This window comes from Balaenoptera musculus, chromosome 11 (assembly GCF_009873245.2).
Source record: "Balaenoptera musculus isolate JJ_BM4_2016_0621 chromosome 11, mBalMus1.pri.v3, whole genome shotgun sequence".
Classification (NCBI taxonomy): Eukaryota; Metazoa; Chordata; class Mammalia; order Artiodactyla; family Balaenopteridae; genus Balaenoptera; species Balaenoptera musculus.
In genome coordinates, this window is record NC_045795.1 from 12123940 (window position 1) to 12196028 (window position 72089).

Here is a 72089-nt window from a genome sequence, read left to right on the forward strand (position 1 = left end):
TTACTGTCCATTAATTTTGCTATAAAATATTTACAATAAATAGCACAAATAAAAATTAATTTTGTCTGCATAATGTCTTTCCTCTCATGATTTCAAATGATTTTTTAAAATGAATCACATACATGCACAGGCTTGTTTTGCTCACTTTCTTTTTATTTCCAGTCTTTAAAAACTGTTTTGATAAAATAAAAACATGTTTCCAACACTAAATATCTTTAAAACTTTAAAGGCCGAAACAAAATATGATAACAATAAAAAAAGGCAATGTTTAGTCCAAATAGACACATACTACTGTTAAAAATTAAAGTGGTTTTTGTTGTGATCTGCATCAGTGGTTTAACTGCATTTTCCAATATTTTTGCAGTCTGAATGTATCTGCTGACTAAAGTTAATTCTGTTAAATGTTATTTTCCCAAAGTTTTCCTTTTGTAGTTTCTAATTTGGAGAAAGAACATTCTCCGTAGACAGAATGACAATGAAACATCATATTATAGTAAAACTTGTATATATGCCACTTTATTTCTTAATAAATGTTTCAGCCAATTCCCAGATACTTGTAATCTTTTTACTATCACTTGTTAATGAGTTTATGCAAAGCAGTAATACTTTAGTAAATGATTCATTATTCACTTGAAAATTTTTCTGCCTTCTGAGTGTTTATCATAATGAATCATTTAAATAATTATTTTACTGAAAACAAATTCAACTGAAGAATAGTTTTGCTTATTTTGAGTTGCATGTTGCAAAATTGCTATGATACTGACTTGATGAAAATTTGTTTTCTAATTATTTTTTAAATTAGGAAAGTAATATTTGCTCATGTTTCTTAGGAGGTTTAAACAGCTCCCCAATCACTCTCTCTTGTTAAAGTTTAAAACAAATTTTTTAAAGTATAATCCATATAGAAAAATTTACAAATCATAAGTGTACAACTCAGTGATTTATAACAAAGCAAACACTTCAACAAACAACCATGAAGATCAAGGTAAAAAACATTACAAGTACCTCAGAAGTGCCCCTTTCCCTCCTCAAACACAACCATATCTTGATTTCTAACACTAGAGATGATTTTTTCTGTGTTGTACTTTATATAAATGGAATCACACTATATGAATTCCTTTCTGATATCTTCATTCAACATAATGTTTATGAAATCCATTTTTATTATTGTATGCAGCTAATGACATCCACTATCACTGCTTTCATTTCCTTGTGTGACCATACACGAGTAAGCTCTCCTACTACCAATACACAGTTTGGTTGCTTCTAGTTTGGGGCTTGGGATGGTTAATTTTATATGTCATTTGACTGGGCCATGGGATGCCCAGATATTTGGTTAAACATTTTGGATATTTCTGCAAGGGTGTTTTTGGAGGAGATTAACATTTAAATCTGTAGACTGAGTAAAGTAGATCGCCCTCCTAATGTGTATGGGCCCTATCCAAACAGCTGAAGGCCTAAATAGAACAAAAAGGCTGACCCTCCCCTGAGTAAGGGAGAATTCCTCCTGCCTGATTGCCTTCAAACTGGGACATCAGCTTTTTCCTGCCTTCAGACTCAAACTGAAATGTCAGCTCTTCCTGGGTCTCAAGCTTGTTGGCCTTTGGACTAGAATTATACCATCGACTCTCCTGGGTCTCCAGCCTGCTAACTCACCCTGCAGACCTTGGGACTTGCCAACTTCCTAATTGCATGAGCCAATTCTTCATAGTAAAATCTCTTTTTATCTATCTATGGCTTATTGATATCTCTCTCTCTCTCTCTCTATATATATATATGGCCTATTGATCCTCTGATGAACCCTGACTAACACAGGGTTCTTATTAATAATATCACTGAACATTTTTGAACGTGTCTTTTGGTATAGAGGTGCATGTGTTTCTCTTAGCTACATATCTGGGAGGGGAACTGCTAAGTTGAAAGGTAAGCATATGTTCACCTTCAGCAGACACTGGCCAACAGTTTTCCAGAGTAATTATGCTTGCTTTCTTCCATCTCCACCCTGTTCACCAGCAGGGCATGAGTGTTCCCCTTGTTCCACACCCAAGACAACTTTGGTGTTGGTCTTGGGATTGTCAGTCTTCCAAGTTTTAGCAAGTCTGTTGGATGTGTACAGGTATTGCATTTTGATTTTAATTTGCTTTTCTTTGATGACTAATGCAGTTGAGCACCTTTTCATGTATTTATTGAACATTTAACTATTCCCTTTTGTGAAGTGTCTGTTCAAATCTCTCGTCTATTTTTCTAGTTGGTTGTCTTTTCCTTGATATGTATGATAAAGTTTTTACACTGACTTAAGTGTAAAAAGATGATGTCCCCAAGAAGACTGCTATAGTATTTCAAGTCCCACAGATTCTTCTAGAGCTTTGCCACTCTCCCATCAAGAGGTGGAATCTATCTCCACTTCTCTGGAACCTCAGGGGGCTTCTGTTGACTGCCTTGCCTAATAGAGTCCAGGGGAAGCAATGCTCTGTAGCAGCTGATACATTTTTAAAGAATGCAATAGCCTCTCAAATTTTAGTCTAAGTCATAAAGGCAACGTAGCTTCTGCCTGGTTCTTTCTTGGAACACATGTTTTTGGAACCCTGAAAAATTATGAAAGGAGTCTGGCTACCCTGAAGCTGCCATGCTGGAGAAACCACCTGGGCAGGCTACATGGACATAGAGATGCCAAAGAATTCCCAGTCCTCATCTGTCCAGCCCTCTAGTCTTTACAGCTCGGGGACCAGACATGTGAGTGAGGGAGCCTTCAGGATGACCCCAGGCCCAGCCATCATCTGACTGCAACCTCACAAAATGCCTTGAGCCAAACCACCTAGCTGAACCACTCCCAAATTCCTCACCCCCAGAAATGATGAGAGATAATGACTGTTGTTGTTTTAAGCCATAAATTCTGGGATGATTTGCTATGCAGCAATAAGAACCAGAATAATAACTTACTGTAAAACCAGTGAGGGTGATTAGACCCATAGAAAAAATGAAGAGAGTTGACTTGTCTCACTCAAAGAAAAATATTCCAAACATTAAAATCAAATCAATGTTCTCTTCTTATTCTGTACAGCTACTTGAAATGATGTATATTTTAGTTTGCCTCATATCTGAGAAAAGGATTTCTGTACAGATTTTAAAATTTTTTTCAGTTTTTATCTGGCATTCTTTTTTCTTGTTAATAGAAAAGATGATTGCTTTATATTTCGTATTGAAATCTACTTTCTTCTTGAAGACATTCTTCACAGAGTCCTCTGACTTTTTTGGACTCACTGCTTCCTAGATTTGCTGCACAATCGTCAAACTGGGATTTCATTTTGGTATTCTCTGGATTAGTGCCTTATGCTTTTGAGTCTCATGCCATCCTTTCTCTTGGGTTCCTCGTATGTTCTGTTAGAACACATGCTTAAGTAATTTGTTAAGGATGCATGAAACATACAGTTTCTGTGTCATTGTGTATCTATAATCTTCTCAGTTTTGCCTTTACACTTGATTGTCTAGACTCCAAATCTCTCTCAGTGTTTTAGACGTTACGGCATTGTCTTCTAGCTTTCAGGGTTGCTGGAGGTTTGCTGTCCATCTTATACTTGTTCTTTGGTGGTAATCTACTTTTCTTCCTGGAAAGCTTCTGGATTGTCTCTTTAGCCCTAGTGTTCTACAGTTTCTTCAGATGTGCCTACGTATAACTAAGGGTCATTTTATTCAAAATCTTGGTGTTTGTTGGATTTTTTTCAGTTTTTCAGACCTGAGTCTTTTTTCAGATCAAAGTACTTTTCTATATTATGTATTTGATTACATCCTTCCTTCCATTGTTTTTAGAACTGCTTTTAAATAAACACTGAGCCTTTTTAAAAATCTATTTTTACTGACAATTCTTCTCTTATATTATCCATGTCTTTTTCTTTTTTATCCAGCTTTCTGGGAGATGTCTTCACTTTAAAAATCATGTCCCTAATTGGGTCTTCAACTATTTCCATTCCACTATTTAGATCTTTCACTGAATTCTTAATTCTGATAATCATTTCAAATTTCCAATAATTCTTTCTTGTTCTCTGATTCACTCTGCCCCCATAGCAGCCAGTACTTTTTTAAAGGATGCAGTAACCTCTTGAATCTCTGTGAAGATAATTAGATATTTTATAAGATATCTCCCATTATTTTTTCTGTTTCCTCAGAAGCCAGTCTGTGTTCACCTCAGTCTTTATCTTGCCTCTCGTTGATTTTCCTCAAATGTTTGGTGATCCTTTGTTGACTATTCATATGTACTAAGAACTATATTGATAAATATAGGTTGATTGAGTGGATTTCACCAATAGGTGTGTTTACTCAGAAGGCCATTTTCTGAATGGGAAAGCTGATTATAGCCCTGTGTAAGTGGATGGCTTTGCCAGTCAAGCCTCCATTTAGGCAGCAAGTTCAGGACCATCACAACTGCCCAAGGCAGAAGAGCTTTACCTGGGGGTAGAATTCCACTTCAGAGTGGAGATGGATTTATGTCCATTGTGGAGGCTCTAAAGCCGAGGCTAGACAATACTTCTTTCTGCCTCCACCCAAGCTCCCATTCCCTTCAGGAAGATCTTACTTTCTTCACAATGCAGTCATTGGTGCTCCAGCTAAGGATAAAGAGCTGCTCTGTATGTGGAGTGGGAAGGGAGGGCCTGAGTGGCCCAGCTGTTCTGTGGTTTTTCTGTTCTGTGGTCAACTCCCCTGATCACTGCCCCAGGCCCTTGTTTGTTCTCTTTGCCCACGGGCCCCAAGCTTGGAGCCTCTCTAGGTGAGGATCCTGGCTGAAGACTTCACACTCGCATGTTTTGGCTTGTGCATTACTCTGCTTTGCTACATCAATATGGTCCCATCTGCTCTCTGACTCCCAGAAATTTATCCAAGTCATTGAAATTTCTGCTGTTGACATTCTATTTGTTTTCAGGATTCTAATAGACTTAGTCTTTATATATCTTTATTGATATTTCAATAGGATCTTGGGAGAAAGGGTAGGCAGACGTACATGCTCTGTCTTTTTGAACTGGACCTAAAACATTTTATTCGGTCATTAAAGCATTTCTACATTTCCCTAAAACAGAAAGAGAGGGTATAATTGTATTAAATTTTCTAATGGGAAAACAGCAGGTCTAAAACGTCAGAAGAATTATCTTGTCCATTATCACCTTCCTAACAATTAGAGTAGCATAGCTGTTAAAAGCCTGGTCTTTGAGTCAGACAACTTAGGGCAGACTCTAGGTTACTCCATTTACTAGCTAGGTGACAATGTGCAATTACTTAAAGTCTCTGGGCCTCAGTTTTCCTGTCTGTACAAAATGGGGATAATGATGCTTTTTTTGTGGGTTTTGTGATGATTCAAGTATTCAGCATAATGCCTGGAGTGTGGTAATCTATTAGTGGTAGCCAGTAGCAGAAGCTGCAGTAATATCACCATCATCCCAGTCATGAGACACCTTCCCTGTTATTCTGTCTTCTCCTAGACATTATTGTTCTAATTAACCAGAGTTATGAGACCTTTATGGGTTTGAGTTTTGGTTGGCTGACCTTCAATCCCTGCCTCTGGTTTAATCTCCAGATTGCAGGGAGCATGGCAAAGATAAGAGAGTACAAATTAAATACTGACGATGGAACAGCACAAACATAATCATAGCACCCTATGTTTTTATAGCAAAGATTTTCCAGCATTTATCTCATTTATTCTTTCAAAACATTTTGATGTATGTAGTTTAGGTATTTATTGGATTTATCCAATTTTTTTTTTCTTTTTTTTTGGAGCAAGTTAATTTTCTGGGTGTCTGTTGTGGAAAACAGTAATAGTTTTCCCAAGTAACAGAGGATTTTCAAAAGACCTATTGATATCAAATGTATTCCTCCTGATACCAGGGCCTTTGTTCTAAATGATAGAAATACTTAGTTTTAAGAATTAAGACAGGAATGCCTTCGTAAACCTAGAATGAAAAGCACTGTCCTACTCTAAGAGTTTAAACTTTCTGAACTCTTTTTTTTTACATGAATCAATCCTACACAGAGCTCCAATACATAAAATAGAGGAAAGTGGAGCTTCCCTTGTTGAGGAGGGTCTGTGGACCAGAACTCTGCCCACTGGGCAGCCCCCCTGCCTTCAGCTACTGCCAACATGGTGGCTACAGTGTGGTGAACTGGTGGCTTCTTGGGCTCTAAGAAACGGAGTTTGAAAACCATTGATCTGACTTATTCCAAGGACAAGTTTTCCTGTTTCTATGAAGAAGCTACCATTTTTGAGTGCCTTTTTGTTGTGCCCAGCCAATGTCCACAATAGTTTTAATCCTCCCAATTAACCACTCCTGGAAGGCATTTACTATCCCATTATTATAGTAAAGAAATCAAAGTCCAAAGAGGTGAGTAACTTACACAACATCCCACAGTTAACAAACAGGATTTGGCTTTTTACTCATGATTGGTTCCAAATTCTGTGTTTCTCCTGCCTCAAAATGAATAAGGAAATCTCTAAATTCCTTTCTAGCAATAAAATTTCATATTTTCAAGATACCTTTAATGAGCAGAGTACAAAACATTGATCAAAACAATAAACCCTGAGCCAAACTCAGACAGAGAAGGAATATTAAGTACAAACGAAACAGAACATTTGAGTGGAAATAGAGAAATCAGTTTTAACTATTTGGCCAGCTTTCTCTTGTCATTGGCTTTTCCTAAATTTATTGTAGTGAGAAATGTCATTTTTGATGTTTCCTTCCCAAGTATCTTTGCTTGGTTTCCTCTTTTTCAATAGAAACCCTTGTTACTTACTTTCCAGCTCATGGCCATTGGGGTTCTATTTGTGTATGGTTGATGATCTACTTTCAGACCTATTCATTTCTTTACTGAATTTTCTGGGCTCTCATAATGTGCAAGGCAGTGCATTAAGTGTCCAGAGTCATAATCCCTGGCCTTGAGGCACTTATCAACAGGTTGGAATGAGGGAGCCATACCTGTGTGAGATAGCGAGGAACACACACTACATGTGCACAGAGATTACGATAGGAATGCAGAGGTGGGAGACGTCATTGTGCCTGGTCCAGTCAAGACAGGCTTTCTGTAGGAAAAGGAGCTTGAACTGAGCCTCCGGGATAGATGGGGCTTTGAGTGAGAGGAGAGGGGAGGTGAGGATAATGCCAGGTGGGAAACAGGCAACCAGTAGGACCACCTGGTTGGAGAAGAGGGCGTGTGTCTGTCAGAACCACTGCCTATTGGCAAGAGTGAAGGTGCTTTCTGCTGACCCCATTTTACTATGGGAATGTAGGCCCAGAAACAGCACCTCATTCCTATGAGCTGATCTTGAGTCTTTGGAGAAATAAAAATTAGTGTTTCACAAAAAAAGAGAAAAGGGCACTTGCACTTACTATGTTTTTCCTTGTGTCTATCCTTCAGGGAAGGAATTGTGTGGGTAAAATTCCTCCTAAAACAAAACTTTGGGATTGTATTCATTTCCTAAGGCTGCCATTAAAAACGTACCATAAACTGGATGGCTTAAAACAACAGAAATTTTCCCTCTCACTGTTCTGGAGGCCAGAAGTCTGAAAATGGGGTATTGGCAGAGCCATGTTCCCTCTGAATCCTGTAGGGGAGAATCCTTCCTCCCTCTTCCAAGCGTCTGGTGGTTTATAGGCAATCTTTGGCATTCCTTGGATTTTCAGCTACAGCACTGTAATCTCTGCCTCTGTTTCAAATGGCTGTCTTCTCCCTGTGTGCTTCCGTTCCCTTCTTTTAAGGACACCAGTCATAGTGGACTAAACCCCTCCACCCCCGACTCCAGTATGACCTCATTTTAACTAACTACATCTGCAGCAATCCTGTTTCCAAATAAGGTCACATTCTAAGGCACATGGAGTTAGGGCTTCAACATATCTTCTTGGGGGTTGCGAGTCAACACACAACAGGGATGAGCAGGACAATTGCGGACCTTTAAGATGAGGGTTTTGGCTGAAGAGGAAGAATGAGATTTTTGAGGATCCGTTAGCATCTGCCTCAGAGACTGGTCCTCTGGAGGGCCCCCCACAGACAACTTTTTGGCTCCTTGAAGAAAATAGTTTCAGGTGAAACTAAAAGAGTGCTTTCCCCAGAAATCTCTGTGAAACTCTGGGGTTGTGATGCAGAGAATGAAGCACAAATGCTGGGAGAAAGAGACAAGGGAGGAGAAGAGAGGAGAAGGGAAAGGATTCCCAAGTGGCTAAGAGTACTTGTTTGGCGGTACTCAAGAGTGTCATTAGTATGACTTTGTGACCACAGAGCACGATGGGGACAACATGGAGACTCCAATCCAACGTCACTTCAATCCTCATGAGATATAGCCCAGCCAAACAGGAAGAATCTGGAAAGGGTATACAACTCGATTTGTAGAAGAGAGAATAATTGAGAAAACTTAGCTGTCACTTGGAGTAAGAGTAACATACCATATCTGCTACCACAGCTGATGACATAATTGGATATTAGTTCAACTTGAACCCAGAGGTCAAGTTGCAAAACCAGTCCTGATGGAAAGATGCCTTATTGTCAGGGAGTCCATAGAAAGTACTTAGTAGGAGAATTATCCTGAATAACTGTGGGCACATGGGTTCTGGATAAAAACCTCTGATGGATAAAGAACCCCAGCTCCCTTAAGACACATCATAAGAGCTTTTGGAATAATCACAGGGGCTTTGGGGGAAGGTCCCACAATCACTATGCAGAGACAAGCCTGAGACGGATGTGTGAGTGTCTCCCCTCTTAGACAAGGAGTCTTTGCTCCCACCCCCATCCCCCCACCATCGGTATTTGGAGTGTGGTAGGTCCTCATTGCTTGCCAAATACACAAAACCTGACTTCAATAAAAATAAAGCAGGGTGTGAACAGAAAGGCAACAACAAAGAAAAAAATCAGCAAAGGGTGGCATTTCACCTACAAATGTAGATAACTATTGCCCTCTCATTAAGAATGTATAAGAATGAATAGGAAGACAAATAGAACAAAATTAACAGTCCAGAAAGAGACAGAAGAACACATTTAAGGTATGAAAAAGGTGCTATCTCAAATAAATGGGGAAAGTTGGATTTTTTATAAAAGATGTTGGGACAACTGAAAAGCCATTTGGAAAAATATGAAATTGGATCCACACATCATACAGAATACCAGGAAAAACTCCAAATGGGTTAGAGATCTCAGTGTAAAAAGTGAACCCATTTATTTTTCTAAGAAAACTTGGGTAAATTTCCAACCTAGTAGTTGGAAAGCCTTACTGTGACTCACTGTTCAGAAGAAATAAAGGAACAGGTCGATAAACTTGTCCAAGCATTAATACTATCTTTTGTGTGGCAAAAGTCAAAAGACAAATGACAAACTGGGAGAAATATTTGCAACTTATATCAACAAGGGACTAAGCTCCCAAATAGTTAAAACTATTTAAATAAAATATCATCAACAATAAAAGAAAAATTAACAGAAAAATGGGCAAAATGCACAAACAATCCATGAGAAAAGAAAGGAGATGGCCTTTAAAAATATGAAAAAAAATGTTCAACCAAACTTATAATAAGAGAAATTTATATTAAAATTATATTGAGATATTTCTCACCTATCAGATTGGTGAAAACTCCAAGAGTTGAACAATACTTTCTGTTAGCTGGGCTTGGAGCATCTGGCACTTCACATACTGCAGGTGGGAGTGCAAAATGGTACAGCCTCTATGGAGAGGAGCTCAGCAACAGCTCACCAAGTTACATATTCATTTACCTTTTGACCCAGCTCCTTGGAAATCCCCTAAAATACATCTACCTCCACCAATATAAAACATATTCGTATAAAGCCATTAATTGCAGAATTATTTTGTAATAGCAAAGGATCAGAAATACAATGTCCAAGAATGAAAACCAATGAGGTTAATAAACTAGTACTAAGGGCCTAGTACACATGGAGTGCTTGGCAGCCATATAAAAAGAATGAGAGAGTTCTGTAGACACAGATTGCTCTACAGGATACACTGCTAAGTGAAAAAGTGTGCAAAACAGTAATGTGCTATGCTATATTTGTGTATGAAATCAGAGGAAATAAGAATATAAATATACATATACAAATATATCATGCATTCATGCATGTATGTGTGTCTATGTGTTCTGGTTCTTTTCTAGAAAGAAATAGTGGAAGAATAAACCGGAAACTATGGTCACCTATAACAGACGTGAGTAGGGGGCCAGGGAAGGGGAAATAGGAATGAAAATGAGACATCTGTGAGAAAGACTTTTTATATCATTTTGATTTTGAACCATGAAAATGTGTTACACAGTGAAAAATAAAATCAGGCAAAAAGGAAAAAATAAATGAGCATATTAACTAGATCATTAAACAACCATCAGAAATCAGAGAGATTCCTGAGTTGAAATTTTCTCCATAAGTTTCTCTGGCACTCAGCAACCTCTGGAAATATTAATAAATACGGAGGATGAGCACTCAGCCCAGGTGCCCCACAACAGGCACAACAGGAATTGCCTGGAAAGAACGATGGTAAAGACTGCTGGCTCTGGAGACATGGAAAACTTGGGTTGAATCTGCCACTTGCCACTTCCTGGAAGGTGAGTTTAAGGAAATAACTTAAAAGTGTCCATCAACAGATGAATGGATGCAGAAGTTGTGGGATATATATACAATAGAACATTATTCAGCCTTGAGAAAGAAGGAAATCCTGCCATTTGCAATAACACGGATGAACTCTGAGGGCATTATGCTAAGTTAGACAAGTCAGACAGAGAAAGACAAAAAAGCCAAACTTATAAGAACAGAGAGTACAGTGGGCTGGGTGGGGTGGGTGGGGGGGCAGTTGGGGAGATGTTGTTGAAGGTACAAACTCGTAACCAGTAGACAGATTAGTCCTGAAGATCTAAGGCATGGCATAGGGATTATAGTCAAAAACACTGTGTTATAAATGTCAAAGTTGCTAAGGTCTTAATTGTTTCCCACAAAGAAAGAAATGATAATTATGTGACATGATAGAAGTTTAAGGTGATGCTACTGAAGTAATCATATGGTAATATATAAATTTATCAAAATCAGCACAGTGTACACCTTGAAACTTAATCTCTGATCCTGTCTCATCACCTGTAACACGGGTACCATACGGATTAAGGGAAATATTGCACAACATTGTCCCTAGTTCACACAAAATTAGCCCCATCCCCCCTCTTTGTGGAAGGTCTACAAATCCCAGGGACAAGAGGTGACCGTGTAAGCGAGCAGGACCCTATGAGGCCTCCCCAGAATAGACCCCACCCATGTTCTCTGCCGGCCTTTTGTCTGTAGGAAAACTTTACTCAAATAATAAATTTAATCAGACAAGTGAGAAAATGCAGAAAGAAAGGAAAACAGTCAAACAAGACAAAATAATAATACTTTAGCCATTAAACAAAGTCAAGGACCTTTAGTTCTTCCTCAAGGACCATAGGTACTATTCTGAGCCACGTCCTTTGAGCTGTTTTGCAGCTACTGAAACCCCACCAGGTGGGAGAAGTGACCTGTCTGCTGCCCAGAAGCACGCAGATCCCAGACCAGCTGGAACCAGCAGGTTGATGATGCTGACTCCCACTTAGCTCACCACCAACCAATCAGAAGAATGTCCACGAGCTGATCACGCCCTGCTCCTTGAACACTGTAAGACTCCTCACTAACCCTTCTTGGGCGGGACACACAGTCTTAAGGGCATTAGCCGGCTGTGTCCCCCCTTTGCCTGGCAAAGCAATAAAGCTATTTCTTTCTACTTCACCCAAAACTCTGTCTCCGAGATTTAATCTGGCACTGGTGTACAGAGGCCGAATCTCAGCAACAGCCGTGATATCAGGAGACCCATAGCCTAGGGAGGAGAGGGACTCAGGAAGGAAGTGCACTTTGCTTTATGGTACAAATGGCAGTTTAGGTGCTGGTCTCCCAGACCTGGCAAACACTGGAAGCAGAAAGTTCCCCTGGAGAGCCTGCAGAGTGCAGGGCGCCGAGAATACTTGTCCAGGGACCCAGAATTTAAACCCAGTCACTTCTGGCCTCCACTGCCTGCTTCGTTTTTCCCCTGCAGCAGAGTTTCCCTTCCTCTCTGGAATTTCTCCAGAAATGGCTGTGAAAGAGTTTAGGTTCCTTTGTTCTCTTTTGACCTTTGACTAAGAAAAGTGATTCAAAGCCTGCTACAGGGCAAGAAATGAGCTTTGAAAAGTACCTGCAGGAGATTTGAAAATCTTTGAGCTCAGTTTGGATGTTACCAAGGACTGGACCTGGAATTAGTTTTTCATTCATATAATTTTGTCTCAGGAAAAGGCAGAAACACAGATGCACCTCCTGCACAAACTGTCAAGGTTTGTGCAACTGAGGGACAAACATTGGCCGGGGATGCCGACAGAAAGCAAGGGGCCCCTGGTCTTGGCTCCAAAGTCAAGTCGCTTTCAGTAGATACTGATTCCAGGTATGGAAGCAATTTCTGAGTCTGGCTGATTAAGGAAGAAGAAAAAAGAAACCGAAAACTGATCAATCGGTAAATCAGTGTGTCTTCAAGACTGATTTACCGATTGATCATTTATTCATTCATTCATTTTACTCATCAAATAAACATGTATTGAGTACCTGTTACACCAGCCTGCATGCTAGTTGGGGAAGATAGAAACAGAGAAACCTGATTAAGGTACTTGCCATGAGAGGAGAATTAAAATCAGGAGGGATTTCAGGTTTTTAGGTTTGGAAGGAATCTTAGAGGTCATCTCACATTACTCCTCAAGATCAGATCTAGCAACTGAAGCCCAGAGCAGTCCTACCCAAAGCGATACAGCTGATTAAGGGCAGAGCCAAGAACAGGCTTGGGTCTCCTAACTCCAAGTCCAGTGCTATTTCCATTGCAACTTGCTGGTTCAGAGAAAAATTCTCAAGTGCATCGGAGAGAGAAAAAAAAAGAGAGCTGGAAAATACATATTTATTTGATACGGTGAAGAAAGGTGAGTTGATGGCTTAATTTTCCTCAAAATTCTGGAGGAAGAGAATTCCTTGAAGACAGGTGCCGGGTGGGTAGGGAAAATGTATTTAATTAATCGTTTCAGGATTCACTCACAAATATGGGCTTCTTGGGATAATATCCATTAAGATCCTGAAGGAAGGCCTCAGTGTGCTTCGCTGCACTAGTGAAAGATGAGTCACCTTACTATCTTACATATTGGCTTCCTCTTCAAAATACGTCCCTTTGAATAAAAAGGCCTAGCTATCGTGGTTGAACTCGGAGTCACTTGGTCTCCATGGCAACAACAGCAAATCCCCACAAGTCACCGGAAAGGGGCACTTGACATCTTGAAGCACAATAGACAGACCCTTTACATCATAGCCGTTCCTCTCACTGCTAGAAGGGAAGGAGACACCATCAAACACACATTCCACAGCTGCAGAATAAAAACCTCTCTGCACCCAGCCTGATTCTTGAAGCTGTTGCTGAGTTCAAGAGTCATTCATGAATGTCACTACTTGTAAGTTGACAATTTCAGATGGCTCTCTGACACTCTCCTCCACCACCCTTACCCCAAGCCCAAACAGAACTGGACCTAGTTATAATTTAGATCTATCAGAAGTTGGTTCGGGTGCATAATATAGACCATCCAAATGAGCAGTGACTTTAACAGTGAAGGTTTTACTCTTTCACTTGAAAAGTCTGGAGATAAGCAACCTGATGCATTTACAGCTACTCAGCAAAGCCTTTAGTAAACAAGGCTCCCTCCAATAAACTGCCCCACCATCCATCCCTAGGGTATGACTCTCTTCCTCGTGGTGCAAAAGCTATCAAACCTCATTCTGCGGGCAGATGAAGGAAGGGATGATGTAACGTATGTGTGCCAGCTATCTTTCTAGGAGGTTCTACTGCAATTGCCGAAAAACGTTTGTACAAATATCTCATTGACCAGCACTTAATTATGTGGTTACACCTGGTTGCAACAGAGGTAGGGCAATATAGTCTTGATTCCTGATAGCTTTGTGCCCTTTTAAAAGGCAAAGGTTCTATTATAAGGATGGAAGGGAGCCAGCAGTCCCTGGCATAACATGTAATCTAGGTCCTTTGAAGAGCTACCTGAACCGTTTAATGCCTCTCCGTACAAACTGCAACTCAATTTTGGCCCCTAACTCCAGTCCACAAGCCCAGTGGTTAAAATGGTCTTCATATAATCATGGGCTAGTGATCCTCAGGTGACGATGTCGGCTGGAGGGGTTACCTCTTAGCGTAGAAGCAGTGATATAATGAAGTTACCAGTCAGGGGGTCTGGGGGCCTCCATGCGTGACTAGAATTCATGGGCAGGTGTGTCTCCAGGTGGTTGTGTGCTCCTGTTCTCTCAGCAGCGTGCTCGGGCTGGGGCACACCGGGACACAATGAGGCAGAGGGACGCCACCCCACTCCTGTGGACCCACTCACTGACTGCTGAAGCCAGAATATGAGTTTGGGGGTCAGCTGCTGAGGGGAGGCTGGGAAACCTGGGGACTCCAGGGCCTGGAGGTGCATGGAGACTGGATTCAGGTACAGCATCTTCTGCTAGGTTATTTATGGGATAATCCTGCTTGCCTCTCCCTGGAATTAGAGAGGGTCATATTTTCAGGGTTTATAGCTTCAAGGAGGAAAGGTCACAACAGAACAACTTAAAATAAGACCTCTCAGCCTTTGAGATTCAAAATAGACTTTCGAACTCCCAGCAGATATAACAGGTTGTCAGAAAGGGCCTTTGTGTCCCAGTGCCTGCCTCCTGGGTATTAAAAGCAAATGTTTCTGCCATAAGCAACAGATTTGGAGAAAATGCTTGATCCTATGACATAAGAGCCAATGTGCTCAGCTCTTAAGTTTTGATTCCGTCTGGGGACAAGGAGACAAGGAGAGTCAGGGAGGAGAATAATAGAGAAGAAATGATGGGGGTCTGTACCCTGCTGCCTTTGGCCTAGTCTGAAAGGCAGGGTGCCATGGATCCTCTACATCAGTTTGGGCATTTTGTGCCTTGAATTTTCCCTGGGGTTTTGAGTGATGGTAGGTACCCATGGTGTCTGCTCTTTCACTGTGACACAGGGGAGGAGAGATGACAGCAGGGGACACCTGGGGAGATGGGCCTGAGGTCCTTTCATATAAGCCCCCTGCAGACCTATGGAGCACAGGGGTTGTGATGTTTTCTCAAGGGTCCTAGAGGAAAGGATGCGGTCCAGTGACAGAGGACTTGGGGGCAGTGCACTAAGGACAAGGGGGTGATGCCGCGTGTACCCAGGCCAGCCGATCGGGTCAGCTGACCCCCTCGATGCTTCACCTTTCCATAACCTTCTCAGAATTTAGATGGCATCCCAGGGAGAGGGAGCAGCAAGTTCTGAAATGACTCAGAGAACTCTGACTTGCCATGTCAAGTCATTTCTGCCATCAGGAAACATCCGGCTCAAGACAAAAAATAAGTACAGTTATGATAAAACAAGAACTCTTCATATTTGGCACTTCTGAGTTTGTGGCCTGAGAAATTAGAACTTGCTACAAAATTGTATATCATCCAGCTTATTTCAAAAACTGGACTTTATTTCATATTTCCTGAATGAAACAGTAAGAGAAGGATGTTATTTCTGGGAGGGCCTCATGTGAGTAACTAAGAGTTACTGGGGGGTTTCTTACAATTCTTTATGAATAATTTTTTTTGCTTGTAAACACATTTAATCAAATACTGTTTAATCAGGCATTATTCATATTTGTGGATAAGCAATTGGATAGAAATCTAATCAAATAAGGATCTTCCGTAATCAGCTTATCAAGGGTCCCCAGCGGAGACCCGGCCCTGGATCTTCACAATCTTCCAATTATCCCAGAAATCTTACTGGTTAATCTGCAAGATGGGCCCCGCTGCTCTGCTTAGTGGCTCCTGCAGCTTCACACAACCGTATCCTGCCTCCTCTTCACAGCATCCTCGGGAAAAGTTACATAGCAGGGCTCTAGGATAATTATGGGCATGGTACCCAATGGGGAGTCGTAGTGTTTCTCTTACATGTGTTATGGCACCTCATGCCCTCAGTGCATTTCATTCTCTTATCTTGGAAAAAAAAAGCTATCTGTAAATGCCTTAGTGGAGGGTCTTCCCTGGGCCTGTGGGCTCCTGTTCTGGTCACTAAATTAGGGACGATTCTCTTCACCCATTGGCTGTGACACTCGGACTTGTTATGTCACCTCTCTTAACCTCTATTTTCTTGGGATACGCACACCTTCTGCGTGGAAATGTTGTAGGAATTAACATAACCCTCAACAGGCGGCACATAGTAGGTGCTCATCACGTTTCCTCCCTTTCCTGAAATCTCTTCTGGAGTGGAGAAGAATGGCTGAGAGTTTCCTCCACCCCCAAATCCTATTGGAATTTCTGGATAGAATTTGCTGAAGTTCTGCTATAACCAGTGACATATTTTGAGGCCATCTACAAACTTGTATATTCATACTTCATTTTTTATTTTTAAGAGATCTGAATATTTGACTGCTCTTTAGTAGGAATACTGGGAAGCCTTGATATTTCTCAAAGGGAAAAATGATTTGTCAGTCAGATAAATGTGTCCAAGCTACTTGACATACAGGAGCCCATTGTTTCAATGCTAAGTATTGAATTATGTTAGACAAAGATCAGAACGCTGCTTCTAACTTCCCAATGGATGCTAAAAATAGCTGGGACACTGCAGTTTCATTATCTGGAACAGGGGTGAGGAGACTTAAAAAAAAATTTCTATCTGAGGGCCACTCAGTCAATCAAGGTCTATTTCAATAAATAGCAACTAAATGTAGTGGGCTTAAACAAAGAAAGAGAAAAAATAGAAATCATTTCCTATATTGGCTATTAAAATAAAGGACACTGAACATAAAACTCTATCCAACAAACAGCAAAATATAAAACCATATACTGTAAGATTTTGATTATCTGGAGCCCTTTGGAAAGCAGCTGATAGCTGACTTTTTCTATATAGCTCAGGATTTATATTTTCAAGCAATGAATTTTTAAGACTTTAAATGGAAATCTCTCTAAAATAGATCACACTCTTTTATACATTCTTTAGCAGAGTATAAAGAACATAATTTAACTTCTTCCTGACTTGGGATTTCAATTAATTCATTTTAATATCAATTATTATACGGTCCTGTGTTAAGACAATGACGCCCTCAAAATCAGTTTTAAGTCCATGGGACTGTGTGCCTCTTTATTAGTCCCAGATTTCTGTGTTTATCAATATTTTCTCTCGCTACCTGCTGTCACTTCTCACTGCTGTCATATGGCCATCTTAAGTGGACATATGACACTTCCTCCCTCCTTATTGCTTTTAGTGATTGGTAAATCCAATCCAAGTTTGTTAAAGCTATTTGTAAACTAGGAATAAATTGATTCTGAATGAACATTTGAGGGTTTGTGAGGAAGGGGTATGAGTCTTAGTGACTGAACTTTAAGATACATTTTATTCAGAGGTTTATTTATTTATTTATTTATTTATATTCTGCTGGTTCTCAACTATACCTGGTTATCAGCTGATGTGTAATACACTAAAACTTTTCATAAACTGTAAAGTGCTGTACAAATACAAGGCACTGTAGATATCTGTAGAGACTTTTGTATAACCTGCATCATTCCCGACCCATAGGCATGCCCAGCTGTTTTAGGCCCTGAACTGATCATGCTTGTCTACATACTGGTGGACAAGTTATTATTATGTGACTGAGCAAATACAGAAAGATGGTGCTGGGAGCGGATTTTATATCTAGGGCCCTGGATCATGGATTTTATATTTAGGGCCCCTCGTTGGCTAACAACTACTTGGGGCAACAAGCACAGCAGGGCATCTTGGCCACCAGGCTGTCGCAGGTTGGGTACCGGTCCTGCCAGGTGGTTGAGATGTGCTTCTGGGCACATCTCTGTGATCTCTGGAGGTGGTGGGACCTGGGGAACCTGGAGCCTCAGGCCGGCCTCTTTTTGCCTCGAGCAGACTTAGTGGTTTATCTCAGTTTGCTGTACAAATATTCTCACTTTCTCTGTGTGTCCTGGTGTGAAAATGTGCTGAGAAGGGCTGGTGTTAGGTAGCTGTGCTGGATTGCTAGGGGCCAGGTTCAGGGGTATGGATGGCTTATGCTTTCCCAGACCTGCTATCTCCTGGCAATGCTTTGTTCTTGTCACAGTAACAGGGACATCTATGTGACTGGGTGGTCCAAGAGGTCACTGTCACCAAGCTGCTGACCCAGTCCTCTGTGAGACAACCAAGCTGGTCCTAATATGTGGGAATTGTTTAAAATTAAGCTCCTTTGGGACTTTCCTGGTGGCGCAGTGGTTAAGACTCCACGCTCCCAATGCAGGGGGTCTGGGTTCGATCCCTCGTCAGGGAACTAGATCCTACATGCATGCCACAACTAAGAGTTCGCATGCCAAAACTAAGGAGCTGGCAAGCCACAACTAAGGAGCCCGCAAACTGCAACTAAGACCCGGCGCAATCAAATAAATAAATAAAAATAAATATTGAAAAAAAAATTAAGCTCATTCATTCAACGTGTGTTTATTGAGCACAGGCACTGTGATAAACTCCGGAGATGCAAAGGTGGGGGACACAGGACCCCTACCCAATGAACTTGAGAGGGAGACAGGTGTGTGATGATGTGATGGAGGAAAGCCCCACACAGTTGTGGCCTTCATAAGGGGACGCCTGTCCTTCCTTTAACCCCCAACCCAAACAAGAGATGAACATAGTGTGGCAACAACACCCCATGGCATGTTTGAACTCCTGGGTGGTATAACTGCTTATTACGTGATTGAAGAATCATGGGTTTGTGAAGCTGGTAATCCTGCCATTCTACCTGCAGGCCTCCAGTCCCAGTCTCTGGAGGCCCCCCAGGGCATCCGACACGTTTAACTACAGAGCAGGAGAGCAGGTTTAATGTCGCTTCCTGCCACACTGCAGATGCAGACATGAAGTCAGGGAGGAAGCAGACACAGTACAGCAGTTTTCCCCTGAGCCAAACAGCCTTGCAAACAGTTTGTTAAGCCTGAAAACAGCACTCTGAATTAAGTTGAGAGTTTTGTTGAGAACAGTTTGGAATTTGTCAGATTGACCCAACGGGACTTAAAAAAAATCTTAGTCAACCATTAGGATAATAAGTTTTGACCTACAAGAATAGGAGGAAACCAAACAAGTAAACAAAGCCCATCCAAGGATAGCATCCTAAGTGCCTTGTTTTACAAATCCAGGGAGATTTTCAGCTTCAAAAGGAAATATGTTGGGCTTCCCTGGTGGCACAGTGGTTAAGAATCTGCCTGCCAAAGCAGGGGACGTGGGTTCGAGCTCTGGTCCAGGAAGACCCCACATGCCGTGGAGCAACTAAGCCCATGCGCCACAACTACTGAGCCCACGCACCACAACTACTGAAGCCCGTGCGCCTAGAGCCCGTGCTCCACAACAAGGGAAGCCACTGCAATGAGAAGCCCACGCACCGCAATGAAGACCCCATGCAACCAAAAATAAAATAAGATTAAAAAAAAAAAAGGAAATATGTTTACTTACGATTCGAAGGTTGTGGTTTCCTTCTTAAACAAAGTGATCTGAGACTTTGTTCAGATAAAACTTGAGGGCTTTGTTCCTCTGAATACCTAAACTCTTTAGATTGAAGCTGGGGTTTATTCCTTCTATCCAGTAATAAGGACAACTAACGTTAGTTGAGCATTTGTTGGGAGCTGTGACAATTGTCTACATGAATTATCTCTTGTTAATCTGAACTACAGGGCATTTTTGGTGAGTCATATTTTATATTGCTTTAGTGTTTCTCCCAAACATCTTATCGCACGAGAAAAGATTCAAGGGATACAAGAGGAAGAAAAACGGGCTACCTCTTAATACGTATGCGGCATCGCTGTTGTCTTGGCGATTAGCTGAAGCGCAAGATTACTTTTGCGAACGTGATCATTCCTCCTCCAAGACTAGCTATATTTTGAAGAGTTCACATGATCCAAGGACAGAAGCTGTGTTTGTTATACATTTGGATTCCTTCTTTGTACTTTATGGAACCCAATAATGTACCAGCAATGAACTCAGGTCTCCCATATTGAGAAAAATGTTACTTTGGCTGTGAGGAGGTTTCATGAGGCAAAGATTTTTAGACACCCTGAGCAGAATTCTGTGATTTTTCCAGGAAAGGTTCCTGTTTGCCAGGAAAGGTTCAGATGTCTGGAACATCTGAAGTACATGCGCTCCTGGATTAATGAATATTCCAAATTCAAGCAACTCAAGGGTTGTGCTAAAAACAGGAAGTCTCCTCAGAGGCCTGGAGACCAGAAAGCAATTGCAGGGCTCTGCCTTTCCTTCTCCCAGGGCAGCCAGCTCACTGGGCTTCAGTCACACCGGCCACCTTCAAGCCACACACAACCCTTCTCATGCCTCAGGGCCTTTGCACCAGCTGTACCTTCTGCCTGGAAGACTCTCCCACCCCAGCTCTTTTTAAGCCTGATTATCATCATTCCCCAGGTCTTAGCTCAAAAATCAAGATGCTTTCCCTGACTCCCTTATCTAAGTTAGATCTCCCCAAGTGAAGGCATTTATTCTAATCTATAATTATCTTGTGTGTTCACTTGTTTACCATCTGACTCCTTTCATTTCCACATAAGATCCATGACTACAGGGCCTGGGTCATGTTCACCACTGTATCTGCACTGCCCAGCACACTGCTAAGCACCGAGTCATGGCTCCATATGTATTGAGTGAGTGAATGAATGAATGAGTAAATTAATTAGTGAATAAATGAATAACATTGAATTTAGCTATTTTAACAAGATGGGGTATTATGAGATATCACATAAGCCTTCCTACATTTATAGTGTTGTTTCTCTGAAAGACGCCCCCACTGAGCATGCAACTTGTGAGTAATCGATAGACTACATGTAAGGGTGAAAATGGGCTAGGACATAAAAAAGTGGGAGTAACAATATGGAGGTATTAAATTTGCCTCTGAAGAAGTGTAAGGAAAGTCTGTTTGCCCTTGAATAATCTTTGTCTGAAAATATTCCATCTCTCAAAATCTTGTCACTCATCACTGTTTCCCACTCCTGATATGACTTCTCCTGAGAAAATAGAAATGTCCACCTACATTCCTGATTGCCTCATGCTTCCCATAAAAATTGGGGTGAACAAGCAGGGGAGAAAGTATATTGGAGAGGTGTTAAAAAGTCTCCTTTTAGACCCCCTAATTCCATGGTCTGTTTTAAGGGAGAAACTCCTGTCTTAAGCCTTAGACTTCTGAATCTGTGAAAGTCTGAAACTAGCACAGTAAGATGTTGTCTACTAGGAAATGAAGCAAACAAATATAATGCTAATTTGATGGGTGGAGGAAGGAGGATATTTATTATGAGAAGCCCAGAGTTGCCTGCAGGCTGTGGGAGAATATGGGCTTCTGGAGGAGGGGGAGAAGATTGGAGGAGTTTGAAAGAGGAAAACAAAGTCCTCTTATCCTGAGACCCTTCCCCAGAGACTAAGAGGCTCGGGTGGAGGTCGGGGGTTAGAGGCAAAGGACAGGAGCTCCACTTTGGGAAAGTTCTTGGATCTGTGCTTCTAACCCCGTTTGCAGCAAAGCTATTGGAATTCTCCAAGGCTTAAGAATAGGAGAAGCACTGTGGCCTCAACTGTGTAGAAAGAAAGATGTTGGCAATGCTTAAAGGTTCTTGTGTCAACCTAAGAGTAAGTGGGAAGCTGGCTCCCTGCTGCTGACACCTGTCCCCAGGCCCCAGGTCTTGGGGAACACATTCTTGGATTAAAATCTCACCAACATAAGCTCCAAAGAGTCACCAACTCTTTTAATAAGTCCTAAGTACCACTTGAGGGGTACCAGGTACCACAGAGATCTAGAGAAGGAAAAATGCACTTCCAGCTGTGGGTCAGAAAGGCTTCAGGAAAGAGCTGACTATGAGGGACACGTAGACCTTTGCTGGATAGAGAAAGAGAAGCACTGGGGTAGGGAGACCAAAACAGCAACAGCAAAGACATGGAAGAAGCAAAGGAAGAAGTAACACAGGGGCAGCTGCTAGAGGCTGATGTGGAGACCTGCTGTATTTGGCTGGGAGGAGAGGAGGAAGTCCACTGGCCACTGGGCACCATGGAGGAGGGAGCGATGTCAGCAAGGAGAAGAGTGAAAAAACAGATGCTGATGACAAAGGGGACACACCTGAAAAATACCACCTTTTCCAAAGATTGATGGGTTTTAACTCTCCCGACTGAGGTATTTATTCATTTATTTACCAACAGATATTTACTGAATTCCTACTATGTTGCCAGGTACTATTCTAGCTTTGGGGAGAAAGCAGGGGTCATTATAGACAAAAGTCCCTTCTTCCATGGAGTTTGCATTCTAGTGGGGAGCAGAACAGAGCCAGGCCAGGGAATGAGGTGTCAGGTAGAGTCAGTGGCACAGGGACCATTTTGTCTCATGCCTGCAAAAGCAGACAACTCTCCTTCCCAAGGACTCACTTACTCATTCATTCATTCATTCATTATTTATTCATTCACTTTGTGCTTTTTTTTTTTTTTTTTTTTGCCAGATACTGTGCTAGGCACTGGAGCAGAGCTATAAACAAGACAAGTAAAATCCATCCCTTTGGGAGCTCATGGTATAGTAAACATGCAGCAGATAAACAAATAATATAATTGGAAATATCGATCATTGTGATGGAGAAAAATAGCAGGGAGAGAGGGGGAATTCCCTCGTGGCGCAGTGGTTAAGAATCCGCTTGCCAATGCAGGGGACGTGGGTTTGATCCCTGGTCTGGGAAGATTCCACATGCCGCGGAGCAACTAATCCCCTGTGCCACAACTACTGAGCCTGCACTCTAGAGCCCGTGAGCCACAACTACTGAGCCCATGTGCCACAACTACTGAAGCCCACAGGCCATAGAGCTCGCCCACCACAACTACTGAGCCCACGCTCTGCAACTAATGAGCTCGCGTGCTGCAACTACTGAAGCCCGCGCACCTAGAACCTGAGCTCCGCCACAAGAGAAGCCACTGCAGTGAGAAGCCCGCGCACTGCAACGAAGAGTAGTCCCCACTCGCTGCAACTAGAGAAAGCCCGCACGCAGCAAAGAAGACCCAACACACCCAAATAAAGAGAGAAGTGAGCGGGTACTGAGGGGATGATTGAACAGAGAAGGGATGAACCATGTGCCAACGCGTGAAGAGTATTCCAGAGGAGAGGAAAGCAAGGGCAAATGCCCGGGACAGACTGAGCTCCAAGTGTCATGGAACATAAGTTCATGGGTTATTATATCTCTCCTCTCCTCTTTCCTTTCTTTCCTTCACTTCTTTTAAACACACTCTACTTCTCAGTAAGGACCTGCGTAAATCAAGGCCCCCTCTTACTACAAGGGGAGAAACAGTGTGACATCATGGAAAGAGACCACTGGTGTCTAGTTAGAAGACTTGCCTTTCTTTTCTCATCTGCAAAACTGGGGTCGGAGTCCATATGTTCCAGTCTCTTGTTCACATGCATCGAGCCTCTGCTTCGTGATGGAAGAGGCACCAACAAATGCTCTTAAGAGGGAAGGAAGGTGAGCTTCTGCCCCCTGCCTGGCTGGATTCCTCCACACATTCTGGATCCTCTCTAGTTCCATGGCTGCATGTAGTGACCAGGGCAGGAAAGAATTCCGCTGGACTGCCTCAAGGTCTGTGCCATAGAGTTGAAAGCTTTGCTGATGTGTGTGGTAGTGATCAGCGAAGGCACTTTGGACCCTTGCCTGGTACCCAGTAGGAGGCACAGAAGTTCTGAGAGCTGGAAGCTGGAAAGAGCCGGTCTGGGGTCCCAAGAGGTGACTCCTTCTCAGTGCATACAGCAGGGGCATATTGGTGTGATAGGCAGGGGAATCCCTGTATGGCTACAGGCACCATTAGTTGGTTCACTTTCATTCGGTTTCCCCTGAACCCCTGACTCTATGCACTGCAGTGTGGACCAGGGGTTCTAACCTGGGAGTCTGGTCTGCAGCATCAGTGGGCGGTGCCACATCACAGCCTCATTGGGGCAGAGAGTGGAGCTTTTACTGATGAAGAAAGTGAGGCTCAGGCCGAGGGAGGGACTTGCCCAGGGCTACGCAGTGGTAGGACAAAAACTTGAGCCCAGCTTCCCTGATATAGGATGGAATCTTAAAGGAAGGCAGTTATGCTGAAAGAGGAGGTAGAAGCATCCTAAACTTCCAAAGACAGCCTTGTCCGTGGTAGTGACTCTGCACTCTGACTGCACAGAACAATCACCAGGGGAGCTTTTAAAATTCCCGGTGCCCAAGTCTTACCCCAGGCCAAATAAAACAGTATTTCTGGGGCTGAGTCCAGACATCAGTATTTTTGAAAGCTTCCCAGACGGTGCCAATGTGCCACCAAGGTTGAGAAGCACTGTCTAATGGCAAGCTTGGGGACAGCTGTTGAAAATAAAAATACAGTAATTTAGAAACTCTCTCTAAAATAAAAAATAATACTGATAATTTGCTCCTTCTTCTATTCCTGGTCAATTCAAAGCAGTCATTTTTCAAGATAAAAACCTGGGTTAAGGGGGTGTAAAAGCAGTAATAAAATGTATAATAAATTACTAAGTGAGAAATAAAAGTCATGAATAATGTAAAAATGAGAAGAGCTGGAAGAACTAGGGCAGGAAGCAAAGCCAAGAAAATATAATAGAGGGAGGTCACTTGGGGAAGGTCTGTCGGTCTGAATACCAATGGAAGAAGGAGAGCTAGTGAGTGAGTCCTGCCCTTTTCTTTTGTTTTAAATTTTTATTCATTTATTTATTTATTTCTTGGCTGCATTGGGTCTTCGTTGCTGTTCGCAGGTTTTCTCTAGTTGCGGCGAGCAGGTGCTACTCTTTGTTGTGGTGCGTGGGCTTCTCATTGCAGTGGCTTCTCTTGTTGCGGAGCACGCGCCCTAGGCACGCAGGCTTTAGTAGTTGTGGCTCGCGGGCTCTAGAGTGCAGGCTCAGTAGCTGTGGCGCACGGGCTTAGTTGCTCCACAGCATGTGGGATCTTCCTGGACCAGGGATGGAACCCGTGTCCCCTGCATTGGCAGGTGGATTCTTAACCACTGCGCCCCCAGGGAAGTCTGGTCCTGCCTTTTTGAAACTTCAGAGCAATAAGCACCTTGGATACCTGAGGGAGCTCAGCCTTTACAAATGACTGACAAGCTCCACCACAGGCAGCCAGAGCCTCCCAGGAAGGATGGTCATGGCCCAGCATGTACAGGACCGAGCAGTGGAAATGCAGTAACACTAGCCTCAGGCCTTCGCTCAGCTCGGAGGTGGGGTGTGGGGCAAAGTGTATCAGAATCCACGGCGGACAAAGAGGGGAGAGTGGCTTCGTTCAGCTTGACGGGCTCGGGTGATTTGGTCACACTCCTCCCCTCTCCTCCTCTCTCCTCCATCCCTCCGCGGAGAATCACTGTCCCCAAAAGCCTCCCCCGAAAGCCCCAAACGTTCAGGAACTTTGTGATTAGCATATTGTTTGCACTTTCCAGGTGGCTCCCTGAATGACCAAACCTGGTAAGGGTGGCAGGTAATGATTTCAAATCATTGTCACTTGATGACCAACTTCAGTCTCAGTAGTGGTTCAGTCAAAACCTCCCAAGGGGAGGAACATCAGTCACTGTCCTTTGATCAACACACAATAAATTCTCTGAGCAGATTTGCTTCTGACACATTCCCAGCAAGCTCAGGCTGTGAATGAAGATTTGTAAACTCCAGGTATTTTATTAAATGGTAATCGTTTATTTGCTTTATGGTTTCAGACTAATCCTTTCTCTCTTAGATACAGTGCACTGAAGAGAGGATTTCCCAGTGTAAGATTCACTTGTCTGAACTGGTGATTCTTTATCATCAATTAATTATGGTTGAAAGTTGAGAAGGTACATGGGATTGCCAGGTGTTTGGGGACAAATGGAAATCACTGAGTTTCATAAATGACCTCGATTAAACTGTAGTTGAGCTGGGGCAAGATAGTTAACTGTGTATGTGAATCAACTTTGTTCTCAGGTATTGCAAGAGTTATGTGTGTGCAGTTCCCTACTTCAACCTCTTTGACCTGCAAAAAAACCTTCTTGAGAAGATAGAGGAGTTTAGATTAAGAAGTACTCATCATGCTATCGGAAGACCTTGTCTCTAAGTCTAGAATATGTAAACAGTTACTACATGAATCTGGCTGAAAGGAAAAATCTGCATGAAGATTTTTCTACTTTCTTGGTATACTTTCATTTAGTGCCAAGTGGCATCTTTCCCTGCTTTATAATGTGGTATTGTTATGGACATGAATGTTCATTTCCCCCACAAATTCATATGTTGAAACCCTACCCCCTAATGGGATGGTATTAGCAGGTGGGGCCTTTGGGAGGCAATTATGATTAGAGGCAGTCATGAGGCTGGAACTGTCATGAATGGGATTGGCATCCTTATAAGTGTCATGAGAGAGCTTGCTTCCTCTCTCTGCTCTCCGCCATGTGAGGATACAATAAGTCACCACTCCAGAAAAGGAACCTCACCAGAGTCCAACCAGGCTGGCACCCTGATTGCAGACTTCCAGGCTCCAGATCTGTGAGAAATAAATTCCTCTTGTTTATAAGCCAGCCAGCCTATTGACTTTTTAATAGCAGCCTGAACTAAGACAGGTATATTTGAGAATGTTCTCAAAGCATTAACTGGAAAGGCAGATATTATTATCAAAGTGTGGTTAAACAAATATCAACACCCTCAGTGATTCACAGTGTTACTATGGTTTCCTGAAGAAAGAAAAAAAAAAGTTCCAAATTGGCAGATCGGCATAAGTGGTGCATAATGAGATATCCTTTTGAATGCCTAGCTCAGGAAATGGGTGCCTTTGATGTGACCGTGTGTAAACGTGCTTTTGACACCTGTGTGTAAATGCATAAAGCAAATATTGAGATGCCAGGCCCAGCAGAAATTGCCTGGCATACACATAAAAATTCCCAAACAAACATTTAGCATAACAACTCTACCAAACTAATCATAATGTTCCCATTGTATCATCTAAAATAAGAGGAGATCTCTTTTGCCTGCACAGAATTAGTCAAGCTCCTCTTCTGCATGATTACATCTCTGGCAGAAGCTTCCTTTGGGCCTAACCCACTTATTTAAGCATGGCTAGTGCTGTATACTGGTTAATGGGAAAGGGATATCTTGTATCTCTTAAAAAACACAACAAGGTTGGGAAAAGAAGAAATAGTCACAAGTCATTCGATTGGCAGCTGGGAGAAAAGTAAGCCACAGGCTCAGCAGTTGAGTATGTCACTGACCCCTGGGCTCATCCAGAAGAGCATAGCAAGAAACAGGCTTACTGACAGAACATTCAGAATCCCCAAAGCTACCCCAGCCCAAAGTCAAGCCATGTTCCGGGAGTCCACTGAGAGCTGCTAAATAGATTCCAACTGGGAAAGATCATGCCTTAAGGAGAAATACTATGAGTTGGCAACCTTTTTGGTAAAGGCCCAGATAGTAAACATTTTAGATTTTGCCAACCATGCGGTCTCTATCACAACTCCTCAGTTTTGCCATTGTAGCACAAAAGCAGCTACAGACGATACGTAAACAAATGGTCATGGTTATGTTCCAATAAAACTTGATTTACAAAAGCAGGCCCTGCACCAGGTTTGGCCGAGGGCCGAAGTTTGACAAACCTCTCCTCCTGTTTATATCATTCAGAACAGTATGGATGAGTGGAAGGTGCACATGTTCACCAACTACACAATACGATTTTTAGAGGCAGCCTAGGGTAGCCTGAATTCAGATCCCAGCTCCACCACTTCCTAGCTGGACAAACTTGAGCAAATTACTAAAGCACTCCATGCCTCAGTTTATCCATCTATACAATGAGGGCAATAATAGAACTTAGTGCTTGGGTAGTCCCAAAGCAGACGCTGAGGAAAGAACTTAGGTGTAGGTGATTACTTGAGAGGTGATCCCAGGAAGCACAAGTGAAGGAGGGAGGGCAAGTGAAACAGAGAGAATGTCATGCAGAGCCATCAAAGAGTGGGTCACTCCTGAGGGGAATGGGGCGTAACCATGCCGAGGACCCTCGGAGGTTCTGTGCAGGGTGGAGCAACCAGGATGCTTATCACCGACAAGCAGTCCTCACTATTAGTCCACACGGAACAGTCCACCGGGACTGCAGGGGTAATCGGGGTGGACCGGGGACACGTGAGCAGGGCAAGAGTGTCTGGCATAGTATGTCATGGGGCTATTATAAAGATGGTGTGAAATAATATTTGTGAATCACTTAGAAAAAAACGCCTGGCATTTAGTAAGTACTATTTAAGTGACTGTCAAATAAAGAGCGGACATCCTTTGAAGCAGTAGAAAGAATATTAGGCATGACAAAAACTAAATTGTTGAAATTATGTATCTCTGAAGGCAATACTGGTTGAAAATTTAAATAACTTCCACAGTGGATCATGAAGGAACACGAGAGATGCTGGGAAGCACGTAGGTAAATTATAGGCAGTGGCCGCTCCAACATTATAAAGCTGTGAGTTAGTACTCAATACTACATTAGCTGATGACAGTGATGCAGAGTAACTCTAGCAAGGCTGCGGACAGGCTATCAAATAAAGCTCACACCATATTTAGTGTATGCAGAGCTGTTATGGTGGCATGGCAATTAGGCACAAATAATATGCCATTTGCATAAATTACTATAATTTGTATTACTTTAATACAAGCAAATAAAAGTTTTGCTGTTCTCACACTGTCTTCCAGTATCTAAAACTAGGAAGATATTGACCATTTATCCTAATACGGTTGAATCATCCCAACCACCTGTGTTCAAGGATGAGGGCCCTGAATTGTATCCCGTGTAGTTTGGGCTTCCCTTACTTACAACCTTCCTGACTCTGAATTCCACTCATTCTCACTCTGCAGGTCTCTCCCAAATGCTCCCATCCATGGAGCTCACTTTTCCATGGAGTTTTAAAGCACACTCACATATTCCCCCCTTTTCTTTTCCTGAGTGTTCTGGCTGCAGATGGGCTCTGTCTGGGGAAGGGGCCACAGCCTTGTTACCATATTTTGGGAGGTTGGGGAGAAGGATGGGCGACCAAGGAGATCCTCCTCGGGAGGGGATAGGGAGCACAGAGGGAAAGAGCACTGTAGCTTTAGCATCTAGGAGTCCAGGTGGATGGAAGGTGAAGGGTTGGTCTTAACGAGAAATAGGTGATGAAAAGACAGTGCTCGCACCAGTTGGTTCTTGTTTCCAGGATTCATCCGCAAAAACCTGGGCAACAGTCTTTGGTACTGGTCAGGAGCTGTACAAATAAGCCTTTGATTACTTCCACAGGCTGGAGAAATGACCTAGAGTGGGAAGAGGAGGAAACAGCCGTACCTCCTACTTAACCTCGCCAGGCACCCATGTTACTAATGTAGAATAATCTTCATAGACATTTCTAGACAATAGTGTGTGTCTCAGTCAAAATGCTTTTGCTCACAAGAAAGAGAAACAAAACCAACTGAAAGTGGCTTAAACTAACAGGAAATTTAGTGTTCTACAAAAGAAAACATCCATGGTCATTAAATTCATTGGTTCGAAAAAAGGTCACAAGGATCCGGATTCTATTCTGCCAGCCTGGGTGTATCGTCCTCATCCTTAGGCTCACTGTCCCCGTGGCTGAAGATGGCTGCTGCCCTTTTGTGCATCATACAAAGACACAGCCACATTGAGAGGAAGAAGAGACCATGTATTCGTAAATGTCTCTTTTCAGAATGAGGAAACCTTTCCCAGAAGCCCCCCAGAAGATCTTCTCTCTCAACTCATGGGTCACAATGCACCACAGCTCAGTCCTAAACAATCCATGGGCAAGAGGAGTAGGACCACTGAGGCTGGCTTAGATGGGTTAGGATTTGCCCCTGTAGCTGGGCTGGGGTTGGGATCAACCTCCCCTGATTCATGTGAGGGAGAAATAGATTCCAAACCAAATTTGGAGCTCTGCCAACAAGGCAGCAGGTGGATGGAATGTTGCCTGACAACCGACAGTAGGATTTTAGAGAGCTCATGAAGGTCCACCTGATACTCTTTTACTTCCTGCAAGCTTTCCTACTTATCTGCAGGTGGCTAAAACCCTTTTAAAGGTCCAGAGGCCTTTTAATACACAATTTCAAAAGAAAAGCACAAAAATATGAATATGGCTGGAAAATAGTGGGAGTTGGATGAGTTTCCCTTTATTGGGATGTATATCTCCCCCACCATTCTCTGCGCCCATTATGGGCAGGAGACTACTATTCATTGTGTCCCCAGTATGCAGCCCAGGCTGACACTCATTTCCTGTCTTGCCAAGTTTCCCATGTGCCTATCTTGCTGGGAAGCATGATGAGACACAGTCCAGTCATGCAACCCAGACATAAGTCTGGCTTATCCTGGTCTAAATGGTTCCACCCCAGGCTGATTTGGTACCTTTTCTTGGTCCCAGTTCTTGACAACATATTTTTCAGAGAATTTATCCAAATTTAATGACTGTACATACACCTGCCCCTTAAGCCTGGGCTATTGTTTTTCTCCTGCATATTTAGTCATAGCGTCTCCATTCTCCACCAGCATCAAGTTCCAGAAGACACTTCTCTGCTTTATCTTTAACCAAATAACAGTCTACAGATTAGTTTGACATCTATTATTGTTATACCTCTATGGTTTTGCTTTTGGTTGAATTTATCATTTCCTCTAATACCTTGTTTTCTTAGGTTCACATTTCCTGCTTTCCCCATCAATCGTCTCCTCTCCTGAGACCCATAATCCCCACTGTTCTGTTTTTGCCAGTCATCATCTATCTATTACAAAGGAGCCTCTGTCAAACTCGCATTTCTATCAACATGCAAAAGATAATCTGTGTCCACAAACACAAAATGGCATGGACATATATACACTACCAAATGTAAAATAGATAGCTAGTGGGAAGCAGCCGCATAGCACAGGGAGATCAGCTCGGTGCTTTGTGACCACCTAGAGGGGTGGGATAGGGAGGGTGGAGGGAGGCACAAGAGGGAGGGGATATGGGGATATATGTATATGTACAGCTGATTCACTTCGTTATAAGCAGAAACTATCACACCATTGTAAAACAATTATACTCCAATAAAGATGTTAAAAAAAAAAGAAAGTTAAGAGAAAGTACCAGAAAACAGTGCCTCACAGGGTGGCTGAACATACTGAATTTGATTTCCTTCAGCAGGTACCCCTTGCTGTTTACACAAGTACAGTTATTAAGACACCAGACATGATTTTCCTTGTAATAAAGTTTCTATATTCCTCTGCTCTTTGGAGAAAGTAATAAACTGCTGGGTGAACAGCAAGTCCAATAAATACCCCCATACACTTAAAAAAAAAAAAGAGGCAGTCTCAGACTTACAAACGTCTCATACAAATGGCCAATTTGTATGTACACCATCCCCCCACTCCCCATCACCTCCTTCAATGCCTATAAACTAGGAATTGCAACATGCATAAATTCAGTGCTTGCAGAAGCCTACCAAGTGGAAACCTAATGTTCTTTTCCCTTCTACAGCTGATCCTATTTTGTACCCCATGCAAATGGATGCTGATATTTATATAACTTTAAAGGGCTTATAAAGTCCACAAAGGAATCTGACACCCATATTAAAGTTGTATCCTTAGTTCACCTCACCGTAGAAAAGTCCTGCAAAATATTTGAAGTTAATTCCCATCTGGCCACCTCCACAACAGCTAACCACAGCAGGAGAACTTAGAGAAATGAATTCCAGGCATGCCTGATGATTTGTTTGCTGCATGAGTTTAAGCGAAAGCCTTAACTTTCAATATACATTTGATTTTCAAAATAGGCTTCAGAAGAATACAGTGAATGTAACTGTTCCATTGAGGTGTGACAGACTGTCTCAGGGTTCTTGGAGTCTGCTGTGGTTTTTGTTGATTCATGAGGTTGGGTTATATTTTGCAAACTGTCTGTAATAGTGTTTATGTATATTATACATACATTGTAGGATCTTCTTTACTCCACTGTGGAGATTACTGTATAGGCTGTGAATGTCTATTCCCAGTGGAACATGCTTTCTGTTCTGGAAAAAAAGAAAAAATGAGTTGATCAGAGATGGGGTGTTAGAGCATATTTAAAGGCACAGAGACCAGTGGTAAGAATGAGTTTATGGAAATACTTAGTACCAGTCCCTAAGGGAGTAATCACAGATAGGCTTTGAAGCTGCTTAAGAACTGGCAGCATCATAGATTTTTATAATCACCCTAGTAGCTGCACTAGATTAGCCTAATGTAGTTCTGGCACATAGAAGATGTACAATAAGCACTTGTTGAACTGAGCTGAAGCTTAAGAAGAAGGACTGAGGCTTAGTACATGTAAGAGGGGAGGAGCAGCTAACACTTTTTCAGAAATGAATTCAATCTCAATACTCTTTTATCCTCTTCAGAGACTGAAGTCTATTTTCCTATGGTCAGTGCTTAAAGGGGAAGGAATGGGTAGCAGAAGAAGATAAAGGAAGAGGTTATAAAGATAACAGCTCACATTTACTGGGAGCTTACTATAGACCGAATATTATGATGATGCCTTACCAGGACATCAGGGGAATGAAATGAAACTCTGGACCCGTTAGCTTTTAACTAACTTTGTTCTTTAATTATGAAATTAATTTCTAATATTTCTTCATAGTATTCCAATCTACCTGGGCATTTTAAAATAAAGCAAAGGCATTTTAGTTTGCCCTCATACTTGAAAACTCATGATGAAACAGTAATGAAGGATTTCATTATGTCAGTGAAATGACAGCTGTGGATATAGCCAGACTGGTGTTGATTTATAAAGAAAAAAATTGACTGGCCAAATTTTAACATGTCTTTGGACATTAATCACAGTAGTCTTGAAAATAATTTATTCTAACCAGCCTGCCATTCTCCTCTGAGGCATGAAGAAGCAGTGTGCTCGGGGCTAAACAGGAGAGAAGGGCTTACTCATTCATTTATTTATTCAACAAATTTTTATTGGCTCTTATTAAGTGTCATGCACTGTGCTAAGCACAGCGGATACAACAATGACTAAAACTAACTCCTTCCTCCCAAGGAGCTCACGTCTAGAAGGGAACACAGATACGTAAACAATTAATGTCAACAGAGTATGAAAAAAATGTAAATGGTGGAACTATCAAGTATAAGGAGCCTATAAGAGGAGCATCTAATCCAGTCTTAGGGAAGAAAGGGAGAGAAGAGGAGGGCATCTAAAGAAAAGTCCTGAAGGATGACTTATCAGGAAGCCAAGAGCAGGGACAGGAACATTCCAGAGACAGGGAAGGAACCACCATCAAACAAAGGCCCCAAGATCATGGCTGTACACAGGAAGAAACAAAAACAGTGGTGGAGTCACATGGTGAAATGGGATGTTGATGTGGGCATTCGGGCCATATTCCTAAGGGCAACAGGACAATAACCATTAATCCAAGTGGTATAAATAATTGAAAAGACCGCCAAAGGAACTAGGACAGCAGGCATATGAAACATGTCTCGTGAGGTCTGCAGCATGAGTCCCACCACTGTAGGCTCGTGACTTGCACTTGCACAGAGTTGATTGCGTGAATCGAAATGTACACTAAAAGCTAACATTTAATGATATGAGCACATGTATATAAGTGTAGGCCTATTTACTAGTGAGCTGCACGGAAATTGAGCCTAAATAACTATAATCAATAGTGCTTTTACAGAGTTAAGCCAATATTCTTTTCTCACCCTGTTAGCTCCTAAATATCTATTATCAATGAAATGTCATCAACTGTTCCTCAGCTCACAGCTCACTTGCAGATTATATACAAGTTAAAAGACAAAAATCCAATATATTATTTCCCAGGATCTGGGGTTCTTCCCATCACTTCACACGCTGCATGTTGAAATAACGTCACGTATGAGTGAATCAAACAAGTGAAGTATTGTACGGTTAAACAGCAGTGAGGCAGCAAGTAGATTTTGGAACTATAATTACTTTGGGGAGGAGCATTTTTATGGTGAAACATAAAAAGAACCACAGAGTAAAAGGCTTCTAAGGAAAGGCCAGAGACCATCTGGATGCATAAAAACAAGCGGGCTCATAAGGTCATTAAAAGGTCTTTGGTTACTGTCATTTTACATCAGGGTTTCTCTCTTCTTTTTGTGAGTGTTTTTACACTAAGGGGAGTTGTACCTTTAGCAATGGAATAAACTGTGCAGTTCATAACAATTATGAACAAAAGTAATAAATCAATGGAAACAGAGTTGGCGAAGGCTTTACATCAAAGATTGCCACCTCAGTCATTGCAAACACAGAAAGGGAAATCTTTGTAATTTGCATATTGACTAGTATGAGCTTCATTAGGCTGATGGGAGCTACAATGAGACAAGCTTCAGATCATCAGATGAACTAGGCCTAGAGGAACCGCGGAAGCCCAGGGCCCAGGCCAAATCCAGGACAGCCTTTCTCCTACCACTCCTAGTTATGGTTCCATCACTATCCTACTGGCGGGGAAGGAGGGAGGGACGGATTGTTAGCAGTAGAACAACACAAGAGCTGTATCCGAACATTATTTCAAGTTTGCTGTGTATCTCCCTGCATATGGAAGGATAGTGTTCTCAGTCTTCTTCATCGCTTTTGTTTCTTTCCATCCCCGGTGATCTGAAGTTATGCTATGAATGGTAATCAATGTCCGCAAGAAAAAATTTTTTTGGTCCTTTTGATCATTTTTGCAAACCAGCAATGCTGGTATCACTTGGGTACTTGTTAGAAATGGCAGAATCTTGGGCCCTACCCCAGACCTACTGAATCAGAATCTGTATTTTAACAAGAAACCAGGTGGTCCCAATGATGTGGGTGAGCTACACTAAAGAATCTGAAGCACCTTGTGGGACTCTAAGAAGCCACCATCATCTGCCAGCATGGAGCCAGGAATGAAATCTTCACAACCTTCACGACAAGGGTCACCTGTTGGATGGACCCAGGACACCAGGAGAAGTGAAGCAGAAAGGGAAAAATGAAGGGAGAGGAATGTGCAGGGCCTCCCAGGAGCACACTGGGGCTGACTCTGAATGAACTGGGAGGTGACGCAGCAGGGTAAGTAACGTTTTGTTCTATTCTTTGGGCTCTTCTTTATTTGTAATCAGCCTTTTGTAGAAACGCATTGCCTATATGTGTGCTATTTTATGTTATGAGACATGATGACTTACCTTTCGAGTTTTCTGAGGGTAACTTAGTCTTGTTTAAAAATGTTAGTTAGAGCACATACTTTGCTGGCTTTCACTGATCCCTGTTGCTGCAGGACCCAAGTTCTCCACAGTGTTTGCTCCACAACTATTTGGGAGACCTTCCCAAAGGAATTGCACATGTGCTCCCAAGCTGTTACCATGTGGCATCTGTAGGATCTCCTGGCCTTTCTGGATAGACCCGCCTTTACTAGGGAGAGTTGCCAATGTTGAGCATGCGTATCACTTCTGTTGGGTTCCACTGGGCCTGGAGGGCCGTGGCCCATGCTGACTGGACCCTTGCACCACCGTTGCTAGAGAGCTGGAGCCCCTATGGGCCGGCAGCCAGGTGAAGAGGGCATACACTTGGAGAGTTTCCAAAGCCTCTCACCCTGATACATGACAGAATTTTCAGTTTTTACCCCCAATCCCTCTGAAACTTCCACTGGACCTGTCCTGTGAAGATCCCTCTTACACTGAGATTTTTTTCTTGTGAGGTAAAGGTGATTTATAATATTTTGTTAGTTTCAGGTGTACAGCCTAGTGATTCAGGGTTTTGCAGATTATATTCCATTACAGGTTATTACAAGATACTGGGTATAATTCCCTGTGCTGTTCAGTAGCTCTTTGTTGCTTATCTATTTTGCGTAGAGTAGTTTGCATCTGTTAACCCCCTGCCCCTTTTCTGGCCCTCCCCCAACAAGGTTACTGAGTTAGTTTGAGCTCATGAATTCTTTCCTTGGCCCCAAATAAAAATGAACTTCTGATGGGTCCTCCCCACCAATCTATCCTAAATGCTCAGATATTTCTTAATCCAAGAGATTCTACAAAGCTGAAGCTGAAGCTGGGACCCCCACTACCTACAAACTATATTAGAGAAGAATTCATACCTCAGCACAGATTCAGCTCTCTTAATGGAAGTATTTTTAAGATGCACTAAAATTTTTTAAAGGCATCAAGGAATTTCAAAGAGCTTTCCATTGCTACTGTATCAGGGCTACTTCTCACACTCAAGTCCTCTCTTTATGTCCCCTCTCTCTTCCTTGCAGTGGGTTCAGGGACTCAGCCTGCTTTCCTCTCCTCCTGGTGGTGGCAAGAAGCCTCTCTATCCCAAGACCGACTGCCAAAAGGGGAGTAGTTTCCACAAAGATTCCAAGTTGTTGCTGTACCTTAAGACTAATACACAAACTGTGTACGTTTTGAGTTTCATTGTTAATCCCTTTAGGAAACAGACCTGGGAAAATAAAAACTAAAAACATTGCTTTTAGTTCTAAATTATATAACCTTACAATGTTCTTTACATTTTACTCTCTGGATAATAATAGTTAACAACAATAATAACTGAGATTCATTGGGCATTTACTAATTTTTCATGAGCATCATCTAAATTAAACATCCCAGTTGATGTAGGGTCTACGAGTATCCCCATTTCGCAAAGGAGAAAACTGAGGTTCATGGAGATTAAAACCCTTAGCTAACATCACACAGCTGGTCAGTGGCAGATCCACAGTCATGTTATTAAACTTCATACTGTAATGCTTTTCTACTTTCTGTCTTTTAATTCATTTCTGAAACTGCATCTGGAAGCACCAATAAACTTCCCTGTTTCTATTCAACAGAGTTGTGTTCAACAAAGTTCTTCACCAACTGCTCCCACCCCCATCAACTTCTAGCAGGAGATCTCTATCAGGAACCAATAGTGGTGTCCCATGAGATGTTGACACCTCTTTTATTAAAAAAAAAAAAAAAAAAAGAGTTCTGTGTTAAATACATTTGGAAAGCACTGGATTAGACAGAGATTACTTTTCTGATGGCAACATATGTATATATGTATATGTATATATTCACTAAAATCATTTCTTTTCCCTTCCTGAATCCTAACTAACACTGCAGAGCAACAGTGACAAATAGACCCTTGCTTCTCAAACTTTAAGATGCAGACGTGAGACCTGTGAGTTTGTTAAAATGAAGATTCTGGTTCAGTGAGTCTGGGATAGGGCTGAGATACTGTATTTTAACAAGCTCTCAGGTGATGTATATACTGCTGGTCTGAGGACCACACTTTAAATAGTGAGGCCCTATAATACAGTTTAGTCAATGCTACTCATGGAAGACATGCCAGCAAAAGACTTATATTATAGAACCTCACCAGGAGGTACAACTGAGTCAGAATTACAGACGTTCTCTTTGTCCCAAAGGAACATTTGGCATCTTCAAGGTCCTCTACTGCTCCTCATTCCTCCCTTTGGATAATTCTCCACTACACCTCAGTGACTGTTTAGAAGAGACACCTGAATAAATGTACCTATGAGGCCAGAGGGAGCCAAAGCCAACATTTTCAGTGTGGGCCTCAAATAGGGCCATTGGGTCAGTGGCCTCCCTTATAAACTGGCTCCTGAGCAGACCATAGTCCAGCTTGGATGGGCTGCCCCAGAAAGGAGCCCTCAGCATATGCAGCCCTGTTTCACCCTCCTGAGGGCAGGCAGAGCCCTCTTTAGAACCAGCAAATATCTGCATCCTTTTTGACCCTGGTCCATCCAGTCACCTGAACCTCACCAAAACCAACTTCCCTTCAGAACCAACCACCAGTGCAATTTAATTTTAGGGGCAGTAAGAGCCCTCACCTGACTCTATCCCCCCACTTTCCCCCCATTCCTTTCCCCACCTATTTGCTGATCTCTTATGCAGGCCACAGAAGAACCAGGTAAAGTACTCAGCTCTGGTTCAGCAAAATACCTTTCTAGAAATGGGATATTTAAGTCCCTCTTCTGTTTACACTGACACATGCTCTCACAAACTCTGCTTTGGGGGATGCCCAATTTGGATATGATTCTCATTTGCAGACCTCTGCAGTGAGTTCTGAATAAGCTGGGAGAGAAAGAAAATGAGTTAGGGGTCCTCCCAGCTCCTGCTCTACTATAAACAGCTCCATGGCCATAGCCAAGTCATGCAGCTTCTTTGAGACTTGCTTTCTCATTTATCATAAAGAATAGTGAACCTACTTTGCAGGGTGGGTATATGGATGGATAACCAAAGGACCTGGCACAGAGTAGGCATGTTATCTAGGTCCTGTGGCCATGCTTTTTACCTTGACTATGTTTTCAATAGCTTGTATTTGACTAGACTCTAAGAAGCAGCCCCAGGGCCCTCTCACTATCAAGAGCATGTGAATTTCTGACGGCCTGGTGGACATAAGCTGTGAGGACAAGCTGAGTGTGACCAATGTTTCCCCCACTGATCACCAGGATCAATGGGGCTCCTCCAGTTGGCTTCCCTCTCATGCCCCCATGGACCATTCCTCTCTGGGAAGAGAGGGAACAAAGAAAACTGAGGCGTCGCCCAGGCCGTCCCCTACTGCCCTTGCTGTAAGCTCTGCCCTGCATGTCATCTGTCCTCCTCAACTTAATGGCCTGGGTTTTCAAATCTGGCATCACCTCTATCCACTTCCTACAGGCATCATCTGACCACCTCCTTCCCTCTGGCCCAAGTACCCCCAATATACCAGACACACGCACATACATACCACACACACATGCATGCATCACGCACACATAACACATACATACACACACAGAATTACCTTCCATCAATGCAGTTGACCTCCCTTTTATTCTTACCAGCTAATTGTAGAAATTTGAACATAATGCTTCAAAAAGCTCATAAATAACACTAATGTAGTTTTCTCCTGGTTTCAAATCCTATTTCATAACAAATGTGTTTACTTAAAAAGACTAGCTCCAAGCTAAAAAAGGATCCGAGTGCATCCAGAATAATGTTACATTATTGAGTATTTTCCCTTCCACATTTCCTGCACTACTCTCCCTACCTCTTCACCTCCTCTCTGCCTTCCAGTTTGCTCTCTCATTGGGCAGAGAAAACACAATTATCTGTCCACAGATAATCTGTCTCAAATTCTTCCAACATATCCACAAAAGAAAGGCAGAAAAAAATGAGGAAGAAAATGTAGAGTTTAAGTTATGCCCCCAGAGTCTGAAGCCTTGAGTTTGAGATCCAGATCTGCTATGCACGAGCTGGGAGATTTGGAAATTTTGCTTAATCTCTCTGAGCCTCAGTTTACCTATCCAGCAAAGGAGGATAATTATACCTACTGCCAGGGTCTTTGTGAAGGAAAAAATGAAATATTTCTAAAAGTACTTGAAGTTCTTGAATATTGCCTGACACAGATGATATACTATTTATGAAAGTCTTTTGTCATCTCTAAGCCACTATATAGTTTTTAAAATTAGTTATATATATATTAGTTACATATAAATTAGTTTTAATATTATATATATATAATATATGTGAAACTAGTTTTATATACGAATGTTTTTTTTACACTCCTTGATTTCTCTAAGGTTCTAAGTCCACAGTCTCATAATTGTTCATACTTTGTAAGGCACAAAATAAATAACAGCATTTTATTTCAACTAAAATTTTGCCTTTCATAACTGAAAACTAAATGGCCCTGAAATGAGAGATCTGGGGACATGCTGTTAGGACCATTCAATTCTTAAATATAATAAAACCGTTCTTTTAAAAAAAAAACTTAAACTAATGCAACTAGAAAAATTGTACAATTAAAAGTGATTCCTATTATAAATATATATGCACCCAACATAGTAGCACCTCAATACATAAGGCAACTGCTAACAGCTATAAAAGAGGAAATCGACAGTAACACGATAATAGTGGGGGACCTTAACACCTCACTTACAACAATGGACAGATCATACAAACAGAAAATTAATAAGGAAACAGCTTTAAATGACACAATAGACCAGACAGATTTAATTGATATTTATAGGACATTCCATCCAAAAACAGCACATTACACTTTCTTCTCAAGTGCACATGGAACATTCTCCAGGATAGATCACATCTTGGGTCACAAATCAAGCCTCAGTAAATTTAAGAAAATTGAAATCATAACAAGCATCTTTTCTGACCACAATGCTGTGAGATTACAAATCAATTACAGGGAAAAAAACATAAAAAACACAAACACATGGAGGCTAAACAATACGTTACTAAATAACCAAGTGATCACTGAAGAAATCAAAGAGGAAATCAAAAAATACCTAGAGACAAATGACAATGAAAACACGATGATCCAAAACCTATGGGATGTAGCAAAAGCAGTTCTAAGAGGGAAGTTTATAGCTACACAAGCCTACCTCAAGAAACAAGAAAAATCTCAAATAAACAATCTAACCTTACACCTAAAGGAACTAGAGAAAGAAGAACAAACAAAACCCAAAGTCAGCAGAAGGAAAGAAATCATCAAGATCAGAGAGGAAATAAATGAAATAGAAACAAAGAAAACAATAGCAAAGATCAATAAAACTAAAAGCTGGTTCTTTGAGAAGATAAACAAAATTGATAAACCATTAGCCAGACTCCTCAAGAAAAAGAGGGAGAGGACTCAAATCAATAAAATTAGGAATGAACAAGGAGAAGTTACAACAGACACTGCAGAAATACACAGCATACTAAGAGACTACTACAAGCAACTCTATGCCAATGAAATGGACAACCTGGAAGAAATGGACAAATTCTTAGAACGGTATAAACTTCCAAGACTGAACCAGGAAGAAATAGAAAATATGAACAGAGCAATCACAAGTAATGAAATTGAAACTCTGATTAAAAATCTTCCAACAAACAGAAGTCTAGGACCAGATGGCTTCACAGGTGAATTCTACCAAACATTTAGAGAAGAGCTAACACCTATCCTTCTCAAACTCTTCCAAACACTTGCAGAGGAAGAAACACTCCCAAACTCATTCTATGAGGCCACCATCACCCTGATACCAAAACCAGACAAAGATACTACAAAAAAAGAAAATTACAGACCAATATCACTGATGAATATAGATGCAAAAATCCTCAACAAAATACTAGCAAACAGAATCCAACAACACATTAAAAGGATCATACACCACGATCAAGTGGGATTTATACCAGGGATGCAAGGATTCTTCAATATACGCAAATCAATCAATGTGATACACCATATTAACAAACTGAAGGATAAAAACCATATGATAATCTCAATAGATATAGAAAAAGCTTTTGACAAAATTCAACACCCATTTATGATAAAAACTCTCCAGAAAGTGGGCATAGAGGGAACTTACTTCAACGTAATAAAGGCCATATACGACAAACCCACAGCAAACGTCATTCTCAATGGTGAAAAACTGAAAGCATTTCCTCTAAGATCAGGAACAAGACAAGGATGTCCACTCTCACCACTATTATTCAACATAGTTTTGGAAGTCCTAGCCATGGCAATCAGAGAAGAAAAAGAAATAAAAGGAATACAAATTGGAAAAGAAGAAGTAAAACTGTCACTGTTTGCAGATGACATAATACTATACATAGATAATCCTAAAGATGCCACCAGAAAACTACTAGAGCTAATCAATGAATCTGGTAAAGTTGCAGGATACAAAATTAATGCACAGAAATCTCTTGCATTCCTATACACTAATGATGAAAAATCTGAAAGAGAAATTAAGGAAACACTCCCATTTACCACTGCAACAAAAAGAATAAAATACCTAGGAATAAACATACCCAGGGAGACAAAAGACCTGTATGCAGAAAACTATAAGACACTGATGAAAGAAATTAAAGATGATACCAACAGATGGAGAGATATTCCATGTTCTTGGATTGGAAGAATCAATATTGTGAAAATGACTATACTACCCAAAGCAATCTACAGATTCAATGCAATCCCTATCAAATTACCAATGGCAGTTTTTACAGAAATAGAACAAGGAATCTTAAAATTTGTATGGAGACACAAAAGACCCCAAATAGCCAAAGCAGTCTTGAGGGAAAAAAACGGAGCTGGAGGAATCAGACTCCCTGACTTCAGACTATACTACAAAGCTACAGTAATCAAGACAATATGGTACTGGCACAAAAACAGAAATATAGATTAATGGAATAGGATAGAAAGCCCAGAGATAAACCCACACACCTATGGTCAACTGATCTATGACAAAAGAGGCAAGGATATACAATGGAGAAAAGACAGTCTTTTCAATAAGTGGTGCTGGGAAAACTGGACAGCTACATGTAAAAGAATGAAATTAGAACACTACCTAACACCATACACAAAAATAAACTCAAAATGGATTAGAGACCTAAATGTAAGACCGGACACTATAAAACTCTTAGAGAAAAACATAGGAAGAACACTCTTCGACATAAATCACGGCAAGATCTTTTTGATCCACCTCTTAGAGTAATGGAAATAAAATAAAAAATAAACAAATGGGACCTAATGAAACTTAAAGGCTTTTGCAAAGCACAGGAAACTACAAACAAGACGGAAAGACAACCCTCAGAATGGGAAAAAATATTTGCAAATGAATCACCAGACAAAGGATTAATCTCCAAAATATATAAACAGCTCATGAAGCTCAATATTAAAAACACAAACAACCCAATCAAAAAATGGGGAGAAGACCTAAATAGACATTTCTCCAAAGAGGACATACAGATGGCCAAGAAGCACATGAAAAGCTGCTCAGCATCACTAATTATTAGAGAAATGCAAATCAAAACTACAATGAGGTATCACCTCACACCAGTTAGAATGGGCATCAGCAGAAAATCTACAAACAACAAATGCTGGAGAGGGTGTGGAGAAAAGGGAACCCTCTTGCACTGTTGGTGGGAATGTAAATTGATACAGCCACTATGGAGAACAATATGGAGGTTCCTTAAAAAACTAAAAATAGAATTACCATATGACCCAGCAATCCCGCTACTGGGCATATATCCAGAGAAAGCCATAATTCAAAAAGACACATGCACCCCAATGTTCATTGCTACGCTATTTACAATAGCCAGGTCATGGGAGCAACCTAAATGCCCATCAACAGACGAATGGATAAAGAAGCTGTGGTACATATTTACAATGGAATATTACTCAGCCATAAAAAGGAACGAAATTGGGTCATTTGTAGAGACATGGATGGATCTAGAGACTGTCATACAGAGTGAAGTAAGTCAGAAAGAGAAAAACAAATATTGTATATTAACGCATATATGTGGAACCTAGAAAAATGGTACAGATGAACTGGTATGCAGGGCAGAAATAGAGACACACATGTAGAGAACAAACGTATGGACACTAAGGGGGAAAGTGGCAGGGGGGTGGGGATGGTGGTGTGATGAATTGGGTGATTGGAATTGACATGTATACACTGATATGTATAAAATGGATGACTAATAAGAACCTGCTGTATAAAAATTAAAATAAAAAACAAAAAAACCAAAAAAAAAACCTGAACATCTTTTCTTAGGTTTGAAAGCTATTTGTATTCCTTTTCAAAAGTATTTAAAAATACTTAGAAAATAATGTAATACTATACATATAATGCAATGATGTGCACATTTAGCTTTCAGTGGAATCCTAAACGTTTGTAACCTGGGTTACATATACTATGGGTCAGAGGATGCCACTCGTATTCAAAGCCAGAAGCTCACCTCTGTTGCTATCAAGATTAAGTAAACTTCATTCCTAAAAAAAAAGTGATTCTTACTTCTAAAAGCTCTTCTAATCATGTCAACCTACAGATTATATTAAAATAGAGGAAATCTGAAAAAATAAATATTGTAAAAAGATCAACACACCTCTTGTGTTGGTTTTGATAATCAGGTTATTACTTGAATTTCATTTAATCATAAGTAATATTTTTTCTCCCAAATTTAAGTGTGAGCACAGACATCTATTTTCTTTGGTTTTTGTTTTTTCCTCTTGAGTATTCCGTGGAAATGAAATCAAAGTGGTGTAAAGTTCACCCTTTCTGCCACCTCTAGTCTTATGTTATAATCTGATAGACAAGGCATACGTTCCTTTTCTCAGTTCTAAATATACTGAACCCCAAGAGCCAGGAGTCAACTGTAAAAATTTAATTACAGTTCTAGGAGAAAACATCTCAACTCAGAATTGGTAATTTGGCTTTAAAATTAGGGGAAATGAGAAAACTGATGCTCAGTGGCTCCACTCTTGCTGTCCCCTTTGTTGGGGTCCCCATGGTTTTCCTAGGAGCAAAACACCCACAGGTCCCTGGCCAGCTAAGAGATCAGCCTCGCTGATATGACCTTTTACTAGGACACATATCTGGAAGGTCGGTGGGGTGGGTCTTTTAATCAGCAAGCTGACATTTACATGAAGTCAGAGTGTCTTGGCCATAACCAAAAGCTGGTTTTCACTACATTTACAGATGGTTGGCTGGCCTTTTTGCCTCTTTCTATGCCAAGTGTAGAGCTGTAACTCAATTAACGTTTTCATTTCAATCGAGTTAGTGATCTTGTTCTTGACCTTGTACTCAAGGACCTGTATAATTTAGCTGAGAATATAGCCTTTTGCCATATTTATAACTAATATATTAGCAGACTTGGGGGGCATGAAAAGCTAAAAGAATATAGGATCCATGTCCAAGTACCTAGAGAAAGCGAGAATTAAAAATAATTTGGGGAGATGGACTGGGTCTTATTAAATATATGTGATGTTTCCCAGTTGGAAGAAAATAGCTGCTGGGAAAGTGAGTTGGAGGTCAAAGTTTTAGGGATACTTCAGTCTCACTGACGTGCACTTAATTTCACGAGAGTCTAAGCACGGATACCTCTTATTTTCACCAATCTTTATTTCTATTCAAGTGATCCCCAAGCCTATATACATGTATGTCTTATTATATAAAAGCCATCTGTTCAGTTTCAACATTATGTTACATTCTTCCCCCTGCCAGGTTTATTGAGATATAATTGACATATACCACCGTGTAAGTTTGTGTACAATGTGATGATTTTATAAATATAGATATATTTTTATATCTATATATATTATATATAGAGAGAAATGATTAGCACAATTAAGTTAGTTAACACATCCATCACCTCACAAAGTTATCTTTTTTTTTTTTTTGTGGTGAGAAGTTTTAAGATCTACTCTCTTAGCAAATTTCAAAATTACAACACAGGATTGTTAACTATAGTCATCATGCTGTACTTTTAGGTCACCAGATCTTATTCATTTTTGTAACTGGAAGCTTATACTATGCTACATTTTTTGTGTGATTTTTTAATAGTATATGGATTTTTCAATATTGGTAAAGATCTTTTTGATAATTCCCTTAAAGATTTTTTAATATACAAAACATTAAAATTTTCTTGAAACAATAAAAGGCTGGAAATCAAATGGTAAATATATCCATGGTATAATAATGGTGCTGTTGTTTTTAGCACTGTGAAGGGAGATGTAAGGTAGGTAGAAGAATAGCATGTTGGTTCTAGAAGGGACTTCAGAGATCATCTCAACCCTCCCATTTTACAGGTGAGAAATGGAGGCCTGGAGAGTGTTCATGACTTGCCAGAATCACATCCAGTTCTCCTGACAATTGAGTAATTCTTGTGCACCATAATTAAATCACATAATGACTGATTATATAACCATTATTTTTAAAATGTTTAAATAAACATTATAATTAATACTTATAAAATTACATGATTTGCCTTATAATCTTTGACAAGGATATAAACTGAAAAGTGTATTATTACACAAAGCCTCTTTCCTCTGTCCAGGAGCCAGACTGGACCTAATGGATCCTGAATTGTTGGTTTCCCCTCATGTTCAAAGCAATAGGAAACATCCAGCTGCTTAGATAATAAAGAGTCTTATTTGTTTTAGGAAAACAATTTATTTAAGAAGCTTACCAGAAACCTTTCAGAACTGAGATATTATCTGTGGAATAAACTATTCTGCTTAAAAAATAAATATTTAAAATGAGATCATTTGATTTCTTTCTATCATTGCTGTACAGCTCTCAGGATTCTGGAAAAATAAAATATATATCTTTCTTCCCATATCCAGAGATAAAATTTCACTTGTTCTTTTCATGAAAGAAAATTCGTGAAAAGAAAGAAGATTCAAAGCAATTCCAATCAAAAGCCTAACAGGGTTTGTTTGATTTCCTTTTGTTTTATACAAAAACTAACAAACACACTGACTCTAAAATTTATTTATAAATGTTGAGGGCCGCAAGCAGTCAAGGAAAGCCTAAAGAAGAGTAAAGTGGAAGAACTTGCTCTACCAGACATCAAAACTTAATATAAAACGATGAAAGACAGTGTGGAATTGTTACAATGGTAGACAACCCAATAAAACAGAACAGAATCCTGAAACAGTTCACGTGTATATGGTCATTTGATTTTTGACAAAGCTGGCACCACGGAAGAGTGGAAAAAGGATGATCTTTTCAATAAATAATGCTGGGTCAGTTGAGGTCCACATGGGGAAAAAAAATATGACCTCTAACTCTGTCATAGACAAAAATCCAGTCCAGGTAGATTATTATTATTATTTTTTTTTTTTTAGAAATTCACGTTCTTTTATTTATTTATTTATGACTGTGTTGAGTCTTCGTTTCTGTGCGAGGGCTTTCTCTAGTTGCGGCAAGTGCGGGCCACTCTTCATCGCGGTGCGCGGGCCTCTCACCATCGCGGCCTCTCTTGTTGCGGAGCACAGGCTCCAGACGCGCAGGCTCAGTAATTGTGGCTCACGGGCCCAGTTGCTCCGTGGCATGTGGGATCTTCCCAGACCAGGGCTCGAACCCGTGTCCCCTGCATTGGCAGGCAGATTCTCAACCACTGCGCCACCAGGGAAGCCCAAGGTAGATTATTAATTAAAGTAAACTATATGCCAATATTATAATTGTAAAAAAAGATTAAGTTGGGCTTCATCAAAAATAGGAACGTATGTCCTTCAAAAGACACAACTGAGAGTTAAAGGCATCTGAACAAGTAGAAGATCTGTGCTATACTCAGCATACATAGAGAATTTCTACAACTCAATGAGAAAAAGATAAAGAACTCTACATGAATATTCAGCTATACATATTTCATTTTGAGAGTAAGTCCATTCCTTCTCAGAATCTTTTGAGCTCACTTTGGGCACAGTGTTTCCTACCCTTAGAAAACTACCTATTCCTCAATTTAAGCAGTAGATTCAAAATAAAGAATGTGATGGCCCTGTGACAATAAAGACAAAGAAAAAGAAGTTACTTCGTTACCTGAGTTACTTCAAATCTGTTATTCCATGTGACCTTTTGGAGTTTTTATTTGTGTTTAAAATTTAAAACAATAAAACAGTGCAGACTGCAAGGTGTAATTTTGCTTGGTAATGGAAAATTTTACCTCATGCATGAACTCTTTGAGTTTGAATAATATTTTTAAAATTTAACTTTATTATTTTTAATTCTTAGTTTATTTTAAAATGAAAGAACAAATCAGGAAAATTATTATTACTGATAATTATGTAATTGCTTCCAAAACTAATCTTATCACATAAAGAAAGTGTTATAGATGCTATGCAGGTGTCAAATACTCTACATTTTTCTGCTACCTTGGACTCAAAAGATGTGTAAGATCCCTACTCAAAAAACTATAAAATGTTATTGGGAGATATTAAAGATGTAGATAAGTAGAGAGGCATATTTTGTTGAAGGATTGAAAGACAATTATTGTAAATACATTAATTCTCTTTAAATTCTGTATTACAGAATTAACTTTGTATTACAAAGTCAAATCAAAATCCCTCCAATTTTTTTTAAATGAGACATAAAAGAATACAAATAAATTTTAATACTTTAAAACTAAGAGTATGTGCTTACCAAAAGTCACTATTAACAGAGTAAAAAAGCCATAGAGTGAGAGAATTATCTGAAATACATATAACTGACAATTAACTCATATCCAGAAGATATAATTAAGAAACAAATACATAATTAACAAACAAAACATTGAGCAAAATAATCCAAAAAGCCAGATACAAAATAATGCACACTGCAGATTTCCATTTATATGAAGTTTAAAAAAAGAGGTAAATTTAAATTCTAGTTTTATGACTAGATAAAGAAAATGTGGTATATACATACAATGGAATATTAGTCAGCCTTAAAGTAGAAGGAAATCCAGCCATTTGTGACAACACAGATGAACCTGGAGGACATTATGCTAAGTGAAATAAGACAGACACAGAAGGACAAATACTGCATGACTCCATTCATGTGAGGCATCTAAAATAGTCAAACTCATAGTAGTAGAGAATACAATGGTGGTTGCCGGGGGTGGGCCAGGGTTGGGGGAAATGGAGAGTTGCTATTCAAGGGGTATAAAGTTTCAGTTACATTAAGTCGAATAAGTTCTAAAGATCTGCTGTACCACATAGAATCTATAGTTAACAATACAGTATTATGTACTTCGAAAGTTGTTAAGTGGGTGGATCTTGTGTTCTTACCACCAAAAAACAAAAACAAAAACAAGGGACACAAGGAAACTCTGGGAGGTGGTGGACATGTCTATTACTTCAGTAACAGTTAGGGTATCACAGGTGTTTGCATAAATCCAAACTCATCAAATTGTACACATTTAATAGGTACAGTTCTTTGTATATCAATTATACCTCAATAAAACTATTATAAAAAACCCCAAACTCTAGTTTATCAGGGATGTCATCTTAAGTGGCAAAACCATAAAGAAAAGGAAGGAAGTGGTTACCATAAAGGTTAGGGTAGTGGACATCTTTGCTTGGCATAAGGTGGGCTTGTGGGAGGCTGAGAAGTTCTATTCCTGGTTACATGGGTGTGTGCTTTATGGTAATTCACTGAACTGTACATTTGTATACACTCCTCTGGTTTTGTGTTTAGTTCACAATAAAAACATTTTTTTTAAGTTAATGGGAAATGATAAAGTGAGAAAGTGATTCTATCTAGACTTCTCTTTCAAGAAGCGTGGTTGAAGGTTCTGTCCGGCCTCTTTAATGAATCAACCAGGCCATATGAACTTGTGCCGATGGCATGTTGTAGGTGAATTGGGTCGTGTGTGGTTCTTTTGGTAAATATCAACACCACAATAGTGAAAACTATTAGCCTTTCTGTGACGAAGTGTTTTAAGAAAAATTACAGACCATGTAACAATCCTTCTAATACTATAGCCCTGCCACCATCACACTCTGAATCCAGAATTCTTCCAGGCCTGGTCTTTGTTCTCTCTCTGCCCCTCATCCCACAATTCTTTTGGTTTCTCTCTGCCCATGGTGGCCTCATACTTTGTTTATTTCTGCCTAGCCCCTTGGACAGATGGTTTTGAACTGCCTAGCCAGCCTTTGGCCCTGACTCCTCTCTCAAGTCACAATTCTGCTACTGCTTTCGAGCTCAGATAGGAATGTTTACACCACCCAGCAAAGAGGGGTACAGAAGTTGTGTCCAATGTAATTGAAATCTTGTAACTGCAGAGGTGCTTTATGTGCAGGTCCTAACATGGCATATGAATCATGCATAGGATGCAAGTATTCTGGTCTAATGGGTTAGACATCTTGGCCTTGACTAGGTGTCCTTTAAAACTATTAGCTCACAAAGTTTAAAAAAAGCAAAATATTTTACTTAAGGGAAGTATTCACAGTCAAGTCACATTGTTGGAGAATTTTAGAAATTGATTCCCATTCCCAGCAGTTGAATGTATAATTTAGTGTTTATTAAGTATATGGTCTAATTTTATTATTTATGTTCTAAAAGAGTCAAGAAGAGGTAGTATAAGCAATAACTTTATCTGAAAATGTGCATGCTATAATAAAAGTAGATACAAATCATCTTAAATACTGCATATCAGTTTTTAGTTCATTTTATTAGAAATCTTTGCATTTTCCTATAAATATAAAAGGTATCCTTTTATTTTTCCATATCAGAATGCACTTCCTTTGCACAGGAAGAATGACTTATTTCATAATAGGTATTTAAAAATTCTGGGGTTTCCCTGGTGGCGCAGTGGTTGAGAATCTGCCTGCCAATGCAGGGGACACGGGTTCGAGCCCTGGTCTGGGAAGATCCCACATGCCGCGGAGCAACTAGGCCCGTGAGCCACAATTACTGAGCCTGCGCGTCTGGAGCCTGTGCTCCGCAACAAGAGAGGCCGCGATAGTGAGAGGCCCGCGCACCGCGATGAAGAGTGGCCCCCACTTGCCGCAACTAGAGAAAGCCCTCGCACAGAAACGAAGACCCAACACAGCCATAAATCAATAAATAAATAAAAAGAAAAAAAAATTCTGAAATAGTTAATGTTGATGTTTTAATAAATGACAAATGACCACAGTGTTCTAGGCAGGTATAACTCACTGTTTGATGTTTCATTTTAATCCAGTTTTCAGTTAACACACACTCTTCTGGCATAGTAAGGGAAGAAAATGAAAGAATCTTTCTCCCTGGAAAGCCAAATATTGTAGTCAGGTTTAAAAAGTATGTGCACGAGCCCCATAGCAGTAGTAATGAATGATAAAGGCCATTCTCCAAGGATTTGGTATAACACGGTCATTTTTCATCACTATTATTTTTCTGTCATTTTTTTAAAAAACCCAGCCCATTGCCTTTTCATTCTATTATGTGTGACTTTTTTCCCCTCAAGATTTCTGGGCTGTTGCTATCACAAAAATAATGATGAAATTTTGCTTAATGTTCTTTTGCTCTTGAATTTCAAATGAGGAACTCTGCATTGTCTACATCTCTCACGTTGACCACCACAGGCCTTATTCATGCAAGAGGAAAAGGTCTCCCCAATACTTAGCCGATCCATTTATTTTGGAGAACAGTAATTTCACCAGTAAGCAGCAGTTTCATCACTTCTACAATCCATTTCCACTAGAATGAAGAATAGTTCTGAGATGAATTTATATGATGCCACTTAGGTATCTTTCTCCTAAATTCAGTCAATGAATCCTGTAGAGTGCTTAGGGATGCTGTAACAAAACTAATAAGAGTATATTGTATTCATTTATTCTACAAATATTTATCATTGTCTACCATTAGCCAGGCATGCGGCTAGGTACCAAGGATACAATATGGAAAAGACAGACATGGTCCCTGCCCTCATAGGAGACACGAGCTCATGTTAACATGGAAAAGCTCATGTCCCAGGTGTTACAAAAGCACAGGATACTATTGGAACACCAGGAGGGTTATGTGATCGAATTTTAGGGAATCAGAGAAGGCTTCCTGAAAGAAATGATAGCTAAACAGGGACATAAACAATGAATGGAAATTAGGCAGGCAAAAAAAATGAACCAAAGAGAGAATATTAGTTACTTCAGTTGGAGCGTGGACTTCAGGGGAGGGGTAGAGTGAGGGCAGTATGCCAAGATGAGGCCAGAGAGAATGCAGGAGGTGGAGGGCCAGATTTTTAAGGACCTTTTAAAATGAGATAAAGACTTTGGATTTGATTATCTGTGCACTAGGTAGAAAAACATTGATATTTTTCGGCATGTGCAGTTCTGGTACTAGAACTGGCTTCAGAGGAACAGAATCTTAAGGATGTTCTCTGAATTGGTGACTGTTCCACGTCAATCCCACGGGAGTCCTCTGGGGCTGTCATTGGAAAGCTGCTGGATGAGTCTTAGTGCTTGGAGGATCGTGGGGCACCCTCTGATCTGATGAACAGCACAAATAACGAGTAGGTAGTGGCTGACATGGCTTTGGAATTAACTCTATTTCACTTGGCTGGGAATTTTCCTTTTGTGCACTCAGCTTGAGAGTGAATTTGGAGGGAGGAAACTAATGATTAGGTTGGGTCTGTCCTGGAAAACTTAAGGGCATTGGTCAAGTTATTCTTCCCGAAGCATCACTAGCAGTTGCTGAAAATAACATCAGCATTGCTAAGTAGAGAAAGGATCATTTGCAAGGCTTGTTGTTTCCCAGCTCCTGGTTTTCTGTGCTGTGTAGGTTAGGTAGGCAGGTCACTGTTCAGGAAGCAGGGTGCAGGACCTCCCCTGGCGCACATGGTGGTCACAAACTCAGAGAACTGTGCTCTTCACAATTTAGGCTTAAATTAAACACAAATGTCAGTGCAGACCTTTATCACATCCTCATGACTGTACAATTGAGAGAGACTCCTAACAGCCTCGTCCTTCAGGCCACCCTGACTCTTGGGCATCAGCTCCCTAGAGCATCAGTTCTACCATGTTTCTCCACTACTCAAAAACAACCAATGGCTCCTCAGTCCCTCTAACAGTGGTTCTCAGCTCTAACTGCATTATTAGAGTCACCTGGAGAGAATTTTTTAATACTAGTGGCCAGACACTTGAATCAGAGCTATAGACTGAATGCTTGTGTCACCCCCAAAAATTCATATGTTGAAATCCTAACCACCAATGGGATGGTATTAAAGGGTAGAGCCTTTGGGAGGTGATTAGGTCATGTGGGTGAAGTCCTAATGATCAGGATTAGTGCCCTTAAAAAGGAGACCTAAGAGAGCCCTCTGGCCCCTCTGCCATGTGAGGACACAGAAAGCAGATGGTTGTTTATGAACCAGGAAACTCTTACCAGACACCTAATCTACCGGTGCCTTGACCTTGGACTTTCCAGCCTTCAGAACTGTGAGAAATAAATGTTTGTTATTGAAGTCACCCAGGTTTTGGTATTTTTGTTGTATCAGCCCAAACAGACTATGATAATCAGCATCTCAATATTTTTTCATATCTCCTTAGGTTATTTTAACATGCAGCAGGGTTAAGAATTGTTGACATGGATGATAGAATTTAAACTCCTTAGTTTGATATTCAAAATCATCCAGAATCTGGTCCTCACATACATCTCACCTGGTGTGGTATGTCCAGAACACTTTCCTACCCAGGAAAAAAGGATGCTGCAGTTTCATGCCACATCCTCCATCATAAGGTAAGTCAGATATATGCCAGCATGTGGGTTACCTACTGCATGTGCAGATGGAGAATGGTTTAGATAAGGAAGGATAGAAATGAAAAAAAAAAGAAAGAAATGAGTTTAATAGTGTCTACTGATGAAGACTAATGTCATTAGTAGTAGGAAAAGACAAGGTAGCTGTACTTTGAAATCTACGCAACTATTTTCTGGATTCTGTTCACACTTTTGATAGGGAGGCTGTGGCAGCAGTGGAAATAGAGCTGGTGATTGTTTGCCTGGGATGACCTTTGGGAGTGAAGAGGTGAGAGAGGTGAAGGAGAGCAAATGTAAAAGTTCATAGTCCTGTGCAAGATCCTTACTGATGCTCATAATAGATGATCCTGGTTTAAATTTTTAAAAAACCTTTCTCTAAATTTCTCTGTCCTCTGTGTTTTGAGAAGCTGTAGTAGACATTTTTTTCCTGAGGTTGACATTTTCATCAGAAGAGAAAGCCTGGGGACTTTGATAATGGCTGATCACAGGAATCCTGGATGACCAGTGTGGGTTCCTCCGCCTTGATTCTACTCTAATTAGGTGATCACAGCCATCTCTCTTGACATGTCTGCAAGGGGCTGGAGATACTTGGCAATGAATCTGTCAGTCACGCAGAGAGTACAAATGGGTTGGGTCAGAGGTAACCAGAAACCTTGCCTTTATGTCGCGTTATTTATTTGGAAATTGGTCCACAGGCATGGAAAGGAGGATATAAAACACTGTAAATATATACTACATATGAACCTTGCCATATTTTATTCTAGGTTAAAAGATTTGAAATTTGAGCTATTCTATAGTAATAAAAATGAAGAAAAATTTCACATAAACCCAGGAATACTAAAGAAAGCTATGAATAATAAATTTGGGTAAGTCAATACTGTTTTGATGTGCTAGAATAACTTGCTACTTAAAGGAATTCTGTAATGAGTATTTTTGTAATACAAGAAAACCTCCTGTAAGGCTCTCTGCATTCTAAATTGTTTTACAATTTTGATTTTTCTGAAAGTTGTGTATACCAAGCTACTGTTAGATAAAAGACATTAAATTTGGGGTTGTGGTTGTTGCCCCTTTGTCTTGCTTTTCTGGGATATTTAAGCCATGATGACAGACCTGAATGACTGCAAATCCGGGAAATTTTTTTTAATACTTAGCTCTAATGGTATGGGGCTCAATTATACCACAGCAGTGCCTTATGCAGCGAGGAGGCACAAAATGAAACCCATCTGAGCATGAATCGTTGGCTCCTCTCTTCCTCCTGTGTCCTTCCTCATGTCCTCTAGACACCTGACTTTTGAGGTGTCTACTTCAGAGTTGCAGGTTAGGGACCCAAGAACCTTTCTTCATTGGGAGCTCTACTGGGGAGAAAGGATTCTTTGACAGTCAAGACATCTTTGGTTCTAAAGCACACATCTATAATCAGATCCACTCTTTTCAGAAAACCAGGAACAGGGCACCCAAATGCAAACCCAAACTTCGCACAGCTTGAGCTTTTCAAAGTAAGCAGGGAATAATGACAGCGAATGAGCCAACACTGTGCTAAGTGCGTGATCCACATTCCCTCACTTAGTCCATAGAGCATCACTGTGGGCGGATGTTACTCTATCTCCTTTCTACAAATGAGGGCCTCTGAGGTTAAACTATGTGCCCACAGTCATAGCTGGCAAGTGGCAGAGTTAGAATTTTAACCCAGGCGGTCTGGCTCCCTAGTAAATGCTCCAAAATACTATGACCTCACTGGAGTTGCCACATCAATTTCAGCTTAGCACTGAGCTGTTATTGCCTACTGAATCCCTTTTCGGCTTTCTGGATCTTTTTCACATAAGCGCTCTAAATGCCCAGGCTTGCTGATTATATATATTTATATCTTTATTTATGTATCTTTGCATCCTTCTAGAATACACTGCAAAGGAATGGTGATGGGTGCTGCTTATTTGTTTGCCTATTTATTACCCCTGATTTTGGACAACATTTTTAGTCCTGATACAGTCTTCATTTCCATCTGTCTTGAGGCAATGAGATGGAGAGAGAGAGAGAGAGTCCCCATTGATCCCTGTCATAACTGATGAAGTTCCACTGGGACAGAAAGCCCTCACTGGCTTCTCAAAACCTCTGAATTAGTCTTTAAAAAGGGCATTGGGGTCCAAGCACAAACAGCAAATCTTCCTTCCAACTCCATTTTTAGACCAAACAGTTGTATAGTACCTACCAGAGCACAGTAATGGCCAAAGTTTATTGTTAATTTTGATCACCCCAGTGAGTATCATTGTTCCAGCCACAAAGAACCAAGGTTACCACTGTTACTGAATGGTAATACAGGGGGTACATTAGCAAAATTTATGTGAAAATAAGCAGCAAATAGTCTCTGAATACTTATTTTGTCAGTCACTAGAGATGGGATATTGACCCTCACCATGTAGCAGAGAAATAAGACAATAACCATGTAACATCATCTGTAAGTGCAAAAGAAGTTCTCTAGACTTTTTCTCAGTCTTAATCTATTTTTTCCTCCTCTTTTCCCCTACCACCTACTACCCCTCCCCCTCCCCCCACATCTCCTTTGTGTGCCCTGTGTTTTTAGAGTCAATGCTGGCTTTCATGGCTGATTTCCTGTGAAGACCTCAATGTTTTCATAGAGGCAAAGATAAACCTGTCCCAGCTTTACCTCGTATAACAAATTTAATCTTCTTGAGTTCTACTTCCTCAAACAGTTGACAGGCTCATCCAAAGGTGTTAATTGCTTATAAAGTCTTAATGATCATTTATATGTTAACAATCACCTATAATATCTTGACTCCTAGGAGCAAGAATTGAGCTGACAAAAACAATAGGTATTGAGAGACATGAACATCCTGTTAAGAGACAGAAATTTGTATAACTCTGCTTGCGTTTTTTAACATGAGATTTCCACAATCATGTCACAGTTTCCAAATTGAAATACCCGCCATTTATCTGGGCCTTCTAGAGACTTCTCTGACCTGTATGTAATTTAAGAGGAGAATTTTATTTTCCTCTGTAAAGATTGCTTTTGTTAGTCAAAGACATCAGCAGCAAGTTTGAATTTGCATTTTAAATTTAGAATGATTTATTTCCAACGAAAAGTGTATCACTGCTGCAGTTAGTCTAGGAGTGACTAGGGGACTAATAATTTATATTGAAAGACTATTAGAAATGTGAGCTTCCTTATAAAGGAAAAGATTGGCACACTTGACTTCATAATTTAAAACCTCTATATGACAAGAGACTCCCTAAACACAATTACGTGACAAACAACAGACCTGGAGAAAATATGAATACTTGCAACATACATAATCAAAAGGTTAGCATTAAGACTGCAATAAGAAGCTCCTAGCACTCAATAAACAAACGGCAAACAACCTAATTTATATGCGGAAAAAAATTAAAAACCCTCAGAGAAAAACACAAATGATGAATAAGCACATAATAAGCTTAACCTCACTAATCAAAGATGTGCGAACTTTCTGCTTATCAGATTGGCAAGGTTATTAAGATTAATATTTAGTGTTATTGCTGGCAAAGAGCACTGCCGGGTTGTCAGTGTAAATTGGGAGAGTCAAGTGGCCTCGGTTCTCTGTAGTTATTCAACAACATTTATCGAAAATGTGTCTTTTTGACACAGCAATTCTTCCAAGGATCTATCTGGCACAAATATGTGCAAAAGTGGAAAACATGTATGTTCAAAAATCTTAATTGTAGCATTCTAACGATGAAGTCTTGGAAACAATCTCAGTGTTCACCAGCAGAGGAATGGATAAATGCATCAAGGTACATCCAAGCCACACATGAAAAGCAGCTGAAAAATGAGTGAGAGAGTACTCACATGGAAAGATATTACCTGCTTTATTTTTTAAAGTTCCAGGGCAATTTCTATTTCTATGTAAATAACAACAAACACCATAATCATGTATGTGGGTATAAGTGTGGATGTGTGTTTATAAAAAAATGCCTGGATGATCCAACTGTTGGCAGTGATCTCCAAAGAGGAGCTTGGGATTGGGGCAAAGGAATTTTTTATTTTTTATTTTATTAATTTCTAAGTTGCGTTTTTAAAAATTACTTTCATTATTAACACACTAAAAAAAAGAAAAGTTCTGGAATTTTCTTATAAAATAGTGTGCCAAGTGACACAGATTCCACTATAGCATTGTCATGTTCCAGAAGAATTATGTATCTCTTTAAATGCTCCCATTGATAATGCACATTTACCCAAATTTCCCATCAATTCTTTAGAATTCTGGAACGTGCACTGCACAGAAAGTCAGGATATGCAAGTTCTAGTTTCTGTTCTATCATGCCCTTGTTGCTACAGGTATCCCCGAATTTTCAAAAGTTCACTTTACGCCACTTTGCTTTTACGAAAGACTTACATTAGCACCTGTTTTTGCTAAGGGAAAGAAATCCAAAGAGGATTTTCACGTTTAGGAAAACAAGTGAAAAGCAAAAATAGTTTCAGCATTGGTTCTGCAGCAGTAGTTACAGAGGCAGCGCACACCTGCCCCCACCCCACCCCTGCCACCTCCCCAGCAGGAGCAGAACCATTAAGCTCCTTCCCCATGCTCAGCGTCTCAGCATCAAGCCACGATAGCTTTGAACTGTGTCTATGAGCATCGGTGCTTCATCTCCATTTACTTACGGCATCTGTTAGCAAGATGCGTCCTAAGGTAACTGCTTCTTCGCTTTACACCACTTTGGCTTCTAAAAGGTTTAAGAGGGGGGTTCAACTTTCAGATAGTGGGGGAAACATGTTATCTCTTTGCAGACCAATCATTTCATGTCTCCGAATCTCTGAAAAACGAAATCTGGGCACCATTTGTTGTTCTCTAACTCTGGTCCCCGCTGACCCCAGGCTCTTCTCCACATCTATCTACCACCCACCACCCTGCTTTTCAACTAAAGCAATTCTGTTTGTCTCCATTTTGTTTGTTTGTTTGTTTATTTATTTATTTATTTATTCACCTAAGATTTTGTCTGATTTCTTAGCAAAAGTCATTTGAAAATATCCGGAAGAGATTATTTTAAGCTCCTTCCAGAACAAATACTTCTTGAGTCTATGAAATCCAGGCTCTGGTCAGGAATGCAGACCTTTTAGTCAGTCCTTAAATTACCCCAGCCTGGAATTACCCCTGCCTGGAATTACCCCTGCCTTTCTCCCTGTGCATCAGGCCAGAAACACAGACCTTCTTTATTTTTTCCAGAGCATAAAGTTGAACTGTACAGGCTGTAATGGATATGAATGAGAAAGGTCAACACACATGTGGCAGGAAACAAGGGGCAACATGGACTGCTGGGGAAAAGGGGGAGCTCTTCCTCCCCCCGCTCTTCAAACGACCATTGGGTCAGTTGGCATTGCTCCTGGCACAAGGGTTTTGCTTTTGCTTATGAACATGCTCTGTTCAGAAATAATAGTGGGCAGAGAGCCCTGAGAATACATTCATTAGGGAGCTGTAATTCAGGCTTCACAGTTAAAGGTCAGACCAGAAACCAGCACCAGCTCTTAATCAGCAGCCGAGGGAGGAGAGAGTCAGGGCCTGATCTTCACTCTCAACGCCAATGAAACATAGGGCCTCTGTTCAGGGTCAGCTCCATTCATCCCGTAAGTTGGGTAAAATTTAACAATTGGGTGGCCTTTTCTTTGACTTGAGTGAAAAAACAAAATCGAGAACTTCTAGAGAGTTCTAAATGGAAGCAGACATAGCAAAGTTAGAGCAGATGTTAACTCTACTGCTTCTACCCATCCCGTCCTTTCAAGACACATGATATAAACTCTACGACTCACCTCTGACATCACTGACTGCATCACAAGGTAAGAACCCATGAAATTATTTGCCAAAGTAAGAGGCAAAAAAAGAGGGTCAAGATACAGCACTCATTTGTCATATTCTCATTTCACAGCCCAAACATAATCTGTGAGGCCATCTTAGAAGTGAAACAAATAGATGGGTTACTTATTTATTCTATCCTATTTTTTCCATAAGAAAGTCTTAATAGCATGCTTAAAATATCACAGACTAAACCTACTTGACTCCAACTCACTGAACGCCCAGTTTCCTCTCAACACCTCTCTCTATATCACATACCATTAAATTCATTCTTATCCTTTGGATTTGTGTTATTGAAGGGAGGGCTCTGTGCCCTATTTTTCGTACATGCCCCCGGAGGTCCAAATGAAATGTAACACCCTGTAGACTAAATATAACTAAAATGTTTTGCCATTAAAAGGACGAGATACAGTGTAGAAGCAATTTGAAATATGTTCCTTTGCTAAATAAGCATATTAAATTTGACAGCGACTTCAAAGCGTAACCTACAAAGGAAGGGAAGAGTAGATAGATGGGAAACTACCTCTGTGATTTAAAAAAATGTAAATTTTGATCACCAAAGGGCTACTATGTAAACAACTTTTCAGCACTTTCTGTGTGTCAAGTTTTTTATGTAAGTTAATTACTGACACAGTAATGCTGAGAAACAAACTACCCCAAAACTCAGTGGCTTAAAACAAGAAGCATTAGCTCAACAGTCTATAGCTTGGTGATTTAGATTGGGCTCAGTTGGGTGGTTCTTCTCATCCGGGCTTGGCCTACATGTCTGGGGATTGATTGGTTGTCAGCTTCAGTTGGAGTCATAGGGTTAACTGGATTACATGTCTCTCACCCTCTAGCAGGTCAGCCCAGGCATGATTTCATGGTATTATCAGAAGGCAGGAACCAGAGCGAGTCCCAGTGTCCAGGTGCTTTACAAGCCTCTGCTTGCATCATGTCTGCTAACATCCTATCAGCCAAAGTAAGTTGTATGGTTGAACCCAGGGACAGAGCAGGAGAAAGGGCACTCAGATTTACAGAGGAAAGAATCTGAATATGTGAAGAAATAAAGAATTAGAGCCATAAATGCCATCTCCCCAGAGATTCTGTACTAATTTAATTGATTTCATCTCCTTTAACTTCACAATAGCTCTAAGAAGTTATTACTATTATCCCCATTTAATAAATGTGAATACTAAGGATAAGAGAGGGAAAGGCTAACTAACTGGTAAAGGACAGAGCTACTAACTTCTTCTGCTCTAATATGTGATCTGTCCCCACACATTTCTAAGTTTCTTAGACCTTTATTATTTACCAAAAATATGGAAAATTATGGCAGAGAGAGAGAGATTTGGCAAAATTAAGAACTGAAAAACCTAGTCGTCTTATTCCATTTGTGTCATGAATCTTTTCCAAAAGGAATGGATTTACTATATGTAAGTTATATACAAATAAAAGACAAAAGAAAAGAAAAAGAATCTGAGCTAATTGACACCCAAAGATAATAACAACTAGATTTTTGGGAGGGAACCAGTCAAAATGACTCAAAAAAAACATATGGAAAACTAATAAATAACAATACCAAAGAACATTCTGAAAAGTCAGAGTATTGAAAGTCATTTGTCTTTCCAGATATTGCAACACATTAAAAAGTTACAATAATTTTTAAAAGTACTGTCATGTGAATTGATAGACAAATCAAACAGACCAGAAAGCACAGAAGTAAGCCAGAATCCATATAGGAATTTAGACTGTGATAAAGGTGGCAATTCAAATCAGTGAGGAAATGATGGATTGCTTCATAAATGATGCTGTGGTAACTGGATAGTCCTCTGAAATTTTTATTATATTTCTACAATACCTTACACTATAAAAATTTTACATGTATCAATGATGTAAAAGTGAAATGAAACAGTAATAGCATGTGAACAAAATATGAGAGTACATTTTAAACATATGCAAAATGAAGGAAGATTTTTTTAGGTTTGACATAAAACCCAAGTCCCACTGCAAACCAGTTGAGGGACTGTGGAACACACCTCAGAATTATCCCACTGAGGAGGGAGGAGGCCAAGTTATTTATCCAGAACTCCGGGAGCATTAATTTCCAGCACTTGTGGCTATTGCAAGGAACCTCCACAGTAGGCCAAGGGGATATAAGAGGGCACCAATGGCATCTGATAAATATGGGAAACAAAAATGTTATGTGTCATTCATTAGGTGAAATAGTGAGAGATAACTCTCCTACTTCCACGCCTTTGTTCTGCACTCATGAAATCTGGTTATGGGAGGGTCAGCACCAAATGTTGATTGCTTGTTCAAAGTATATGGAACATCTTGTAAGACAGCCCTCCAAATTGTAAAAGCTTTGGTCTTGCAGCCACCACCATAGTTGGATCTTCCAAAGGCCATCCTACCATTTTTAAGGTCAGCTTTTCCTGGGTGACAGGATTCACAGTAAGACCAGTGAACCCCACGTGTATGTGCTTATTGCCTATCTTCTGCAGTAAAATGAGTTCTTTGTTCAGAAGCAAAACCACCTTTGGACCATTAGGCCATGATGCCCAAGTAGAAGAGCTGCTTGAATTTCAACTTGAACCAGTTACAGAGCCTCTCTAGCTTTGGGCCACGCTCATGACCAGGCACCTTTAAGGGTTACTTGGCAACAGGTTGGAGCATTGTGCCTCTTTCTTAATGTCAGAGAATGTAACATGATGCAAATTGTCTTTCACTTTGAAGAGGATATCTTGAATGTCTCACAAATCCCCAGAATCTTCACTGAGATTCACTGAGGTCTCTGAATTCTCATGAGATTTATCACCCATCTTATGGCACACATGTGTTTTATCAAGATATCTCGGGTACTTGATACTTTTTGCTCAATCAGCATGGTCTAATCAATATAGTGGAATAGAGCCATGCCCTATGGGATGATGAAGTGATCAAGGTCTCTACAGATAGATTAAGGCAGCCAACAGGATGTCAGTAAGGATGTGTAGCTGCTGGATAAAAGCAAACTGCATTGAGTGGTGTCTACTTATTGGTTAGGAAAAGCGTGTTTGCCAGATTGACATCTGCATATCAGGCTCCAGGGACTGTGTTGATTTGCTCCATAAAAAGATTACATCTGTAACAGCATCTGCAGTTAGAGCCACTACCAGTAAGTTTCCTAAAATCCAGCTCTTCTCCCAGACCTCCAGCACTCCTGCACAGGCCAAATAGAGGAGGTTAAATAGGGAGACAATTGCAATCAATTCTCACACATTTTCCAGGTCCTTGATATGGTCACTAATTCTATAACTCCTTCTAGGATGTGGTATTGCTTTGAAGCAGGGCTCCCATGTAGCCCATCTTTCCATAGTAGCCCTCATTCCAGGAGTCAGAGAATAAATGTGGAATTTTTTTCAATTGCCAGATTATGCATTCAGGAACTAGAAAAATAAACTCAGGGTCTAGTGTGAGACAAATTCTAATCAAAACTCTCTTATGTCACTAAAATCCCACAACACCCAGTCTGACCAGTGGGCCTGCTGTCAGGGTCCCCAGGAAACTCTGGATACTGAGATGCTTGTGGTGCCCATACAACATTGTTTCTGACCAAGGAACTCTTTTTACTGCAAGAAGAAAAGTAATGAGCTCACACTCATGGGATTGTACTCAAAGACAATATCCAGAATTGTCTCCAAATCTGGTATCCCTCTTTCCCCATTGCACAGGTACCTTGGTAGGTCAATGCAGAACTCTTTAGGGATGGCTAAGAAATTTATAATACACATAGGTGTTAATGCTGTGGGACCTTTTTTAAAGGAATGCAGTCTCCCCTGCATTTAGGGGTTTAGAGTCTGTGAACTGGCTCAGATAGGGAAATTTGGTGGGGATCTGAGTGTCCTCTGGTGAACAGTCACCAGGCCTAAAGTTTTATTGGTTACATAAATCAGGTCTTAGAAGGTTGCCCATATAATTCAGTACTAGAGATGAATGATCCATTATCTAGGACAAAAGATTTCTGAAGGGAAAACCATTTTGATCACTGATCTGGCCCTGCTGCCTGTTGCTGTGACCACACCCAGCTTAACTCTCATGGTTAACTAGGCCTCTGTCATTCTGGGATCTCACCACCCTCAATGCATTCAAGAATCCCATTCCAGGGCTTCCCTGGTGGCGCAGTGGTTGAGAATCTGCCTGCCAATGCAGGGGACACGGGTTCGAGCCCTGGTCTGGGAAGATCCCACATGCCGCGGAGCAACTAGGCCCGTGAGCCACAATTACTGAGCCTGCGCGTCTGGAGCCTGTGCTCCGCAACAAGAGAGGCCGCGATAATGAGAGGCCCGCGCACCGCGATGAAGAGTGGCCCTCACTTGCCGCAACTAGAGAAAGCCCTCGCACAGAGACGAAGACCCAACACAGCCATAAATAAATAAATAAATAATTAAAAAAAAAAAGAATCCCATTCCAATGGCAGGACCTCCCACCTTCATCCCAGGCTCACTGTCAGAGCCAGCTTCCTATCTAGAACACTAGCTGCAAGGGAGCCTGGGAAATGTCATTTTTAGTTTTCTAACTCCTGTGACACAGGAAGAGGCTTGGAATGGACGCCAAATCCAATAGATGAGAACTTTATGAGAGAAAGAACATTTTCTGTGAATTTGGAGAAAAGGTTGAGCTTATGCTCATGAGTAAGATAGATGAATGGATTAGGAATGTATGCGGGGTGTGCAAAGAAGCTTCTTGAGTCTAAATGGGTAGGGAACATGTCCTTTTGTAAAACTGGCCTTTGATCTCCTCAAAAATAAGTATAAGAGGACACATACAAAGCAAAGACCTACCAAATACAAACTTTTGCAGTCAATAAAAATCATGTTTGCAAAGAATATTTAATGGTGTGAGAAAGTACTGATTATATCACACTGAGTGAAAAAGGGGTTATACAAGAGCATATATACTTTTTTTTAAATCTTTTTTTTAAATAAATTTATTTATTTATGTATTTTTGGCTGCACTGGGTCCTCGTTGCTGTGCGTGGGCTTTTTCTAGTTGTGGCGAGCGGGGGCTACTCTTTGTTGGGGCGCACTGGCTTCTCATTGTTGCAGAGCATAGGCTCTAGGCGCCCAGGCGTCAGTAGCTGTGGCACGTGGGCTCAGTAGCTGTGGCTTGCGGGCTGTAGAGCACAGGCTCAGTAGTTGTGGCGCACGGGCTTAGTTGCTCCGCAGCATGTGGGATCTTCCCTGACCAGGGCTCGAACCCATGTCCCCTGCATTGGCAGGCGGATTCTTAACCACTGTGTCACCAGGGAAGTCCCGAGCATATATACATTTTAAATTAGTGTGTGGGTGTGTATGCGTATACACACATGTGCTGTATACACATATGTTACACACTCATATACTGGAAGGAAGCATCTCAAACTGCTAAAAGTGGTAGTAGAACCACAAATGACAATATTTTTTCTTTTAGATATTTTTCCAAAATTTTTGCAATTATGTCATTTTAAAAGTTAGAATTACTTTAAAAAAATATTATACCACAAGAAAATGGAATAGCTAATGAATGTGTTTTGGTTAAAGTCTAAAAACGACTAGTGTCATCAGTATTCTACAACCCTAGAATTTATTTTCTAACATAGTGTAAAAGGAGAACACTTTAAAAATTAGGCCCAGGATTGGGAGAGAAAAATGTGTTTCTAAAACCTTTAGTTTGGGCTTGATCTCAGAATCATGGAAGTAAAAACTAAACTCTGGACACTTAGCCTGATTTCATGTTTGACTGTAGCAATAAATCCTCCCATTGTTTTTAAACGAAAACACAGATGAACTCCTAATATCCAAAACAAACGTAAGTGAAGTGCTTCATTTGAAACCAAACCCTCTAGCAGGATGCTTAACTTTATGAAAATCCACTTGAAAGCCACTGACCTAGTCCAACCCTTCATTTTCCAGATGAAGAGGCCTCCAGAGGGAAGGGGCTAATCCCCTATAACCAAAGATCAGATAAGAGGATGTCCCCACGATACACTCAGGAGTCTATGGCCAGGTGCCTCTTATCACCATTCAAGGCATGAAGTCAAAGATACAGAAGGAAATCATGTCTCAAAGGACTGCGAGAGGGCAAAGTCAAGGGTCAAAACCATGCAGCTGCCTTGAAGGCTCAGAAGGCAGGGACAGAATGCAAGGGCCAGCGGCTGCTTTTCTGAGACTCTCGTGATGGCTTACAAAAGTACTGCAGGTTGCTTTAAGGAGTTGGAATGGGGTGGACCTGCAATAGCTTGCTGATGGCCACATGACCCTTAGGACTAAAAACCACGTGTCCCAACTCAGTAAGATGGCCTGGCTAATTCACACACACACACACACACACACACACACAGGCCTGCCTGCAAGTAATCCTCATAAACTTCACGCTCCCATATCCACCTTACTTGCACAGTCTTTACTCAGCATACTGCCAATCCAGTGGATAATTTCATTCATTTTCCTACTTGGCATCTCCTTAGCGCTTTCCTTTGGCCATCTTCTCAGAACTCTACAGCCCTCTCCCATTGCATCAATTAGCATCTAGCTATGATGATCAAACTTCGGCGTGCTTGATAATCATTTGAGAAGCAGGATTAAAACAATGATGTGGGGGTCCCAATTTCAGAGGACCTGGGGAAGGAGGGGGTACAGTTTTACATAGATGGCCCTGAATCACAGTTTGAGAAACACTGAACAATATGGTCATGATTCTCAGTCTCCAGCCCAGTCTTTCTCCAGGGCTCAAGGCCTAAAATATCAACTGCCTGACTAATTTGGACAAATCCTCTCACGGTAAATTCATCATGCTCTTAGCCACCCACTCCCAAATCTACTGTGTCCTTTCCCCGCTTGCTGTGGTCCTGCCACAAGCGGGGCCCAGGTCCTCTATAACTGTGAGCCCATTGTTGGCCTCTGCTATCTCTTCTCCCTCACTCATTTCTGATGGCTTAAGCTCACCCAAAGACAGGAAGAGCCACTGACTTTATATTGATCTGTCGTCCCCAAATTTCTGAGTCCAGTCATTGCAATGGCTGCTACCTGCTTCAATGGAGGGAAGGAGAAAGTACAGGAATAAATATATGACTAGTTCCATGACCTTGTGAGCTTCCCAAAACACTATTATAAAAGGCAATTTGGTAGTCAATTTTTATTGAAGCTGAAGCTTCAGGACTAATTGAGGGACAGGGAGTAAAAGCAGTGAGCAGGGTTGTTATACAACTGATTGCTTAAAACTGAATATCGAGCAGCCTTATTCTCAAAAATCCTTCAGTCAATCCCCTCCCCACCCTCTTCTCTTCTATTCGGGCCACACCTCCCTCCATGTGGCTCTGGCTCCGTCTGAGCTTTCCCTCCTCTCCTCCATGTGCACCCTCTGAGACTCCCACTCGGTGGGCAGAGCTCCTGCAAAGCAGAGGAGCGGTCCTTACCTCACCCAAGCCCATCCCAGTCACACCTGGAGAGCAACCTCCACAACTAGACTGAACCATCAGTGGGTTTTAACTACAGACATGTTTCTCCTTCAGGAAAAAAACTGCTGCCAGCTCTTAATTCAACAATTTTTTCTCCCTGTGTCATATCATTACTTGGCTCTTCTCAAATTGCTTTAATATTAGCCACAGTCTGACCACAATGATATTTTTTTATTCCTTTCCTCTTGTGAGGGTGGTTGTCAGCTGCAATCAGGTGTTAATGAGGCTGGCCTGGGGTTCAAGGCTCCTGAGTAGTAGTTAGCTTTGTACTGGTCCCAGGTGGTAGTCCTTTCTTCCCTCCTGTTAGCAACATTGCCAATGCATATTGTTTATTACAAGGAAGGCCAATGTGGGGGAAAAAGGAGGGGGGTGTGGGGAGACCTTTTTCTCATTAACCCTAAAAGATCAAAAAAAAAGAACTAGAACTCCTATTTCACTGAGAGTTCTGGTTAGTGAATTTTTATGGTAATATTTAGTGGCTCCTGGTGGCCTAGAGTTTCCTTGGTAAAATTAGGTTGGTTCTTGTTAAATCTCTTCTTAGACAAGGCAACAGGCTCTGCTTGTCTTTGGTAATAATTAGCACTTTCTATTGAAGGTAGCCTTGAAGAAACTATGTTTTCAATTTTTTAATTTAAAATCTAAGACCTTACACGTGCCAACAATGGATATATCAATGGCAGAACAGAGCCCTTGCTTCACCTGGAAACAGGCTAGACAGGCATGTTTATTTTCTAAAGAAAAAAAATTTTAAGTCATTCAGCAATCATCTATGAGTAGGGAGAGATAAGGCTGATGGTCTGATGACCATTTTAACAGGGAATGAACCAATTATAGACATAATTTTGTTAATGTGATTTGTTGATGATGTCAATACAAGAGAAGATATGGCCTGTATATTTCTGTAAGGACTTTTCTTAGCTCCAGAACTATCTGGGTAATTTTGAGGAACATACTATCCAGTAGGGTCCTTGGTTTCAACGTTTATCAAATGAGGGAATTAATATTTCTAGATCTCTCCATTGCTCTATGACCCTTTTGCCCCGCCAAAAAAAATTTTTTTTCAGTAGGACTAGCAATACAGTCTGTTCCAATGAATAACACATATACCCTCAGGCCTCTGTGCCATTCTTATGTTGGACAAATTCAAAATTGCTCTTCTACTTCCATTAAGTGGTCCTTTTTGGGATAATGGATCCTTTTGAGAAGCTGATGGATGTTATGAAACTTCTCAGTGTGGAAAAAAAATAAGAGGAATCTATACACAAGTACACAACATAGTACATATGGTTTTAGAAGAGTCACTGACCTCCTGAAGCCTGTCAATGGATTTTGTAAAGGGCTACACAGGCTCCCGTTTTTTAAACTCTGGACTAAATGTTAACTTCCAGATTCCATCCTTAGGAACGAAAATGTAAACAAGGTCTGTCAATGGGCTATGGGATATAGTAGGTTCCAAGAAGTCTCTGGAATTCTATGCAAAATTATATGAATCTGTGTTCAAGAAGAGGGCCTCCAGTTTTCATCAAACCCTCAAAAGGATCTATGACCACAAGAAGTTTAAGAATTACTATTAAAGTTAAATTGCACCTGGGAAACCCACTGAATTAGTACTTAATTAACACAACGATAGGAATAGGGCCCAAAGGTGTATGGGAATGGAAATCTAGCTAGAAAGATGTTAAGAGTTGTCCAGGAAAACATAAGGAGGGCCTGATCTGAGGATGACAGTGGAAACAGAAAGGAAAGAGTGAATGACAAAGGCATCTTTTAGACAGCCAATCCCACCCTCGTGTGCTTTGTCATGAATGGGTTTTCATGGATGAGCGATCCTCTTCCATCACTGGGTATTTTTAGCTCTATCTACAAGTTATCCCTCCTGATGTAGGGGTTCCATTTTCCTTCTGGCCTCATAGCTTTCTGAAACATAATACATAAATAATTTATCCCTAATTTTGGAAGGATAACTTGAGGCTCCTGATGTATGAGTGAGGAATAGAAAATGTTTTACTGAGTTTGATTTGAGAAGCAGTATAGAGAAAAAGAAGACCCAGCTATGGGGAAAAGTGGCTTGAGAAGCTACTGGGGGAAAAGGATTTCTGGGACAGAGAGAAGAGAGATGAATCTTTAGCAAAAGGAACTTTGGAGAAAAGCAAAGATGTTAAAAGAAAAGGAATATTTAAGAAGCTATGCTGTGTGGCATGCAATAGAATGCTTTACAGTACTTTCTTACTGATGCTTTAGTAAAATCCACATCATGTAGATTGGCATAAACCCATAATCTGAACTAATGGTTTTCAATCTTGCCTATATATTATAACCACCTGAGGAACTTCTAATCAATACCCACAGTGTTGGCCCCATCCCAGATATTCTGATATACTGGGTTGGCCAAAAAGTGCCTTTGGTTTTTAAGTAAAAATAAAAGATACATTTTTCATTTTCACCAAAAACTTTATTGAACAACGTATTCACCCTTTTGTTCCACTACCTTCTGCCATTTTTCAGGCAACTTCATAATTCCATCTTCCCAAAACTGTTTATCTTTTTGAGCAAAGAACTGTTCCAGGTGCCTTGTACAGTCTTCCAGGGAATTTAAATTTTTTCCATTAAGAGAATTTTGTAAAGAAATTTTCCATTAAGAGAATTTTGTAAAGAAATTTTCCATTAAGAGAATTTTGTAAAAAAATTTTCCAAAATAAATGGAAATCCAAAGATTCAATGTCTGGTGAATACGGTGGATGAATCAGAACTTCCCAGCCAAGGTGTAACAGATTTTTGCCTGGTCATCAAAGAAACGTGGTCTTGCGGTATCCTGATGGAAGATTACGCGCTTTCTGTTGACTAATTCTGGATGCTTTTCGTTGAGTGCTGCTTTCAGTTGGTCTAACTGGGAGCAGTACTTGTTGGAATTAACCATTTGGTCTTCCGGAAGGAGCTCATTATAGAGGACTCCTTTCCAATCCCACCATATACACAACATCACCTTCTTTGGATGAAGACCGGCCTTTGGTGTAGTTGGTGGTGGTTCATTCGCTTGCCCCAGGATCTCTTCCATTCCACATTATTGTACAGTATCCACTTTTCATCACCCCGTCACAATTGTTTTTAAAACAGAAACATTTCATCACGTTTAAGTAGAGAATTGAATGAGGAAATACTGTCAAGAAGGTTTTTTTTCGCTTAACTTACGTGGAATCCAAACAGCAAAGCGATGAACATAACCAAGCTGGTACAAATGATTTTCAACACTTGATTTGGATATTTTGAGTATCAGCTATCTCCCACATGGTATAACGTTGATGGTTCTCAATTAATGTTTTGATTTGATCGCTATCAACTTCAACTGGTCTACCCAACCATGGAGCATTGTCCAGCAAGAAATCTCCAGCATGAAACTTCACAAACCACTTTTTACATGTTCAATCAGTCACAGCACCTTCTCCATACACTGCACAAATCGTTTTTTGCATTTCAGTTGTGTTTTTACCTTTCTTGAAATACTAAAGCATAATATGCCAAAAATGTTGCTTTTTTTCTTCCATCTTCAATATTAAAATGGCTACACAAAAATTCACCAATTTTGATAAGTCTTTTTTTAAATGCACACTGATATGACAGCTGACGCATACAATCTAACAAAATTGTTTCGAATGAAGTTAAAAGCAACTAAGTGCTATTGGAGCCATCTTACGGAAAAAAACAAATGAACCTTTTGGCCAACCCAATATTTGGTCTCAGATGGGGCCTCAGCATCAGTATTTTTAAAAGTTCTCCAGGTAACCTAATGTGATTTTGAAACCAATGGTCTAGGGTCTGGAATAGTGGTTTTCAATCCTCCTCTGATTCCAATCATCAGAATCATCAGGTGAAATTTTAAGCAATATGGATGCTCTCAGACCAATTAAATCTGAATCTCTGGGCATGAGAGTTTTTTCAAAAATTCCCAGATGATTCTGAGGCAACATGAAGTTGTAGAACCACTGGCTCTAGAAGAAAATTATACCAGGGCCTAAAAGGCAGGATGAATCCATTAAGAAGCCATATATACTGCTTCTTATTGGCACTAAATAACTAGTTCCCTGCCCTTGGTGTCTCATCCTCAGAAGGTATTTATCAACATTTTATTTCTATGCCAAGTGAATGAAAAAGATAGTAATAACCTACCCAATATTGAAACTACCCTCTGGATGAAAAAAGAGCAAGATGTTTGGGATAAACGAAAACATCCAACACAATCCTTGTTTTGCTTAAATAATTAGCCCTTTAACATTGGTTTCTTATTAAAAATCATTCAGAGTGGTAAATGACAGGAACTCTGGTTTATAGTGATATGGGGTAAAAGAAAAAGAAGACTACCTTTAGAAGAGCTGAGGGCCTTTCCTCATTGGCACCTTGTAAAATCATGAAGGCTTTTTTGTTCCACAGCAAAAAGGCTTTCCCATGACGTACCTCACAGTAGCAGGGGACATTTAGCACTATCACAATATAAGTATTTGGGGCTCAGATTTATACAGAAGCATAAAAACACACACACACATACATGTATACACACACAATATCTTAGATATATTCATAAGCATACTCACACACATGTGTACACACACGCACTCATATGATTTCTTTTAGCTGATTCTGCAAATTCTTTTCTTGTTCGTAATATATGGAAGCAGTTAGCTGCTACTACAGTGACTATTCCAATTTTTAGGGCAATGAAACAGGTTGCCTGCAAGCCATGAAGACTCTTTAATTTAAAAAAATGCCAGTGTTTTGTTTTTTGGCAAAATTTGTTCCTTACTTGGAGAGGACAGAACTGTAATTGCACAGTAAACCTGCATTTTGTCACTCTGAAAGCTGCTGGCATGCCACTTGTTCAAGAACGTGACACTATGATTATCCTCATAGTACCTGAATTCTAATCAAGAATTTTCAGGGCTGTAGTTTCAGTATGAAAAAGAAAACAGAAAGAAAGGTTGAATCAAAAGTCTAATCCTGAGAACTGAATAGAGCTAGTGAGAGCCCATGGGCCATTCTAGAGAAAGGAAGATAATCTTTTATTACTCTAGAACAGCTCAAACTTAGCCCAAAGTCCAAGAGACCAATGCCACTGAGTTAAGATCAGACTGATTATAAAACTATCTACGTAGCAGGAAGTATACTGATATGAAAAATGCCTTTATACTGACACATGGAAGATAATTCAGGCAGGATTTGTTTTGTTTTGTTTTACCATAACAAAGTAATAAATAAAATGAAAACCTAATCATGATACCAACTGCCATTATGGAATTTTTTTTAATTGAGTCTGAATACAATGGCAGAATTTTGTGCCACTTTTTAAAAGCACTACCTATTTTTTTTTAAATATAAAAGGATGACTTTATTAAACATACAAATTCAAGAACATTCAAGTTTTTTTTTAAAAAAAGATTACAGCATGAGAAGCTAGCAGATCAATGGTAATGGTATATATATATATAATACTTGCCAAACGGAGTATAGATAAGACATACTAACTTCAGTGCTCAAAACAACAAAAAGAATGTTGTATCTTCCTTAGCTGTACTATAACTCTATGACTACTAAGTGGGAAACTTCTCAGCAGACCCACACTCGCAGACTTATTTCCCATAGTAAATTTGATATGCTGTCATTGATACACATATCATTTTGGAATGTCATAATACATAAACCTCTATCTTAGTTCCTTTTCTACACTGCCTACTTCATTAGAACTCCTCCCAACCTACCCCAAGACTCTAGTAAGCATCCTTCTCTGAGCAGGACCAACTTGGTCAAAACAGGGTATAGAATGGC